Here is a 72,089-nt window from a genome sequence, read left to right on the forward strand (position 1 = left end):
GCTAAACACAATAGATGAACTGGTGCACCAACGACGTGATGCACGCAGGCTTAAGGCCACCCTCTCTCAAGCAGCGTGCGCTCTGAGGGCTTATGCTTTATCACAATCCCTTCTACCATCGCCACTGCCAGTTCTTCGTCTTTGGCGTTTTGTACAGATCAGCGATAACAAGCCAACTGATTTACGACGGCCTAGAACACAGGAAACGGCGCCATCACTTCGCGAGCGAATTATGGAAGAAGACACCCGCTTGCCACAAGGATCCATTATAATTGACGTCGACGCGAACATCGAAGCCTGCGAAGTGGCAACTGCAGATCACTTCCCCAGCAAGCCCTCACTGAACATGACATCAAAGTCTCAATTACCGGAACCTCCATCTTCTTTTTGTGCGGAACTGCTTGCAGTGCAGGAGGCGCATGGCTCTGTGACCGTTATTCCCATGCCTCTCACGGCTCGTATTGCCATACGCACTGATGCTCTCCAAGTGACAAAGCTACTTAGACGCGTTAGTGGTAGTACAGAAATCTGCCAAAACATACACAGTCTAGCGGCATGCATACCACAGCCAATTCGTATTGAATGGACTCCGTGCGAGCTTTTAAGTGCTCAAAGCCAGGCGGATTCTGCGACCCGCCTTTCACCTTCAACCTCGACATCGCCGAAACTAATAAAATTGGACAATGCTACCCTAGCTTTGACAAGAACGGAACACCTCCGACGCCGTACACGGGCTCTGATACCTTCGTGTACGGTAAGCCTACCCCGCGGTCTAAGCCGTGCAGAGAAGGTGGCGCTTCGGAGGATTAGAGTTGGGGTGGACGTAACACCGGCAGTGATCAGAAAGCGGCCTCAATTTCAACATTAGTATCCACACCCCGGGTGCCGCATCTGCAAACCCAGAAATACAGAAGCTGATATCCATCACCTGCTGTGGGAATGTCCAGCACTCAAGCCAACGCGGATCCGGCATCTGGTTGCAGCTGGCAGCTGTCCCTCCCCCCATAATCCGCAGTCATATGCGGCTTGGACGCAGGGACCACATCATCGTTCACTCCTCGACTACTGTTCCCAAGGACGTGGGATCGAATCCCAGCCTCGGCGGCAGCTTTTCGATAGAGGCGAAGAGCAAGGCGCCCGTGTGCTGTGCGATGTCAGTGCACGTTAAAGAACCCCAGGTGGTCGACATTACCGGAGTCCTCCACTACGGCATCTCTCACAGCCTGAGTTGCTTTGGGACGTTCAACCACAAGCCAAACCTCGACTTTATTGCATCATCCAGCCTACTCATTTATTTGACCACACCCTTCAACCTTCATAGCATTTTTATGCCCTGAGGCAATAAACATCGCAAAAAAATATTGTGTTTATTAATTGCCAAGATACTGTGCTTCAAAGAAAAAATAAATTTCGCTCGTGATCTGTATTTCCTGTCTTTTGCTCTTCTTTTCTTTTTCTTTTCTGATCTGTTTTGTTATTCGTCTTTAATAAATAATTATGATTGTCATCTTCATTATTTGTTGTTATTCTGTCTCTTATCAGTAATTTTAATTATATATTTTGCGTAGCCTGATGTTGCAATAGTAACTGGTTTACCAGAAAGGAAAGGGGCAATATCTGTCAGGCTTTCGTTGTGGATACCTGAACCCGTAAGGAAAAGTAAATGCAAGTAGGTTCACGGGAAAGGAAAGGCGTAGCATGTGTCATATTTTCTCTGTGGACACCTGAACGCCTGGTCGCCTAAAGATGGCGGCGTCGAGGACGGTGTCTCCACTCTGTGCGGCGGGGCGCTAAATCGAGGCACCCTAGTTGAAACCTACATTGCAACGTTCTCTCATCTGTGAATTGCATGTCGTCAACAATGTTTCATCGTGAAACGGATGGCACGTACTCACTTAGGATATCGAGGAGAATTGGGAGGCAGAAAGGGCTATTCTGCTGTACTGGTCTCTATGCAGGGCCATCTACATTTAAGGAGAGTATGCGAGCACGTGGCCGCGATCTTTAAAGCGCCGTTGATCAGGCCACGCAGTGAAGCTAATTGGTAGGCTGTTCGAAGCATCACCTACATGTTCCTTATCCCCGGCTCTATATCTTCGATATGCAGCCGTATTGCAATGACGCAACGACCCGTCGAAGAAAGCGACCACCCTTCCGCGTGTTCACCCTAAGAGTGCAAGACCCTGAGCATATGTTCAGTTTGCTTATTGTCCTCTTCGTATGTTCCCACGCGGTTGCGCTTCTGGAAAGTCCGCCCAACGCCAGTAATGTGTCTATGCGAAATAAGATGAGTGTCTAGATGCAGTAGAGCACCGATACAGATGAAAAATGCTGAAAGTTTAGCTCTACTAAACGTAGTGTTAAAGCGAAAGCTGCATTACTAATGGTTACACGTGTTATAGGCGTTTATTTACTGAAGCCGCCGGGCAATTGCAGCAAGAATGTTTGGAAGACAAGGAGACTACGAAACAAGAAGGTTAGGAAGACGCCAAGAAGAAGGGAAGAAAGCTATAAGCAAGAAGATTCGGAAGATGCCAAGAAGACAACGACGCAGAAGCAAGAGAGAGAGAGAGAGAAATAACATTTATTGCACCCGTCAAAAAGTTGGTGATGATCCGAGGCGAAGCTCTGTCCCAACCATGTCCTCCCCCTCAGCCGTCGACCTGGATCCCTTGGATCTTAGCAGCGGCCAGGGCAAGACGGATGACTTCTCGTTGCCCTTTTTCGTCCTGCTTGAGAAGTAGTGCCTCCCAGGACTCATCTGTTCGGTCAGGTTCTCCAAATCTAGGACACGTCCATATCATATGGATCATGTCCGCTATGCCATCGCAACGTTTGCACCTGGGGCTAAAAATTTCCGGGTGCCACTTGCTGTAAAGCTGGGGGTTCGGGAATACTCCAGTCTGTAGCTTACGCCACATAACCTCCTCGCTTTTGGTGAGTTGCTCACACGCTTTTGGTAGTACTGATCTGCCTAATTTGTAATGATTTAGGATATCTTGGTAGGTGTTAAGGTCATCGTCGAACTGCAGGAGCTCCTCATCGCGCAAGGGGTACGGGGTTGCGCATAAGTCGTCACTGGGATCCCGGAATGTAGCTAATCCTCGGGCCAGAAAAGAAAATCAAGAAAACGGGATGCATACGCGGTTTGGGTTGCACCGGTCACAGTGACATTGGTTTTACATGGCGAATGTGTCGGGCTTCTGGCGGGGCACAGTGAGCTGCTTTAGCATTCTTCATACAACTCGTAAGAAGGCATGTCTTAAAAAAGGCTCGATCGAACATTGAAAGTTTATGTTCCGCGTAATATTCCGCATCATCAGGCATGCTTGATACATAGACTTCGTTTAAACGTGGCTTTCACGCGCAAGCACTTGCATTTAATTGGACAGGTGGACTCGCCGGAATGTTCAACTTGTGACATCCCAGAGACTGTGGACCGTATATTATTGGTGTGCCCAGTGTATGCGGCCAAAGAAGTGTGCTAGCTGCTTCCTTGAGGAGTTTGGACAAAATGCCTTTGTCGGAGGAACTGCTGCTGGGCGCTGGGAAGGATAAGGGGAAGAGTATCCAGGCAGTGCGTACACTTTGCCGTTTTTTGTGCGCCAGAGGGCTTGATTCGCGCTTGTGAAGCAAGCTAGTGTGTCTGTATGCCTTTTTCATATGCCTTCTCCTACATCGTCACCCATCATGATCTTTCTTCTCCCCTTTCCCTTCCCCAGTGCAAAGTAGCAGGCCAGATTTGAATTATTCCGGCCAACCTCACTGCTTTTCCTTTCAATAAATCCATCTATCTATCTAAGCTTTACATGGCGTAGTGAAATATTCGCTTGAAAAATAATTGGGAGACACTTGCTCATTCTTTAATGCATGACGAAAGAGAGGGCTAATAGCTACCGCCCACGGCTCACCTAGGCATTTTTTGATTCTGGTAAGTGCAGCTTATGCTGGCTTAATTACCATCCCTTAACCTGTGCACCTAATTACTCACACAGTTGATAAGCATACAGTTCTAGGCTGCCACCGGTTGCAAGTGACTGGCTGACAGAGCTACAATGCTCCACCTAAAACAAGTAATACAAACCTGCCTGTGCGCCCTATGTTGAGTGTAATAGGACTTGACATCGAAAGGCTTGTAAGGCAGATTCGTATGCAAACCTCCCGATTCAAATAAGCTATTCTTGTTGGCGGCTCCTCTACACGTTTTGACAGCATAGGGTATTGTTACGCTATACAATACACAACGAATCAGTGCTTGGCTGTGGCACTGATTTGTCGCTCACAACACTGAGACCGGACTTTCTGCAGAACGAGGTCATAACGCAGTTGTGGCAAAATGGCAAACAAATAGCGAAAGAGATGTAAACTTCGTGCCAGTAGGTCTGGCCAAGATGGCGGTCGTGCAGGATGATGAAACGCATAACTTTGCGAGGAAGATTGTTACTACAGCTTTTTGGTGTGATCAGAGTTATCAAATAGGGCGCGTCCATGGCTCCTCCAACGCGTGACAACATCTAGGGGATCTGATATGGCCGTGAACGTGATGCGCTCGTATGGCTGAAACAATTCGGAAACCTATGGCGAGATGAGGCCCCATGAGGCCAAAAGCGAGAGTTGGAAAGATCTGCAGGCATGAAGCGGGTCCAGGATGCAAAAATGGCATAACCTGACTCTGTCTGCTGGCAACTTCAAGAGCTATAGGGCACCGAGGTGTGCATACACAGAACACGAAGCCGAGGAGGGGCCAATGTGAGTCGCAACGAGGAGGACAGACACTAAAGTGTCGCAGTGGTAGGGAACATGAGGCATGCGTAAAGGACGGGATGCTCACAGTAGATGGTCACCGACTTTTCTCGATTCAAGCGGAGAATTCGCGCATATGGGCGGTGTTCATGCGCTACTGGCAGCAGGAAACCCAGAGAGGCTCACTATTGACGACCGCCAATCGTCTAGAGAACTTCTGCCTAGCATCGACGCTTGCCCTGCGGCCGCGAACATTTTGCTGTTTTTGCATTACATGATAGAGCGAAGCAAAACTGCATTGCCACGCCACTTTCCATTTCAGATCGCTGCTTCGAGGCTCATAGAAATGAGGACTAGCTCCTTTTGTGCTTGCCTGTACTTTCTTCGCTTAAAGACATGCTCTCTCAATCGCTTCTCTGCCCCGTGCTATTGACGCTCGCAGCATCCGCCGCGGCCACGGGCAATCGAAGGCTTGTGCGATAGATGTCAGAGGAGACGGCAATCTTCTGCCCAGCGCTTAACGTTGCCGGAATATGTTTTCTTACAAACCACATGCCGGTAGAACGTAAAATTCGTTTGATTTCTTTTCATACGTTGTAGCGGGCGTATCGCCATTCACGAGCACATTATCTCCAGGGAAACCTAAAAGGAAATGTGATGGTGGTTATATTAAACCTAAATGTATCCCTTCAGTTATGAAGAGTCTCGTGATACCGCACTTGAGCGATCTGAGTCATTCGTTTATTTATTGTCATTTCATATTTGAAATACGGCATCTTTAAGCTTTCCGGCCTAACTCGACCACCGCCAGTGACATACCGCGTCATTATGCTTAGCCGCTGAATACATGCACCTAGCTTGCATGGCGGCGCCAGAAATAAATGCTAGGCATTACGTACACATTTCCAATGTTTTAGAAGAAGCTGTACCAAGGCGTTTTGAAATGTACAAAGAAGCACGCAATAGGTGATGACGACAAGGTGCTGCCATCATGATCGATCAGAAACCTCCATTGAAAGACATAAATTATCTATACAACATATGCGGAGGCGAAAAATGACGCTCGGGGGCTCCGTTTTCCGTAAGCCAAGGCAGACGCGCGGCAACAGACACACTGCCCTTTAGCGGCTCCCACTAGCGTTCTAAAATGCGTCATCGTGTTCCAAGCGAACAGATACGTACGTCTGAGAGTTGAGAACGCACAAGCAGAAGTGCCATCCGCTTCGACACCATGCTCTGTGACCGCAGATGCTGCTGCTATGCAGTTTTGCGCTGCGCTGCCAAACATGGCAGACCCCGCAAAATTTGCAGTTGACAGAGAAATAGCCAAGCAACAATGCAAGCAGACTATGCACACAGTCAAAGAGATAAATCAGTCAATGAAAATGTGGGAGCGCGCTCTAGACCACGCACATAACGAAATTTTAGTGTGAACCAAATGACTCAAAGCCAGAACATTGCAGCACCGCGCAAAGCAAAATGAGCACGAGGAACCTTAGAAGGTAGGACGATGTAAACTACCGACACTTCTGTGTGAACTAATCCTGCACATTAACAGCACGTAACACTCCAGGACGTGGCCTAGAGGGAGACAATGAGACAAGATGGCAAACCCAAAAGCCGCACGTTCTCTGAACATGTGTCACCGATGAGCAAAATGAGATAACAATCATGAAAAGTTCTAAACATCAACGCCCAACGGGATGAAAACGTTGCATGAACAAACAAGTCAGGAAGCAAAAATAAGCAGCATGGTCGCTCAGATTTTCATTGTTAAATACGGAGCAGCCCAAATATCGACGTCAATAAAACGTTCAAAGGTACAACGCGGCAGTCATAAGCAGCCACGGAAAACCATACCTGTTAAGTAAAAACGGTTAAGATTTGCAAATAATATTAGCTAGGAAGGCCACTAGAATGCTATGAGCTTTCCGTCTCTGTCTGAGCGAGCAGGATGTACTCCCGTGAATGTCGGAGGGGGGAGGGGGGGGTATATCGACGAGCGCATCCGGCGATACTCGGCAGGCTCAAGCCGCCCTGCAGGTGTCTGACGAGGGCTTGGAAACTAATGCGTGAAGCAACAGGTTACCTAATCAGCACCAAGATAAGCCGATAAGCTGCGAGCAAGACGTTTTGGTGGCATTTTCTGTAAGCGTCCGACGGGAGTTCTGGATGTGAGCCCAACTGTGACGTTTATTTATCAATGTGTACGCTTTGCTGCCTCGCCATGACGGCCTCTGGCTCTTTGAAGCTTTGCTTAACCGAATGACCTACTTTTGTTCTCTCTAGTTGCCTTCTCCTCTCTAGCAGCCTTGGGTAGCCAGCCGTAAGATCAGTGGTGTTCATTCTCTTCTGTAGGGATCCTGGATTTCACGGAAGTTTCTTTTAGCTGTTCCAAATAATTTTGTCTGCCTCAGTTAACGCACTTTTCGTTATAGTGATCAATTACAATTTCTATCACGAGCCCTTGAGAAAAGGTTGACCCTTTCATATCACAGCATTATAGAAAAGAAAAGGTCGAACGTTGGTTTTGAAAAAGCGAAAATTTACTAAACCTAGCAATTGTAAGGGTGAAATTTTCATCACTCTAAGAGGGAATTTCGCCTGGCTAGTTGTTTCATTTAAGAAGGGTGACAAAAACAGCGTGATAACTACGTGGCAGAACAACACAGGCTCCTGATCAGTGCCTGTGTTACGTTGTAACTCAGTTTCTTGCTCTGTTTTCGTCACCCTCCTTCGTCAGTCCGAAGAGCAGCTGCATGGTATTGCGTATGCGTTGTGCTGTCACGTCTTAGTTTGTTGCGCTTTTTTCGTCATCCTCCTTCGTCAGTGCAAAGGTTCGAGATCGCCTCTCTGAATATCTGGGGGCACGCAATACTTTATCAGACACGATTTTTGGATTTAGACCTCAGAAGTCAGCACAAGACATTCTGCTTCAACTCAGCCACGAGGTACACACGCCTGTCGAGCACCCTCAAAAATGACAAGGTGGTTCTCGCCTTGGATTTGAAGGGTGATTTCGACAACGTGAAACAAAGTGTCATCCTCGCTCACCTCAGCGAGACAGAGTGTTTCACAACACGTTTTATTACATAAAAAATTCTCAACGGACCGTGAAGCCTTACAAGGAGCACGGTCCTTATACTATGGGTACGCGGGGCAGGCCATAAGGCGCAGTGCTGTCCGCTCCATCTCCCTGCTAAACTGGGTGAGGTTCGAGGTTTACAGCAAGCGCTGCATGCCGGCGACATCACCATGTGGGCTACAGAAGTCAACATTGATCAACTGAAGGGCCGCCTGAAAACAGCGGCGGGCATAGTGCACCGCTATTCCACGTACTGTGGTCTCCAGTGCTTTCCTCAAAAATCAATTCGTGCATCTTCGCCCCTCGCCGAGATGCATTACTCCAGCACTTCTCTCTCTGGCTAGTGGACCCATACCTTCAAAGCCAAATCTATAACCACACCTCTAAATATATCATCACCGACTCACGAGGGGCTTGTCGGAACGTCGAGCAAGGATTGAATCGTCCCCTTAGCCTATAGACTATATCAAAATTGCAGTCGAGACACGGAACCCGCGTGCCAGTATCTCGTCTGGGCTCCTGGTCACCAGGGTCTTGCAGGAAATGAGGCAGCTGACGCAGCCTCTAGTACGCTTTTTCTCCAGGCAGTTTCCTCGGGACACGAATCATCTGAGGACATCGATACCAATCCGGCCTACACATTCAAAGACATTGTAACTTTAACTTTCTATCTAAACTCGCATCGCAAGTACCCTAACCCTTCAAAGGGTTGGGAAAAGAGAACAAGAGGCGTCGCCTGCGCCTCTTCACGCAGTAGTTCAACATTTTGATTGCCAGTTCACTAGCCAGTGCCAGTACTGTGGGGAGGTGGCGTACACCACCACAGGGTAATGGCCTGCCAACAAAACACACCCCTTCCCTCATCCATAACAGCCTTCCCGGGTGGACTGGGAGGCGACGCTGCTCAGCTGCTGTGACCTAAATGCTCAAAGGGCCTAGGGACTCCACCTAGTATTTGTAAGGCGGAAGCCCCGAAGGCTCCGCGCCAAACGCACCCCCTTGTAAATATTGAACAAGTGTTTTTGCCACCACCACCCGATTCCCATCCCGGCAGGCAGGCCTAGAGGAGGGGGGCAGACCCTCCACGACAAAGGGCCAAAAAAGAGATTTGGTCCCTTTGCGGCATCGGCCCCCAGGCGGACGGCTTTTTGCTGCCGAGCGGGGTCTTCGCTCCGCAGCAGGGCTTCCCAGCTTTCTCCGCTAATAATATTTTTTTTTTGACGCAAGGGGAATCGACGCATTCTCTTATAATGTGGTCGAAGGTACCCTTCTCTGTACATGATTTACAAATATCATTTTCATGTTCCCCTGATGGGATGTGAAAGGCCCATACTGGGTTAAGGAAATTGCTGGCTTGCAGTCGCCGTCATGCGGTCGCCTCTCTATTAGTATCGTACCCGGTGGTGGGAGTAGTTTTCTGTTTAATCTATGATGCTCAACGATTTCGGAATAGGTTTGAGCGCGGTCGTCTATGTTCTGGCAATCCGGCGTTTATACGGCTACCCGGGGATAGATAACTCGGGCTAACTCGTGTGCCGCTTCATTGCCGGGAACCGGTGCGTGCGCTGGGGTCCATATTAGGCTGACTTTGCGGGTCAACTCTTTGCCAGCCAGGATCATCGCCGCTTCTGGCGAGATTCTGCCTTTCCTGAAATTCCAAATAGCAGTTTTACTAACGCTGACTACAAATTTTGCTTCCGTTCCAAAGCGAGCGCTATAGCAAATTCTTCAGTCTACTATATATGCGAATACTGGCTTCCGACTCCGGGGCTCCTAATCCGTTGACTACTGAGGCAACCGCCGCGCCTGACTTCCCGGTGGCCGCGTCCACGTAGGTGACCACTTAGGGATTCATTTTTTCGTGGCCGTTTGTAAGCGATTTGGCTCTCTTATTCCTCCTCCCAGTATTATGCTCCGGCTGCATATTGTTCTAGATTGGAGGTATCACTATTTTCTCCCTACATTTAGGGTGGGTTATTTTTACGGGACAGCAAGCGGTCAGTCTGCAAGGCTGCCATCTGCAATATGGTGATACACATAGGAACACATATGTAGGCTAAGCTACTTCACACTCGGGAACAAATGAAAAATAACAACGACATAGGAAAGAAAAAGACAGTACATTGTTATTCTAACATAACGCGCGATTGAATTAACTATATTCTGCTCATATCAATATTTTTCTCCATTAAGATCTTGTTCAAAACCTTCGGCAATGAAAATTTCAACATCTGTTTTTCGTAGCTCAGCATTTGGTAATGCTCCATGGATGGTAAATAAGGTACATCATAAACGGTTGAGGTACAGTGACGAAACAGGAACTATGGGGTACATTTTAAAGATGCCAGCAGTGTGTAATCGGTACGGGACTATGCATGCTAGGCGCAAGAGGCATTTCTGCAATACTGAGAGCTTGGTAATTGTGCTGATGTTGTGGCAGGCCATACTAGAAATGTGTAGTGTAATCAAGAAGAAAACAGAGAAATGTATAAAAACAAGTTATATGGTAGTAATTTTCTAGATGGCAGGCTTGCAGGCTGAGACGGCGTATGATGCCAGTAGGCCTGGAACACTTGTTAACCATGTTTTTCACGTGTTCATCCCTTTCAGAGAAATATACGGCCAAGGATGCGATGGATTTTACAATTCAATGTTGTTTTCTGTTCAACACAAATTGCGGCCACTGTATATGTCTGCGAAGGGTATGAAATAGGACAGCTTTAAATTATCAAGATTATGTATTACACAATTACTTTGAGCTCATGCGTTTATTTTGTAAACGCGACACTGACTTGATTAGCTAGATCTGACATGACATGTTTGCAAAAAATAAACTAGTATCATGGGCTGACATTACATAATGGATAATGGGCCGTTTCATGAAGACGGACTATCTCATTTATGTATATAATAAATAAAAAAGCACCTAAAATATTACCTTGTTGGACACCTTTTCTTACTGAAATTACTAAAGATTTCTGTCATTTAATCATTACTAACATAGATCTATGTTGCAAATATGATGCTAATAATTTCTTAGTTGCCCATCAAATGCCATAATGATCAAAGTTTGTAATGATAATTTTGTGGTTAATAAGATCAAAGGCTTTTGAGAAGTCTAAAAAGTCCAAGAAGCATGGTCTGCCGCTCAACCTTTTTCATAATGAATTCTTTTCGAGCTAGGAGCGCTAGCTCTGTCGACCTATTCTTGAGAAACCCATATTTTGCTGAGGATACGAGGTTACGACTGTCAGTAATTGATGACAGATGTTTTAGAATAATTTTATCCAGGCCTTTTCGAAAAACCTGTAGAACCAACATGAACATACTTTGACATATTTCTATCACCTTTCTTGATTGTCACTGTAACCTTTATCATCTGCATACTACAATTGCACTTGACAAAGATAGATTGAAAATATCGGTAAGGCAAGGAGCCATCACATTAATTACATATTTTACAGGTGCTATCTGAATGTCTTTGGTATTGGGTGCTTTGCAGTTATTAATCATCAAAAGCATTGCAATCACTTCACTTTCCTTCAGTTGACCTAAAAAATTGATTTGTCATTTCGGATGTTCATGAAAGTTTCATCAGGAATGTTGTAACGCCACCAAGCGAGAGAAGAAACCTGTTGATTGGTTTGGTTTGCTTTGGGGGTTTAACGCCCAAAGCGACTCGGGCTATGGGAGATGCCGTAGTGGAGGGCTCCGGAACTTTTAACCAACTGCGGTTCTTTAACGTGCAATGGCAATGCACAATGCACAACGTCTTGCGTTTCATCGAAAAGTGGCGGTCTCGGCCAGAATTTGACCCTGCATCTTAGGGCGCAATAGTAGAGCGCCATAACCACTGCACCACCACGGCGGGGCAGGAAAAAGCTGTTGAAGTCATTTGCCAGTTCAGCTCCTTGTAAGTCTGTTCTGGCTTTTTTCATTTTAGTAACTGTTTCCGACCGAGTTTTACGCAAAAGATAAACACACAAGACACAACCTCAAAAACGTTATTTGCAGCTTGAAGCAGCTTGAGATGTCTATAGCGGGTGTTTCACGGCTGGTGTCTCTTCGAAATCATTAGGTATTGATAACCTGAGAGGAAAGCACATTCCTAGTCTTCGATTATATTCACTCCGGTGGCAGGCGCAGCCAACGAAGCAATCCCTTCCATTGCCATCCGGGTTGCACTGAATTTGAAAGAGAAAGAAATACTTTGAAGCACAAATGAAAAGCAATCGCACAGATAACGCAGGAGCATTTCGAGAAGCAATAGTCACTAGTCATTAGACTAAGACGCCAGTTAAGGCTTGACTTGTCTGAGACAGTTTCAGGAATGCTTCGTGCGATCGAATCCCGATAGCATGACAGCCGTGACATTGTGTCAGACTCTTGTTGAATATAATGCAGTTTACAAAACAATAAATTCACGATTGAAAGAACATAAAACGAGCATTACAGGGGTAAAAAAGGAACGAGATATGGAAGAAGGAAATAAAGTAAGATAGAACGAAATGAAAGAAAGATCGAAATAAATAAGGCGGAAAGAAATAAAGAGAAGGTAATTAACAAACAATGGACCACACGGTGTATGAAAGGAAGTAAACGGAATAATAACGGGCAGCTAAGTGTACTGGTACCATAGAAATGATATAATATGATTCATACTATGAACAAAAAAATGGAATTAAGGTGCTTTGCTAGATCCGCGGTTCTCATTCGGCCGCTGTCTAATGCTTGAAAATGGGTGAGTGGCAGAAGCATTTCTAGCTACTTAAATATTGCTTATTATTTAACTCTAGAGACATTAAAGTAGTGATCTGTAAATGCGTGATGTTCTAAAGTGTCCTAGCTACATTTAGTTAAAGATTAAAAATATACTACGTCACAATCATAACATTTATTTATTTATTTATTTATTTATTTAATAAATCATAAGCTAATGCCCAATGCAGGGCGAAGGTCTCTCCAATATGCCTCCGATTAGCGGCCCTGTGGCAGCTGCGGACATCCCAACCCTACGAAATCCATATTCCAAGATAACGTTCTCCTTCTCTATCCTACTACTGACTTTGCCGGGAATCCAGTTTGTTGCCTTTAACAGCCCATTGCTATCCGTTTTTCGTCATACTCTCGACCATTATGGCAGTAACAGACGTGCACCCCTTGGGAAAAGTTTACAGCCCATGGGGTCTACTTATGAGTCATACTATGTGGCTCCTAATGCATTCCCAGGTTTCGGAGCTTGCTGCAGGCAAGATTTTTAGTCGTAACCTCTCCAATGGCTAGGATTTCCACGATTGTTAAAGAAATTATAATATACAGCTCGCGTAAAGCAAACCCTCTGGGTTCTAAACGTTTCACAAAGGCTGTACATACGTTCTTTAACCCATCTATTCTTTTTTGCTTCTTAACGTTACAGTTGTCATATGTCTTTTCACTGTAATGGCTCTAATTTACATAAAACCCTTTCCATTGTTTGACTCCATCGTTTGCCTCATAGTTCTGTACCACTCATGCGGAATTCGTATATGTGTTCTTATAATGGATGATGATAAATTGTCAATAAAGGTATATGGCGCATTGATTATACCAGGCAAAGGTGTTTCAAGTGAAAATTATCGATTTATTGGGAATCATCGCCTACGTCTGCGGTCGTTACCTACAGTAAATAATGTAACTAGTCACCACTCCTCACTGCACTCGTCTTACGAGAGCCTAGTGAAGATTACTTTGGAAGAGCACATATTAATTTATAGACCTTGGTTCCCTGTTAAAGCAATGCCATTGACCAAGCTTTTTAATTTGCCCCTATTATTACAATGCAAAGTTATCAGCGAATCACGGGTTATTAATATCGTTTTCAAGAACTGTTCTCTCCAACAGTGTTAACTCTAGGTCTCTGCATAGCCCTTGTGTAAGTACTCAGGAATACCTTCAGATAGTCTGCATGCCTGACATGACTTCATTTTATTATTTATTTCCTGTCTATGAAGTACTATACAGGCTATGAAGCCATATTGGTCATCTTCAGTAATTTGCTTTTTATTCTTCTACGCACTGAATACTTGTTACTTTCGGGATTACTTATGTTTTCACTGATTTGCTATGTAAAAGGGTTAATTTCATTCTGAGCATTTTTGTGTGGTCAGATTGATAGTTTGAATATGATGTATTGTCAAGTAAGTTTTATGGAATCATGCCTGTTTGGTTGAAGGATGCACGATGATGTCGTGATTCCCTTAGCAGTTAGTTTATAAATACCTTTTTGCCAGAATAAAGCAAGGTAATCGGTCTGTAATTTTTCAACTAATTGACGTGCTTTTCTTTAAATGTATGAATAAATATTTCACTCTTCTATAATACCTTTACGCTCGAGGTCATGAATGTATTACTCATACAAAATGCCCAGCTTACACTCAACGTCCCGGTGCCGAAGCATTAGGGATTTGTTTCCTCTTTGTGTCATTTTCCAACCCTTTTTTTCCGCTGTCTTCACGCAATGCTTCAGTCATTATCCTTTACACTTCATTGAATACTGTATATATCTGTGTATAACTAATCGGCCAATTTATCGTTTAGCCATAGTGGCTAACAAACTACAGAGCTTGTCCCTCAGTGGTAACATTCAAATGTTTCCTATATTCAATTTTACCTTGATCGATTTAAAGCTGCCATGTTCCTTACTGCTTGGGATAAGCCCAGGAACGGAGCCAGACGACAGGAAATGCCAGTAATAAGCTTACTTCATGCTTGCATATACCCTCGAGCAACACAGTAACAGAATGTGCAGCAATGTTGCTTAGCGACGCGGTATGTCATATGGAACACAAATGCGCTGGACAGGATCCACTGCCCTGATGCTGCGACTGCAAAACTGTTCCTTATTCCACGCTTAAAATATGAACTCCAGCGGCAGAGCGAAGCCCACACGATGCGTCACCTCGGGGTGCATCGATATTGATTTGCAATTCATCACTGTAGCCAGAACGGGCAGCCTCGTCCGCCTGGTGATTCCTGTAATAACAGTGTTCTGGCAGTCATTATATTTAGTCATGACCTTTAGACGCTGCGTAATTGTACAGCTTTTAGATGCTGGCAACGAGATGGTCATGCGATCCACGAACTAATGCAATTTGCAGGCCTTAAGTGGCTGCTATAGAATCAGGGCAAATGAGCAAAGTGACTTGTTGGGTGAATTGGTTGGACATTATGTTAAAACAATGCTAGAAACACGCACCGATAGAAAGACAAGCAGACAGCAAAGTGAGCAGAGATATGGTAGATGAAATTAACACGCGACCTCCGATCTCAGCAACTACTAGTGCTTCCAAAACGATCTTATATGTAACACTTTTGTAACACGCCCTTGATGTCTAAAAACAGTGCTTTGGTCAAGCTTTTCAACTGTTTTGGTCCTGTGCGGATGTTAACAGAATAACCATGCACATGGTCGACAGAAGAAATGACACGTCGAAACCTGGATATAACCAAGGCAGCACAAAATATTGCCGCAATATTGCTACTCGATTGGCAATATCTGGCCCGACATAAGTCTGTGCATTGCCAATAGGGTTCCAATATTGAGTCAATTGTTGATGCCACCTGGGAAACCTAGAGATTTGGTATCGCTCCAGGTATTATTTGATTTGCAGTATATAGATAATCTTCTAGTGCTCTCCATAATGGCACCTCTCTCTCTCTCTTTTTTTTTGTTTTACACACTTGCCTTCTTCGCTTTTCTTCCGGCGCGGTTGAAATATCTGCCGAGAAGTGTGACAGATTTACAATTTATTTTACTAAAGGTTTATTTTACTACCACTCTGCCAGTGGATGGTGGAGAAACGTAATTAATGTTCACAAATATCTTAAGAGTCTGAAGACTCCACTACAAGGCCAGTATCGTTACTCCGGGACGCTACATGAGAACCCGTCTCGTGCACGCTTTGCTCGAGTCCTTTGGGCCTCCCGTCTGGAGGAGTTGAGGAGGGTTAGAGGAAGGGGACATGCCAACATCATCTGATAAATATCGCAGATCTCTCCACAGTGCGGGCAACGCCCATCGATGTTGGGATACAATTGTTTGAGTATGGGAAGACATACAAGAGTTGCTGTCTGCATGCGCCGCAAAGTTTCCTTTTACACCGTAATCAGCCAGTCTGTTAATGCTCAAAAATCGCCGACATGAAAACGCGCTGTAAATTCTCCATAGCGTCTGCCCTGAGGGCTTTGCTTAAGATTCCCAACTTTTTCCATTTCTGCGCTAAGGCACGCTGGTTTTGGCGCCTTGCAGATACGGCTTTCTCCAAATGAAATTTAAATTCATATTCATATCTTCGTTTGCCTGTTTCTCGCAACTTGTTGTCATCTTTATCGGTGCAAGATTGCTGAAATATATGTTGATCGCAGCTACATGCGGTGCAGGCATCTTTACAAGCATGACCATGAATTCTGCAATAAACTAGTTTTCCGCACCGGCCGGATCATCATTGCAGCAAGGTGGCTATACGCATGCTTATCTATGGCCGGCGGCCAAAAAAGCTATGTTTAGGCCGGAATACAAGAATGGTCATCGCGTATTTTCATGTTGAGATAGCGGCCTCCTCTGAAGAGATTGCACGCCGTGGTTACGTAGTAGCAGTACTGACTTTGTTGTGAAGTCTGATATTGCCCTCACGAAGAATGGCACTCACTGAAGTACGAAGCATACAGAAAACAAAGAACACCAGAATAGAACTGTGGCATGCGGATAATATTGTGAAAGAAGGCCAGGTCGTGACGCCAAAGTCGAGACGGCAAGGCAAGGTACGCCGTGTCAGCGTCTTAATCTGATGGAGAACCCAGGCGCGCGCTGGAGCCAGCGCCGCGGGACAATGACGATGGTATGTACAAAAGAAAGATGATGATTATGGTATGTACAAATGAAAGAAGATCCGTGGAAGGCTCACAATATCCATTTTCTTATTTTACGCTATCGGTCCGGAGAAATTCTTTTGACAGAAATCTCGTCAGTTCTCAAATGAGCGGTTGAGGGGGAAAAAGCGGTCATTGACTACGGGATAAAGTAGTCATAATATGGCCTATGAAAAATAGGAGAGGGAGGAAGGGCTCTAACCTCCAAACATTTTTGAGAAAACAAGAAATGGCTAGGGTTACCACTAACAACTGCTATTGCATCTTATATTTGCAACAGAACGGATCGGTAAAGAATTCTAGAAACAACGAGCGACTCGTTATCATATACATACAAAGGGAGCCTGGCGCGATATTCAGATGTCGTTTGATCGAATTCCGCCAGTGGCATGTTATTTCTTTTTCTCCGGATGTTTAATCGCTGATCTTTATGATTCCACTGCTATTTCACTACAAACAAAAGAACAAAAATCCAATGTGCTTGCTCAGTTTCAGTGGTTGCTGGCTCCCATTGTATACACGAGGGACAGAGTGCGTTAGTGGATTTTTGGTGCGCTTTACATACACTACTTTTCTGTATATATTTATAATATACCGTCAAATAGCCCTACTTACTACTTGAAGCGCAATCTCCTTTGGTTTAAAGCTGTGCATGCTCCATGGTATGAGCACAGAATTATTTAGATTTAAAATTCTACTGTATGTACTTACAACATTTTGTTTCGTCTTGCTTCGACTAAATTACTATAAAATATCAAGGTCAAACCAAGCACAGCTCCCGAGTCTAAGAACCTATGCCAGAGAGTACGGTGCCGGAGAGAAAAAAGAAAGACAGCGGAACTGTAGTGAAATGGCTTTAGAATGACGACTGTCTGGGGATATTTAACGTGCTCGGACGTAGCACAGGAAACGGAAGCTTTGTTTTCACCTCTATCAAAATGCGGAACGCAAAGGGTCCCGTGTGCTGTGCCATGCAAGTGTAGAGATCGAAACAGGCCTAGAGAAATGCTGTTCAAACACCTGAGCAGCAAGAAGCCAGTTTGGGGGGCAAAAACGGCAGGCACATACCATGCTCGGAAAATGCAAAGATCGATGCTACTTATTACAACCATCAGAACTCTACCTCGTTACAGCCTGGCTTAAGTGGGCGTAAACTTCCGCCATTTTTATACTGTCTAGCTTCAATTGTGTGCCGTGTACAGGACTTTAGATTATTGTTCTAACTGGCCCATATCCGCGCAGTTTATTGAGACTGTGTTTTAAGAGATGCGTTTTGCCGGACTAGTTGGTTCTGCATAATAAAGATGAAGTTAGTGCGAACATTTGGACGAAGACAGAAGAAAGAACACACAAGACGATTGACTAGCGCTACTGCCAACTGTTTACAGGCGTGTAACACAACGAATATAAAGGGAAATATAAGCATGTGCAGACAGTACAGGCACACAGGTCACGCAACTGCGTTCGATTAGGGCGAAAAAGAATTAAGAAGGACACATTCAGCGTCATAAATCTACAAAGAAGCGTCAATCCGACAGCGATGAGATAACGTTTGGACATGGAAGGCATCTAGCACAAGCTGAACTTGTATATTGACGCTTCTGCCTAGAATCTTTACATTCTCATATCATGCCGCGAAAGAAACATGCGGCGAAAGATTGGAGGTTCTGTCGTTATTCTCGATGTGTTTAGCATGCTCCCATAGCAGGTCATTAATTCAGCAGCCAGTTTGGCCTACATATGAAAACCCACATGAAGGGGTTTGCTATATACCACTCCTGTGGTGCAGATGATTTAGGAGGTGCAATGCGTCTTTTTACCGCAATGCTTTGATAGGTTGGCGGGGGAGGAAACCAAAGCTACATACATGGTGCCTGCCGGCCACTTTCTTATTGTTGTCCGAAACCTGGTGGTCGTATGGGACCGCCACCGGCTTTTAAGACAAGAGATGAGGACGATATCAGCTCCTCTTTTTTTGGGTGCCTGTTGGTTTTGCAGAAGGCTTTCAGCGACTGCTGAGATAACCGGTCCAGAGAAGCCTGCCGCCAAGAGGCGGGAAACCTGATCGTTGAAGTTCTATGATGGCATGATTTTTGAAGCGAAAATTCCAAACAGATAAAAGCAATAGCTTTTTTCACACCCTTAGAGTTGTGAAAAGGGCTTCGTATTAAAATTGGCCACTGCATTAATGACTGGCTACGGAACCATGCTAAAAATATTGGAAATGAAATGTGGATTTAATGGTTGGCTGGAACGTCTAGCACTGGCAGTACTTCGGGCACAGCAGGGTCGAATTACCAGCCGCAGGGCACAGCTTCAGCGCGAGCGAGATGGGCGCCGGAGACAAGCGATGGTGATGGCGATGCCGCAGCGTTTTTCTGTTCTTTGTCTTCTTTACATTTCCCCCGCGTGAAGAAGTCGCCATCCTGGCGACTCAGGGAGAAGAGACGACCAGAGGGTTGTAATATGGCTTGAGGCGGCCAACGTGGACAACCTCGCGGCCGCGATGGCGGTGGTCGGAAGAAGGGGTGACTGGCTCGATGACGTAGCTCACAGGGGATGTGCGCTCCAAGACGCGATAAGGTCCGTGGTATTTGGTGTCTAGTTTGTTGGTGGCAGGAACGCATAGCCAAACGAAGCTGTCGGCCAGGAACGTGGGAGCAGGGGTATCGGTATCATGCTGATCTTTGCGATAGCCTTGAGTGTTGGAGGTAAACGTGCGAGCTAGCTGACGGCATTCCTCGGCCTTCTGTGCAATATCTGACAAAGCACTGTACTCAGAGGCATCTGGATGGTATGGCAAAATTGTGTCCAGAGTACAAGATGGTTCACGGCCATATAAGAGAAAGAAGGGCGAAAACCCAGTTGTTGCTTGGGTGGCAGTGTTGTACGCGAACGTTACGAATGGCAGTACCTGGTCCCAGTTGGAGCTTCCCGATTCAGATGTAACATACATTGCGAGCATGTCCCCAAGAGTACGGTTGAAGCGCTCCGTGAGGCCGTTTGTTTCCGGGTGATAAGCGGTTGTAGCCCGATGTATCGATTTGCAAGACGACAGGAGCTCTTGAACTACTTCGGAAAGAAAGACACGACCTCTGTCACTCAGTAGCTCGCGAGGGACGCCGTGTCGAAGAATGAAGTGGTGCAGAAGAAAATGGGCTACCTCTCGGGCTGTCGCCGCGAAAAGTGCAGCAGTCTCGGCGTAACGGGTCAGGTGATCGACTGCGACGATGACCCATCGATTACCAGCGGCAGTGCATGGTAGCGGACCATAAAGGTCGATTCCCACGCGATCAAACGGGCGAGCTGGACACGGTAAAGGCTGGAGAGGGCCAGCGGGGTGGCGAGGAATCTTGCGTTGTTGACAGGCGGTACAAGAGCGAATGTAGTGCCGTACGAAATTGTACATTCCCCGCCAGTAGTACCTCTGAAGAATTCGATCATAGGTTTTGAGGACGCCGGCATGAGCGCTTTGAGGGTCAATGTGATGGTGGGCACAAACCTCGGAGCGGAGGTGGCGCGGAATGACAAGAAGCCACGTTCTGCCGTCTGAGTTGTAGTTCCTGCGGTAGAGAAGGCCGTCCCGAATGGCGAAATGGGAGGCCTGTCGGCGGAGTGCCCTAGGATGCGTAGCCGCGGAAGTAGTGCCAAGGATATCCAGCAGGTTAGAAACCCAAGGATCTTGTCGTTGCTCGAAAGGCATATCCTCAATGGTGAGTGCTGACAAGAATGCTTGAGGAGGGGACGATGAGTTAGGCGAGCGCACCGGTGACCGAGAAAGAGCGTCGGCGTCAGAGTGCTTGCGGCCAGAGCGGTACACTACACTGATGTCGTATTCCTGAAGCCTGAGAGCCCAGCGCCCGAGACGGCCAGACGGATCCTTGAGAGACGCGAGCCAGCAGAGAGCGTGATGATCTGTAACTACCTCGAAAGAGCGGCCGTATAAGTAAGGGCGGAACTTCGTTACAGCCCACACGATTGCTAAGCACTCCTTTTCGGTAACGGAGTAGTTGGACTCGGCTTTGGTGAGAGCACGGCTTGCGTAGGCGACAACGTATTCGGAGAAGCCAGGCTTGCGCTGAGCGAGGACGGCGCCGAGGCCGACACCACTGGCATCGGTGTGAAGTTCTGTAGGTGCAGTAGGGTCGTAATGGCGAAGGATTGGTGGTGACGTCAGAACATTGCGCAGTGTCGCGAATGCATCATCGCAGGCTGGCGACCAAGAGGAGAGGTTAGGGGTGCCTTTCAAGAGCTGTGTAAGGGGGGCTATGATGGTTGCGAAATTCCGAACAAAACGAAGAAAGTACGAGCAGAGGCCCACGAAGCTTCGCAGTTGTTTCAAAGTGGTCGGTTTCGGAAAGTCAGCGACGGCGCGCAGCTTCTCAGGATCAGGCAGAACGCCATCTTTACACACAACATGTCCGAGTATTGTGAGCTGGCGGGCACCAAAGCGGCACTTTTTGAGGTTCAGTTGAAGACCGGCGCGGGTTAGGCAGGTGAAGACCTGGCGAAGTCGAGTCAGGTGGGTCGGAAAGTCGGTTGAAAAGACGACGATATCATCGAGGTAGCATAAACAAATGTTCCATTTCAGGCCGCGCAGTACAGTGTCCATCATTCTTTCAAATGTGGCTGGGGCGTTACAGAGTCCGAATGGCATAACATTAAATTCGTATAGTCCGTCTGGAGTAATAAAGGCGGTCTTAGGACGATCCGCCTCTGCCATGGGCACCTGCCAATACCCGGAGCGTAAATCGAGTGAGGAAAAGAATTCTGCGCCTTGCAAACAGTCTAGGGCATCGTCGATTCGTGGGAGGGGGTACACATCACGACGAGTGATTTTGTTGAGGCGGCGATAATCAACACAAAATCGTATGGAGCCATCCTTCTTTTTAACTAGGACCACAGGAGATGACCATGGGCTACAGGATTCTCTAATTACTCCGCGTTGCAGCATGTCATCGACTTGTTGGGCAATAACACGGCGCTCAGTCGGGGACACCCGATACGGCCGCTGATGGAGAGGTGGGTGAGCTCCAGTGTCGATGAGGTGGGAAACGGTCGTCGTGCGGCCCGAGGAAGATTGCGGAATGTCGAAGGAGGCGCGGAATTGGTGTAGAAGGTCAAGAAGTTGCTCGCGGTGGCGCGGTTCTAGAGCGCTGTCCACGGAATGGTCAAAAAGGTCCCGCTGTAGCGGATCTGAAGCCACACGAGTTGGAGTCAAGGCGTCAACTTGGCAAACAGGGAATGACACATCATCAAAAGTGAACAGAAGGTCCACGGGCTCGATGCGGCCGAGGCACTCCCCTTCGATCAACATAGCCGGAGACGGAAGAGGATTGGCTACCAGAAGTGTGCTAGCGCCGTTTTTCATGTCAAGGACGGCAAACGGCAGCGGTAAGTGGCGGCGGCGGCAGACAACGTTAGAGGGCACAAAGAGGACTGTCGCGGCGGTGGTAAAAGAGGCAGTGAGGGGAACCAGAACAGCGCTAACGGGTGGGATGGTTGTGTCATGTGCTACGAGGAGTTTGGTCGCAAAACGAGGACACGGCTCGTGGAGCAGGGCATCAGACGGTGCATCACTCGATTCAATGAGCTCTACTTGAGGACTGGCGCAGTCAATGATAGCATGATGCTGGGACAGGAAATCCCAGCCGAGAATGACGTCATGAGAACATGTGGGGAGAACGACGAATTCGATGATGTACAAGGCTGCAGCAATGACGACGCGAGCAGTGCAGATAGCTGTCGGCTGTATACTGTGAGCGGATGCGGTACGAAGCGATAGTCCCTCGAGAGGCGTAGTCACCTTTCGGATGGAGCGGCAGAGTTTTTGGCTGATAACTGATACAGCGGCACCGGTGTCGACGAGCGCAAGAGTATGAACACCTTCAACGATGACAGCAATAACATTCGCGGGATTAAGACGAGGACTTTGAAATTCGGTCAGATACGCAGTTCGTGCCTCGCGAACTGCGGCGGTTAGTTTTCCGGCTGGGTAGCGGGTCGTCGGCGCATTGGCGAAATGGAGCGGCGACGTGGTGATGCCGAACGACGAGGGCGGAAGTCCGGAGGTTCAGGGGGTGCTGTTGGAGGACCCGATGGGACTGGGAACTGGGGGGCCAAATAAGGTGGCGCAGGCCGTGCAGCAAAGGCCATATTTATTCGGCGCCAGCAGTAGCGTGTAGTGTGCCCAGGGATGCCGCAGTGGTAGCAAATAGGCCTGTTGTCTGATGTGCGCCATGGAGATCGTGTCGGAAGCAAGGGGGGAGCAAAAGCTGTTGGTGCCGACCGCATGGGGGGCGAAGCATAGGCATATGCTGGCTCAGGCGGTGGACTTGAAGTGACTTCGGCATACGTGCGGCGCAATACTTGAGGAGGAGCCGGCGCGAATGGTGGAGCGTAGCTCAGTGGCGCAACGCCGGACGATGAAACTGTGGGCGTGAGTAACGGCATTGAAGGTGCGACCGGAGCTGGTTGAGGAACAGGATTAGGGAGGACTTCAGATACATGCTGTTGGATTGCATGGCGAAGCTCCGGAACAAGGCCAGTTGTTCACGACCCCTTAACATAGGGCTGCAGGGACAGTTGTCGCGCGACTTCCTGGCGTACAAAAGCCTTGATGTCTTCAGAGAGGCTAGATGACTCCCTCTCCGCGGCTAGTCCAGCAAGTGATGTATGAGGCTGGCGAATCAAAGCACGCTCCCTCCGGAGCTCGTCGTAGCTTTGACAGAGGTCATAGATTTCCTTGACCGTAGTGGGGCCTTTCGCGATGAGCATGTGAAAAGCGCCGTCATCAATTCCTGTGAGGACATGACGTATTTTAGCGGCCTCGGTCATGGTCGGGTCAACGCGACGACACATATCAACAATGTCCTCAATGTAACTGGTGAACGTTTCACCGGGCAGCTGCAGTCGCGACCGAAGATGCTGTTCCGCGCGGAGTTTTCGGACGGCGGGGCGGCCAAAGACATCAGAAAATTTCGTCTTGAAATTCGCCCAGGTGCCAAAGTCCGACTCGTGGTTTCGAAACCACAGATTAGCGACGTCGCTCAAGTAAAAGATGACATTGTTGAGCTTACGGTTGTCGTCCCAGTTATTGTGACGGCTGACCCGTTCGTAAGTGGTCAGCCAATCGTCGACGTCGTCATCGCTGCTTCCACTGAAGGTAGCCGGGTCCCGTTGACGAACGGCACCTGTGCAGGTGACTGGCGGAGGTAGGTGCAATGAAGTCGGCTCCGTCATTGGGGTAGTCAATGTTCTGCTGCGAAGTTCCAGGGCGAGATGGGTACAGGAAACCTCAGATTGACCTCCACCAAGTGAAATGTGGATTTAATGGTTGGCTGGAACGTCTAGCACTGGCAGTACTTCGGGCACAGCAGGGTCGAATTACCAGCCGCAAGGCACAGCTTCAGCGCGAGCGAGATGGGCGCCGGAGACAAGCGATGGTGATGGCGATGCCGCAGCGTTTTTCTGTTCTTTGTCTTCTTTACAGAAGTAACGACAGTACCTCCAATCTTGTGCAGAATATGCCTTCGTGCGTCAGCTCGATCGTGTAGGGCACGGTTTGACTGTACAAAGTGTATAGGCACGAGCGCCATTGTAAATGTTCGGCTTTTGCTGGAGGCCTTTCATGTTCAAAAGTTATCTTTTCGCTGTGCGAGTGACACTCTTTTGTAGATTTATGACGCTGAATGTGCCTTTCTTAATTTTTTTTTCGCGCTAATCGATCTCAATTGCATGACGTGAGTGCCTGCGCAGTCTGCGCATGATCATATTTGCCTTTATATTCATTGTCTTACACCCCATTGAAAAGTTGGTAGTAGCATTTGTGAATCGTCGTGTGTTTTTTTTTTCTTTTGTCTTCAACCAATTGTTAGCGCTAACTTCATCTTTATTATTATTGTGGTTGATGCACCTCCTTTATGAGCCGAATGGTCTATTTATTTGTTACTAAGAAAACATTTGATGGCCCGCCATACCCTTCTCTGGCACCATTGGTAGCGATTACCACGTCTAGGTGGATAACCATATCTGAAAAATAAATTGACAAAATTATTCACAGCAAGGCCAACAAAGTTCAAATACGCGTGCATCTAAATTCGTGAAGCAAAGGAATGGCGATCCCTAAATATTTTCTGTGTACCAACTCGAAAGCGAAGTATAGTCGCGAGTAAAGAAAGAATAGCACACGTCACCGATCATAGGAATGACAACGCTTGGCTCTGCGGTTGACGAAGAGGCTGATAACGAGAGTAGGGGAACGTTCCTTGCCTTCAGTATTAGGGGTTTAGCAAATTTTATTTTGGTGACAAACATAAATAAAAAAGCAATTGTTGATCATGACGACTGAGTTAAAAAAAATGCTACATGCACAGTCACGTAAGGGCGGCACTTCGACGCTCTGACGGGGTCGCACTAGATGAAAGTTTCTTCCTGCCGTTTCTCCTTGTGCTGCAAACGTGAGAATGGCCAGGTAGGCATACCGGCTATCCGCAGTGTCGTGTGGTGCTATATGACAGCTGTGGATGCCAGACGTTTGAGGATTTAAGCGGGGATCTAGGCACTGGTAGCGGGCACTGGTAGCGATCAAGACCGGAGCGGTGGTGGCGTAACCTGTACAGCTAGTCCGCAAAAGCACTTCCTCTTTTTCGGTGGTATGTCCGCTTAATCGGAACTTCTTTACAATCTGGCTCCTGGAGAAAAGAGGAGCCATCCTGGCGACTCAAGGAGACAAAGGATAGCAGGATCGTAATAAGGCTTCAAACGGTCGACGTGAACAATCTCACGCCCACGGCGGTGAAAGTCGGTGGAAGAGGCTAGCGGTTCAACTAGGAAATCGACTCAAGAAGTTTGTTGGATCACTAGATAGGGTTCGTGGTACGTGGCAGTAAACTTGCTGGTCAAACCTGGTGGTGGCGATGGAACCCAGAGCCATACGTGAGCACCGGGAAAGAATTGGTGCACAGAGTGGCTGCTCTTGCTGTGCGCTTTCTTCTTGGCTTGCTCGTCCGAAGTAAGCGAGCGAGCCAGCTTGCGACATGTTTCAGCGTGTCTGGCGGCTGCTGAAAGTGATGTATACTCTGAGATATCAGGATAGTAGGGGAGGCTGGTGTCGAGTGGAGACGAAGGTTCACGCCCGTACAGCAGAAACAATGGCGAGAATCCTGTAGTTGCGTGAACGGCAGTGTTGTAGGCATATGTTATAAATGAGAGAATCGTTTCCCAATCGGAGTGATCGGAGGCTATGTACTTGGACATCATGTCACCCAGTGTGCGGTTGAAGCGCTCTGTAAGGCCGTTGGTTTGAGGGTGGTACGCGTTGGCTGTCCGGTGGATAGTCTGACATTCGCGTAGGAGCGCTTCGACAGCCTCGAATAGGAAAGATTTGCCTCGATCACTTAGAAGTTCACGAGGGGACCCGTGCCGCATAATAAAGTGATGAAGAAGAAAGGACGTGATATTGGGTCTGGTGGCATCCTGAAGTGCCGCTGTCTCCGCATAGCGAGTAAGGTGATCGACAGCCACAATGATCCAACGATTCCCTGCAGGCGTATACGGCAGAGGTACATACAAATCGATGCCAACACGATCGAATGGTCTTTATCGGCTCGGAAGATGCTGTAGTGCATCCTCTGCCTTGCGACGCTGGCAATCGATGCACAAACGCACATACATACTGACAAAAGTATACATATCACGCCAGTAAAAGCGCTGTCGCAACCGTTCGTAAGTCTTAAATACACCCACATGGCTACACTGCGGATCGTTATGTTAAGTTGCGCGGATATCACTACGGAGGTGGCTAGGTACGACGAGCAGCCACATACGGCCATCTGGCATATAATTGCGCCGATAGAGGAGATGGTCACGAAGGGCGAAATGCTGCGCTTGACGACGAAGGGCGCGAGGAGCCGGTGAAAGTTACCAGTTCGTAAGAAGATCGATTAGTGGTGTTAGCCACGGATCCTTGCGCTGTTCTGATGGCATGTCGTCGATGGCCAGGGAAGACAAGGCGAAGCTGGAGGCAAGGGACAACGGAGCATCAGGTGGCACTAGCGAGCGAGATAAACCGTGCGCCCTGTACGATGGATGACTCGGATATCATACACTTGCATCTAAGCGACCAGCGGGCGAGTCGGCCGGTGGTGTCTTTTAGTGAAGACAACACAAAGCGTGGTGGTCCGCAACAGCATTGAATGGGCGCCCTTAAACGTATGGCCGAAATTTATGAAGAGCCCAAACAATGGCCAAGCATTCCTTTTCTGCCCCCGAGTAGTTGGTCTCGGCCATGGTCAACGTTATACTTGCGCACGCCACAACATATTCATCAACACCGGGTTTTCGTTGGGCAAGAACCGGCGGGTAAAGCCGGCGTCGCTGGAATTGGTGTGCACTTCGGTAGGAGCAGCCGGTCAAAATGGCGCAATACGGGGGGTGAGGTAAGTATCGTGCGCAATTTCGTAAAAGTAGTATCGCGAGCCCGCGACCAGGCAGAAATATTTCTTTGTGAGCGCTGAGAAGTCGCGTCAGAGGGGCAATGATGGTCGCAAAGTTCCGAAAGAAATGCCTAAAATAGGAGCCCGAGCCTATGAGGCTGCGTAATTGCTTGATAGATGTTGGCTTCGGGAACTCAGCGACAGCGCGGATTTTAGATAGATCTGGAAGGATGCCATCCTTGAACACTGAATACCCTAAAATGGTGAGTTGGCGAGCGGCGAAATGGCACTTTTTCAGACTGAGCTGCAGACCGGCGTCACTAAGACATTGCGCGACAGTTTCAAGGCGAGTTAGGTGGGTCGCGAAGGAGGATGAAAATACGACGATATCATCCAAGCAGCAGAGACATATGTGCCACTTCAAACCGCGTAGAATATTTTCCATCATGCGTTCAAAGGTGGCGAGCGCGTTACACAGGTCAAACGGCATCACGTTGAGCTCATAGAGCCCGTCGGAAGTGACAAAAGCTTCGGGCGATCGTCCTCAGCCATTGGAACTTGCCAGCAGCCAGATTGTAAATCTATTGAGGAGAAAAATTACGCTCCAAGCAAAGTGACCAGCGCGCCGTCTATGCGTGGTAGCGAATAGACGTCCTTTCGTGTGATCGCATTAAGGCGGCGGTTGTCCACTCAGAATCGAATAGACCCGTCTTTCTTCTTGACTAAAACGACCGGGTACGCCCAATGGCTATTGGAAGGCTGAATGACACCTCTACTGAGTATCTCGTCGACTTGCTCATCAATAATGCGGCGCTCTGAGGCTGATGCACTCTGAGGTCGTTGGCGTAATGGTGTTCAGTGCGAAGCTTGTGGACCGCAGGGCGACCGAAGACATCCAAAAAGCGAGATTTGAATGAGGCCCGAGTTGGAATATCAGCATCGTGATTGGCGAACCACAATTTTGCTACTTGTGCAAGGTAGAAGATGACGTTGTTAAGTTTCAAGACGTCATCATTGTGACACAATATACTATACCGATGGGCAACTTCATTGCCAAGGTAGGGAAAAAGCAGGCAGGAGACCAGTAAGTGACTATGGCATTGGTTCTAGGAACAGCATGGTGGAGTTACTAGTTGAGTTTGCAGAGCGCAATAACTTATGAATCATGAATACCTTCTTCAGCAAACGGAAGAACCGGAGATGGACATGGAAAATTCCTAACGAGGAGACTAAAAATGAAATTGACTTCATACGGTGTTCAATCGCCGCCATTATGCAAGATGTAGAGGTAATCGGGAAAGCGCGATGCAGTGACCACAGGATGGTGAGGTCCCGAATTAGCCTAAATCTGAAGGAACGCACCAGATTAGTAAGAAAAAAAAACATCAACGAATTAGCGGCGACGGGGGAGGGCAGAAGAGTTTGGGATCTCGCTACAGAATAGGTATTCAGCTCTAACCGAGGATGGCGACATTACCCTAGAAGCAAGGAACAATTATTTCAAAAGTATCATTACTGAGTGCGCGGTAGAAGTAGGCGGTAGGATAGTTAGAGGGGATACCGGTAAGCTGTATAAGGAGACGAAAGATTTGATTAAGAAACGCCAGAGTAGGAAAGCTTCCAATCCAACAGACCGGATCGAATTGGCCGAGATATCAAAGCTAATCAATAAGCGCAAGGTGGCCAATATAAGGAAGTATGACATGGAGAAAATTGAGCATGCTGTAAAAAACGGGGGAAGCCTTAAAGCGGTAAAAAAGAAATTGGACATAGGCAAAAACCAAATGTATGCGATAAGGGACAAGGCGGGCAACGTCATCACGAATATGGATAAGATAGTCAAAGTAGCCGAGGAGTTCTATACAAATCTCTACAGTAGCCAAAGTAGTCAGGACCGTAATGAGATTTGCGGTAGGAAAAAACAGTCAGACGTTCCACCAGTGAAAAAGGACGAGGTCAAGAAATCATTAGAAACTATGAAAAGGGGGAAATCAGCTGGAGAGGATCAGATAACTACAGATTTACTGAAGGACGGGGGGATATCGTGCTAGAAAAACTGGCCACCCTGTATACGCAGTGCCTGGTGTCATCGACGGTAAAGGAACCATGGAAGAATGCAAACATTATCCTCATTCATAAGAAAGGGGACTCTAAGGACCTTAAACATTACAGACCAATCAGCTTACTGTCTGTTACGTATAAGGTATTTACTAAGGTAATCGCTAATAGAATCAGGACAACCTTAGACTTCAATCAAGCAAAAGATCAATCAGGGTTTAGGAAACGGTACTCTACTATCGATCATATCCATACCATCAATCAGGTGATAGAAAAATGCTCGGAATATAACCAGCCCTTATACATAGCATTCACTGATCACGAAAAAGAGTTTGACTCAGTTGAAACCTCGGCGGTGATGCAGGCATTGCGAAATCAGGGGGTAGACGAGCCGTACGTGAAAGTGCTGAAAGGTATATATAGTGGCTGCACAGCGACCATAGCTCTGCATAAAGAAAGTAACAATATTCCCATAAAGAAAGGTGTTAGGCAAGGAGACACAATCTCCCCAGTACTATTCACAGCTTGCTTAGAGGAAATGTTCAGAGGCTTGGAATGGGAGCAGTTAAGGATAAGGGTAGATGGAGAATATCTCAGTAATCTGCGATTTGCTGATGACATTGCCTTGCTAAGCAGCTCGGGGCATGAACTGCAAATAATGATTGATGAGCTAGACAGGAAAAGTGAAAAGGTAGGCTTGAAAATCACTATTCGGAAGACTAAGGTAATGTTCAATGGCCTCGGGAAGGAACAGCAGTTTACATTAGGTAGCGAAGTACTAGAAGTAGTAGGCGAATATGTCTACTTAGGACAGGTAGTAACCGCAGATCCGGACCATCAAAAGGAAATAACAAGAAGAATAAGATTCGGATGAAGCGCATTTGGCAAGCATTCGCAGATTATGACTAGCAGCTTACCGGTATCGCTAAAGAGGAAGGTATATAACAGTTGCATCTTACCTGTACTCACCTATGGCGCTGAAACGTGGAGGCTAACCAAGAGAGTTCTACTTAAGTTGAGGACAACCCAGAGGGCTATGGAACGAAAAATAGTAGGGGTAACATTAAGAGATAGGAAGCGTGCAGAGCGGGTCAGAGAAATAACTCAAGTTACCGATATTCTAGTGGAAATTAAGAAGACGAAATGGACATGGACAGGACATGTAGTGCGAAGAGAGGATAACCGATGGTCGCTTAGGGTAACAAACTGGATTCCAAGAGAAGGAAAGCGTAGCAGGGGGCGGCAGAAAGTTAGGTGGGCGGATGAGATTAAGAAGTTCGCAGGGGTCAAGTGGATGCAGCTAGCGCAGAACCGGGTTAAGTGGAGAAATATGGGAGAGGTCTTCGCCCTGCAGTGGGTATAGTCAGGCTGATGATGATGATGAATGGTTGGTGACCTAGAAAGGAAAAGTAGACATGTAGGCTTGAAAATCAATATGCAGAAGACTAAGGTAATGTTCAATAGCCTCGGGAAGGAACAGCAGTTTACGTTAGGTAGCGAAGCACTGGAAGTAGTTGGAGAATATGTCTACTTAGGACAGGTTGTAACCGCAGTTCCGGACCATGAAAAGGAAATAAGAAGAAGAATAAGATTGGTATGGTGCGAATTTGGCAAGCACTCGCAGATTGACTAGCAGTTTACCGGTATCGCTCAAGAGGAAAGTATACAACAGTGGCATCTTACCTGTACTCACCTATGCATGGGGCTGAAACGTGGAGGCTACCCAAGAGGGTTCCACTTAAGTTGAGGACAACAGAGGGCGATGGAACGAAAAATGGTAGGGGTAGCATTAAGAGATAAGAAGCGTGCAGAGTGGGTCGGAGAAATAACTCAAGTTACCGACATTCTAGAGCAAATTAAGAAGAAATGGACATGGGCAGAACATGTAGTGCTAAGAGAGGATAACTGATGGTCGCTTAAGGCTGGTTCATACTGGCGACTCGCGGAGGTCGCGCGACACGATTCGTCACGGAGGGGGCGATTAATCACGGAGGGGCGACCCGAACGAGTCGCCAGCGACCCGTTTGAGGTAGTTTGAGGGAGTCGCTCGCTGACCGATTTCTTGCGACGCGACTTGAAGTCTCAAAACTACTGAGCCAATCCGCAGCGCTTCTGCCTCCTTCCAAGGCGCGAAATTTCAAAAGTGCATGCGCGCGTGTGCACGATCGACTTACTGCGCCCGCAGTTGTTGGGCACACATGTCAAGGATCACTTCGAGAGTGAAGCGTACTAATTCGCGTTTGTACTCGTATTCTTAATCATGTGCTTGACGCTCGGGCATGAGGCGATTTCGTGATCTGCTATTTCGCGAGAACGCTAACAGCGCACACACCACCGCCGCTTCTGTCTTTATCGAACTATAGCGCTTTGGCTGTCGAAACAGTGGGATAATAAAGATGGGGATAATCATAAGATTCTGTTCTTCGCTGATAATTTCACATGTTCATAACCGAAATGAGTCCGAATTGATCTACCCCGAGCGCGGTGGCAGAAGCCGTAAAGGCGCGAAAGTCGGCTCTTCGTTCAAATCTGGTTCGGAGAGGGGTTTGCCGTAAAGCGAGTCGCATTGCGTTGTGAACACACCCTGTTGATCGACGATTGTCGCCGGTCTCCCCTCCGCGACGAATCGAGCCTCACGACCACCGCGAGTCGCCAGTGTGAACCAGCCTTTAGGGTAACAAACTGGATTCCAAGGGAAGGAAAGCGTAGCAGGGTGCGTCAGAAAGTTGGCTGCGCGGATGAGGTTAAGAAGTTCGCAGGGGCCAATAATTGGAAAAATATGGGATAGGCCTTCGCCCTGCATTGGGTATAGTCAGACTGATGATGATGATGGTGACTGACACGGATGACAGAGCTACTCGAATTTATTTTCGAGAGAGTAAGGAGTGGTTTATTCTCATTCAAAAAGTGGCTGCAGAACCTCCCGAATGGCTCTCAAGGGTAGAGCCTTTGTTGTCGCTACGGGAGCTTAAAGCGACGAGGCCAGTCTAACGCTGGCTGATCATGACATTCACTCATGTACTACATTGCTTTGTGTGTCTTTTTTCAAGTTTTGTTTTGATCGCAGTTTTCTTTCATGTTATGTCGTGTACTCTACGCCGTGCTCGCGAGAAACTGATCGTAATTATTCTTGTCTAGCGCGAGGAGAAGAGTAGCAATCACGGGAACGATGAAATTAGTGATAGTGGTTATGAAGAAGATAATAGTAACGATGTTGTTGGTAGTAACGATGATAATGATGATACAGTTAGTTGATAATTATGATAGTAGCGATAGCGATAAGGGTGATGATGACGAATAACAAGAAATGTAACCGAACTTTCCTTTCAGCTAGGTGTAGAACGGTTAAAAAACTGCAATTGATGTCTCAAGGGGCAAACCTGGCGGCTGCGCCCAAAACTACTGCTCGAAAAAAGCTGTGTCGTCACTTGTTTTCCTGCTTCCGCTACACCCAGAGCCCGCTTGCCAACCAGCTATTGGTGCATTCCTACCGCAGCTTTGTGCTTGCTCCGCGCCTTGCCGGAGACACGCTGAGAGGGCCGTCGCTTTCTGTAGCCGCTGCTACCCGGAACCTTTCGAGCTCGGATATTGCCCTGGCAGCTGCCGGTCCAGTGAATGGGAAGGGCATGTTTTATTTAGACATCTTCTACTAATAATAAGGGCGACAGCGAAACTGATCACATCAAGAAAAATTACGATTTCATGTCATACAGCCCTCCGGTATCCCGCCTAATAACGAAGCCTTGCACCTCAGGACCCCATGTTGTTGTTGTTGTTGAAAACTTTTATTGTCCAACAGAGAAGGACCACACCGCCTGGACCGCTCTGTCTCACCCCCCTTTAAGGGGGAGGGAACTTAGCGGCCCAGCCGCACGGGATGGTCGCATTAGATGCTGGCCGGTTTGGTTTCGCCGGCGGCCTCTGCTGCCATTTGGACGGCGGTGAGTTGGAGCTCAGGGTCCGAGCTTCGCAATAAGGTTTCCCAGGCTTCCCTACTGCTAACGCTTTGCGCCCTGCGTGGGGAGTAAGCGCACTCTCAAATTATATGGTCGAGGGTTCCTCTCGCCCCACACTTTTTACATTTACAAAACACCGCGAAATCAAGCGTATGTGTTTTGTAACTGTCACCGTGAAAAAAAAAAAAAGAGTCGAGATGCGAAGTACAAACACGTACCTATGCGTAATAACAAATAGGCTGGCAGCATCAGGCATTACACAAAGAAGAGAATGTTGCGCAGTGTCACCCAAGAATTGAACTTTTGCGTTTCAGCATCAGTAGATCAGAGCAAAGCCATCGCCTAATGAGGTTTTTCCCGGACAATAAGGTTTAGACAAAAATGCTGCACATGTGTACCCATAATAAGAAAAATGGAACTACTGTGGCGAGAACACTTTCATCTCTAAATATTTTTCAGCATCTTTTAAGCACAGTAATGCTCGGATGAACATTATACTCACACTAGCATCACATCCATGCTCACGAGAAAAAGCATCAAAAGCCGAACACCATTCATCTGTGAAGGACACGTCAAGGCAGAGCCTAAAGAATACTGAGTTGACATGCAGGCGTTCGGTCATGTATTTAAAGCCCAATAGCATGAATACCAAAACGCCGCTCAAACAGCAAGACATGTGGCGAAAGCTGTAGTATGAAAGGAAATTATTAAATATTTTCTAAAGAAAATTGCTAAAAAAAAACATTTCACACCAACAATATTTGTGAATGTCAGAACTTGACATTATTCCAGAAACTCTTGATATTATCGCAGCATGCCAAATTAAAGATTGCTCTTTTGCATTAGCAGCCTTAGCAAAGGCGGACGATTAGACTTATAAAAAAGTATTCACTCATCTGCGTCCGCAAGTCTCGACAGTAGATTGCATAAAGCTTGGCTCCGCACTAAAAAACAAAATCCCATCACTTCATTAGCGATGTGGACGCGTTGATTTTGAGCGGCAGGGTCATATGCCATGTGCAGACAAATAAATAAAAACAGAACATCAGGCGTAGTTAATGATTTGTACTTCTTAGAGCATCGCAGTGTCTACGCTGGCGAAATGCGACGGCCTGAGCGTTTCTCCTGCTCATGGCACTTTGAGCTCTCTTTGTCGAACGCAACCAGCCTTCGGTTGAACGCATAAAAGTTCACCGGAATTCTATTAATATTGGTTTACAGGAAAAAAAAGGCGCTGTATCTGTCACTCGCAGAATCTCGCTGACACATATCGTGGACAACATCGCTCACACCCAAGCATTTGCCCAGTAAAGATTCGGCAGGGCTGTCGGAAGTTTAATTTGAATATTTTATACTCATAACACATTTCAGATAATTATCGCTCATTTATAGGCGGTGTCAAATCGGAACGAGTCGCAAAGCACGCTGGGTATTCCGACTTATGGTCGATCGCCGAGATACGCGTCTACTGCGCTTTACATGAATGTCCGCATCGAGAAGTTTAAATTCGACTCTTCATGTGTTTTATAAGCGCGAATGAAGTCGAAGAATAGGTCATAATGATCTTCGCATATATTATGACCATATTTAATGTTTCGTATGGGAAAGACAACGGGCGAGAAGTCGTTGCAAGTACAGTCATTACAATGTGTGTCCTGCGCTGAAGTTTAGCATGCATCATTCATTCTGCCAAAGTTCATTTGTCGTTGACGTTATCATGCACTCGCTACATATATCTATAAAATATACTAGAGGGAACATTTTTTAGAGGTGCTTTGCTAGCAGAAGCCGGATAATTAGACTTCCGGTAGCCACAGAGTAGAGTTACGTAGGAACGGATTGTCGCGCAAGTTGTAGCTGCGACAGCATAGAACTGAAGGCATGCAAATCCCAGGAGGACTTTGTGCACGTTTTTGCAGCCTTTACAAATCTTTCTCGTGTTATGCTCCACTCTCCGAGAGAGTAAGAGCAGCTAGAGTTTCTTGTCTTGCGGTGTACTGTAGCAGTCTACAAACACGGCCTGTACACCGCGTTTTAGTTGCTGAGCTAAAATTAAATGAATCTTGAAATTTCTCCAACCATCACTATTTTATTTTACAGAAACCCTAACTTTCGGAGCCGGCTTGGCTACTTCTTCAGGTGTGCGTTGCGCGGAGCTCAATGCAGCTATAAGTGAAGAAACGGAGAGGTGAGGAGGGGCGAATAAACATGGGGGAAAGAAAAAGGGTAGCGAAAAGGGGGAGAAAAGAGGGGAGTGGGTGAGATGGGTGTGAAATAAATAAGAAGGAAGGGGGGGGGGGGGGGGGGTAGGGGGTACAAGATAAAAGTGTGACATGCGATCCTAACCCAGCGTTGTAGACGTCCTCCTCAGGATCTACATTTACTTACCAGTGTTTCGAAACATTAGAAGTGTGCAGAATCTTCAGTGTTTAAAACTACATAGTCTTGACAGCCTAACTGATTTGGTTCACATATGTGCTAGTCTTTTTTTTTTTAAATACTGTAGGAGGCAAAATGCGAAAGAACTGTATAATAGTTAACGTTATGCTGTCAATGAAAACATTAGGAGGATCATGAAATAAAAATTTTCTCAAGCATTTGATTTTTTTTTTATCGTAACTGCATCACGTACGAGTTGCATTTTTAGCACTGCTGTATTTATTTTGCAAGCATCTTATCCCAACATGTGTCCAGCCAAAGATATATGACGTGTTGAGGGCCTGGATCGTCTAGTGACTTAGTTATTCCGGCAGTGAGCGATACATATCCACCTGCCGAGACTGCAGTGAATTCGAGAAAACCCCACTCATAAACAAAATTAATCAAGCAAAGTGTGTGGGACATTTTACGCCATTCACATACAACAGTGGAAGCTCTCATGTTTGAATTTCGCATGCTTGATTTGTCAATGATGATCGCTCCATTAAGTCGGTCAAAAAATGCAAGTACTAAAACAAAAGCTTTGTTTTAATGGCATCTCTTGAAACCTACCTATGTGAAACCATTGTTTCTTTCAATCAAATATGGGAAGAGCCTGTAACTATTTTGCTGTTGTGTACTTTGTGCTTGGGATTTGGGTAAGCAGAAAAAATAGATTGTGTACATTTATATGATCCATTATACACATAGGCTATTATTACATATATACTGAAATGTGGGAATGTATAAATATTGCAATGTTTGGACTACGTTCAAGGTAAGAAAGTCAAGTACGAAAATCTAGGCATAAAGTCAACTTGTTTTGCGGTTCTTCATAATGAAAACATCAGTTCAAAGGAAGGTCTCAACACGTATCACAGCTTTCCTACGGGCACCAAGAGAAACAGTCAGGCACAGGAAAATAGCCAAAACTGAAAGTGACTAGTCTTTATTATACAACCATGAAAGAGCATAAATTGAAATGGGAACATTACTCGTCCGGTAATTACACCTCATATTACTTTCTCCAGCAGAACGTTTGCAGCACATGTTTTACAGCATGTGATTAACGACCTCCACGCAAGGCTGCGAGTGAGGAACAGTAAATTGAGAAAATTCTTACTACAGGCTGCAGAAATGCGGTTCAATAGACCTGTGGGAGAGTAATTTCAAGCTGCAACAAAAGTGCATGGTGCTGAGCACAGAATTCTTGCTTCGGTAAGATTCATGCTTATCCTTACCGATATAAAAGCTGCTCGCCAGGCCAGCCTCTACCTACCTTGCAGAATGTTTCACTTGTTGAGGTAGCCGATGGCCACCATGCGCCTTGTTTTTCTCCAGAAGGCTACGCAGCAGACCTCTCGAATGAAAATAAAATAAAATTCATGTATGCAGCACCTTGCATTGCATTACAAGTAACCTATGTAGATGCATACTATCATTGAATTTCCTCATGCGTGTTTAGCAGCACCTTCGCTATTTTAAAACTGCTTTGCTTAACAGTACATTTCGGTTTTATACAATGTATCTCAGCTGTCAGCTTTCCTATGTGTTGTACAATGAGAAATTAAAAATATGCGGACAGTTTTGGTGGTGTCCTGAAGTGAAGATATTTATATGCGTCTGACGCCCACTATAGAACCCATCTGTAACTATCTTTCTTTATACACATTACAAGAAGAATAAACACCCGTACACCAAGTAGTAGGTCTGCGCAAGCAGGAAACGTATAGCATCTTGCTTGTATTTCTCCAACATTCGTGCGTGCTCATGCTGATTGCTGTGCTATTGAAAACATGTTTGCTATCTAGAGTTAAATCAGCAAATAAATAAGTTAAATTAAAATGTATAAATCTTACAAATCACGTTGACACGCTGGTCTAGTCTAGGCAACGAGATCAACCATCGACTGCTGATTGGTAAACATTGGCCTTGATTCTAGAACTTGCATGTAGCAGAAATGGTCTGACGAAGAAAAGTGTTTAGCAGTTATAACTTGATATCACGTTCCGCTGGTGGAAGCCAAACAATACAATCTGCGAGTCTTTTGAAGACGCGGAAGGAAGGCATGCTGCTACCGTTATCATGCGAAAACAGCTGTAGCCAGTAGCCAATAGTCGCCCGAGCGCCAACGTGATGCTCCTCAATGGGAGCAGACAACCTACTTTACAAAATTCTATAGCTTTCGCAGCGCCATCCAACACTTGCCATTGACAAAATACTCTAAATAAAGCCTCGTGCTGCACGTGCAGCTCGAAGTCTACGGTCAGCCAGCGGATTGCAACGGCCAACGGTTTTCGCCCTTCAGAACTCGACGGCACTCGGAACATCTTAAATCGCGTTCTAGTTGAGCTGCAGTAGTTTGAAGCCGAGCACTACGCTACATTGGCAGCAAATAGAGCACAAATATCAAGAAAATAAAGGTTGAAACCTCACGCCTACAAGCAATGCCAGCAGAAACCAAACCACAGAAACGACCCGGAAGTCAAAGTTCACGTGATGGAGACTCACCGTGACGCATGTGCGCCAAAGATTGGACACTACCTATTTCGCTCATAGTCGGAAACACATACATTTCCGACTGGCGTGAGGCCACATTAGTTGGACGTCGACATTAGCCATACGAGTAATGTCGACGTCCAACTAATGTGGCCTCACGACGTATGCTTAATTTTATTTTTACATTTTTGGTTTGCTTTATTTAAGTAATCATCATATCCACACGTTTTTTTTTTTACAGCGTCATCATATGATCCTCAATTGATCGTAATCGCTGGATTCTAACTGCTCTGAGAATGACAGAACGACGGCGGACATGTTTTGCGGACACGACCTTGCCGACCTAGCCAAGTAATGTTTTCGCATTAATAAGGAGTTCTGCAGTTGTGACTGAATGCAGTGTTGGTCGCCACAGGCGTTGAAGTTGTACGTATGTCTGCTTTAAATCATAGCCTGCATAAGAAAAAGAAGCGAGTGTGTCAGATCTGCAAATTAAAAACGCACCCCGGTATCGTTTGTCGACAAGAACACCGAAAATTGTTGGCAAGACCATTCCAGGACCCTACAAAACGTTGATGTGACTCCATGCTTTGTCGCTTAGTGAAATGATGAGACGCTCCCTTAAAATAAAGTAATAATGACATGAAGCGATTCTGTCCAACATGCCAACATTGTTTGTTACTGCATTTAATTAAGTATATTTACCGTATACCGTGAGCGTCACCGAGCCGAATATGCTCATACTCAACATCTACAGCTCGCCATGCAGAGAAAGCTCAGATTCCGAGCATTAATGTATGTGGCGGCCAAAAACATAAAAATGTTTGATGTCAATGCAGACCATCAGGCATGGGGTTGTAGCAAACAATGACTTAAAGGCAGGCAACTATGGGAAGATATCGTTACGTATATGCCACCGAAGAGGACGACGATAGAATAATTCCTCCCGTCACGGTACAATGGGCTACTCACCCTTCTATCTTCTGTTCTGCTGTGACCCCTCCCTTTCGTTTGACAGCATACTGTCTCACACCGCTGATGCAAGCTCCTATGTTAGTGACGCCATATCTCGAACTGACGGCGCCCGTGTTGTTGCTCGCCGCCGTCTGGCTCCTTCCCAGAACTCCCCAAAACAGCGCCATGATTCCCGACATCGCGATGTCCACTACTCTCCGGACTCGCTCGTCTTGCTCTGGACTCCCGCTCGTAGAGTTGGGCTCTGTGAGAAGCTCTTGCCGTGGTACACAGGCCCCTACCGTGTTTTACGGCCAGTCACTTCTGTGACATACGGAGTCAGCCCTGTGCACCCACGCCGACAGTTCGATATGCCCCATTCCGAAATCGTTCATGTCGCTCGCATGAAGCCCTACCACTCCAGCTGTAATTCCCCGATGTAGTACGCACCGGGACGGTGCTTTTCGTGGCGGGGTAATGTTACGTATATGCAACCGAAGAGGACGACGATGGAAAATAGAGTGAGAAACGACGAAGCTGAAGCAACTGTTGGTGCTTGCCCGAACACTTACGTCTCTCATCACCTGCTGTGATTTCCTGTGCTAGCGTTCTGCCCCCTATCAGTATTCAGGAGCAAGGCTTTGCACTCAATAGCAACCCAGGCAGCCCGACGAGGATATAAAATAGTGTCAGCAAGGACACATCTCCGGACCTCACACTTTCAAAAACATATAAGCTTTAGAGTGGTAAAACCTGGAATTAAACTTATGCAGCGACAATTACATCATAGTAATTAATATAGAAGGAGGGCCGGAAGCACAAAAGTTTAAGAGAAATAAAATCACTGATTGGGACAATTTTAGAGATTGGACAACTGCCGAGGAAAGTCCACCCATAAACAGATTCGAGGATTGGTGTAACAGGCTTAAAAGAGACGTGTAAAAGCAGACAAAAATTGTACAGGGGCAGGATGCCCCAGAGGTGGCAGACAGCTGGCTGCTACACACCTGGGAAGCCAAGCAGAGTCTCGAAAAAACGCTTAAACAAAAATGGACCTGGTGTCTTAGGAGTATAGCGGAGCTTAAAAAGGAATTAGACTTAGAAGGGTCAGATTCCGGCTAGTGGGTAATCTACATGCGGTTTTAGAGCGCAAAACAAAGAAGGGACACAACAGGAGCGCGAACTTCCACTAAACAAATTTTTATTTCGCTCTAACAGCTTTATACAGAAATAAGCAACATTTTATCTTGTCAACCCCATCATGAGTCAATAAGAACAAAAAGCACAAAAACCAAAATACACGTGAGCACTTTTCACACAATCGCCTACTGCTCCGAATCCAAAAAATTATGTCCTTTTTGATATGAAACAGAAGGACTACTAACACACTTTTCTAACTCCTCTTTTTTTATTGCCGCAGCATCAATTATCTCGTTTTTTTGATCACCATGTTTGCCTATCACATAGCAATCTTCAAAATTGGGCGCGCACTAGTGACCATGGCATTGGCGAACCAAACTGCCCGAACCCTCATCTTTAACGTTTGTGGTGTTCACTAAGTCGGTTATTTAGGCAGCGGCCTGGTTGGCCTATTTACAGATTGTCACAAGAAAGTGGTAACCTGTAGACGACAATCTCCGTACATGCCTCGAACGGATTCTTCGAACGGTTGTATCTATTATAGTAGTCGTGTGAAAACTAAACCTAGATACATGCTGGATAATCACACAGAGCTGCAGGACAGTTGTCACCTTGCTCTGTGTTAATGTGCGTCGGGAACTCCAGTACAGCATTCAGCCGAGTAACAGAAAAATGCAATACGAGTTTCTACACATTCTCGCGTAATCCACATCCCATGCTTCGTCTAGTGCACAGAACTGTTTTTATAGCACAGATCACAAAGAGAGCCTTATATGCATATACTTGATCCCCTATGGTTGAAAATGTATCAGATCAGTTTGCGTACCCTAGTTGCGATATGTTCCCCTGACGCATCAAGTTTGTAAAATAATACAAGACGGCATAGCCTCCTCTCCAAACACTACTGTGGCATGGTATTGCACAACATGAAGAAATGGCATGCTGCTTAAATGTATTCAGGCGTTGACCGGAAAAGCTTTTCGGTTCAGCAGTCATGGCACGCATTGCCTGACAGTACTACGATGGGAGTGCATGGCAAATCTAATAGGCACACACATACCCAAGCCACCAGCGTTACTTCGCAGAATATGTGCGCATACAAATAGGCTTCTAATCCAAGCCGCAGAATACAGGCGCCACTGGCGTTGTGATGCTTTTCTCACACGCCTCCTCTACGAATCAGCCTATATGAAGGGTCCTTTGAAATCTGAGGTAAAGCCTCCCTCCTCGATAACATAAAACTTGTTACGAGTATTTGCTTAGACCCAATAGTGTCAAAGCAATGCTGTATTCCAAATATGTAGCTTTTCTTTAGCCTTGATGACGACGAAGAGCCCAGGACCCCACTGCGTAGCTTAAAATGGATAACTTACTTTTCCTATAAGACTGATGTTGCCACAGGTGTGTCATTGAATGGAAATAATGCTGTACACGAAGAGAAAGTGGCGCCCAAATAATATGTCAAACGTGGCACATCATTTTCATTAACATGAAATTTCTACAAAAGGCATATTCTAGATTTAGCCCAGTGGACCAAACATTGTATTAAAACTTATTTCCTAATCCTAACTGCTGTTTTAGAAATCAACTAGCCATGCAGATGGCAGATCGAATTCCACAGCACACATAACATAAGAATAGGAAATCTGATCAGATATGAAATACTGAAGCAACTATTCGCGTCCTCTATACTGTGTTAGTAGACGCATTTCGCTTGAAATAGTGAAGCACGCCTGTTTTAATCCTCATTGTGCCAGACGACAATGTTTGACTAGCCAGTTACACAGACATGCACCGTTGAGTTATATTGTCATATGGGTAAACTTAGCATCAGTGCATGCATAAACTACACGCCTTTGGTGCCATTTGCACAGTGTTAATGATAAACCTTAGTGCCGCTCGCTGCAGATTGCATTAGCTGTGAGTTTGGCGGACTCACTTCAGTCACATCATTCCCCATGCTGTACAGGAAAAAATCAGTCTCTCTTTGTGGAGAAAATAACTAACACCAACGGTGTGGCCTCATTTTCAAGCAATTTGGAACAACGCCAGTGTTGTCGAGTCCACATAACTAAGCGCTTAGTATCTGTGCACAGCCCTGCCACACAGTGCACAGCCAGCACGGCACTAAATATACTTATTTGTAGACTAAAAAGCAGGTAAACCTAATGCTTCTCGTTGGGCAGGTTGGTACAGAGAATATGTGTGCATCTCTACCGGCGCAGCAGATGCTGACATTGTATCTAATATATTGCCTCGTAGTTGGCAATGACATTGCCAGAAGAACTGTGTCACGGATGAACGGGTGCAGTAGCTTTACTTTCTGGAAAGATCAGACGAGGCGATGAGGTGCATGTACAATGTTGGACGATGGGAGTGAAACCGCGCAAAGTTCAAGGCCTTGAGCCCCCAAATAGCGCCACCACAGTCAAAGTGGTACTTCATGAAGCAAACTAAACATATGGGCACCTAAAGTACTATAACATTTTTTGGGTCTTTATTGCGCTTCCTTCTCTACACTTGTGCTGCATAGAGCCACTCTCAGTGTGACTGAGACTAGGTTTTTATAAATGTCCTCATGGCAAGATAAAGAAAACACTTCAAGTGAAAAGATAAAAAACGCTAGGCGGGACTTGAACTCTGGGGCAGCCAAATGTCTGGTTCGAGAGTGCAGATTTTAGTGTTGATGACTGTTTACGTTTGAGTTATATTAGAGAGGTTATGACGAGCACTAGGATGTAAAAGTGGGCGAGTTGTAGTTATTCCACGTTGTAAAAGTGCAGACAAGGGTGAAGACGAAAGGAAGGGAATAAAGAGCTCTTCTGCAAGTAGATTTTTTTTTTATTTTAATATGACATACATCGTCAATAAAGGCATCAAAGACAAAAAATGATTAGTAATTAGTAGCAGATGTGCTTCTCTTTTGCGGTGGGTCAAAAATAAGACCGCCAATTGGTATGCGTTTCATTGCAGGCCCCAAAATAAAGACCGCGGTCCTACCGTACGTGCACCACTTGTCACATCGGTTGAATAGCGTTGCCCATCGGTACGGTGTGCGCGTTGGTTGGTCAGCTCCCATGATATTGTCTGGTTTGGTTCACAAGAAAACATGTGTTAAAATTTGACCACAGTTGCTACAAAAACAACAAACCAGAACGCGGAACGCAGAACGCAGATAGTTGGGAAAATAGTCCCGTCTTGTAAATAATGCAATCTCAAGTGGGCAGGCCGGTGTTTGACTCTCCACATTTTTGAACACTGGTATTCTTTATCCAAAGAGCACTAGACATCTTGACTCATTATTTCCCGAAATGTAAGTACCACTCCACTTCAATAAAACGTTTCAGATAATTTTTACTGTCTCCTTCTTTAAGAGTTTACTGCATTTCTTCTACATTTTCTGTAGCGTTGACAATAAAATCGATTGTAGGAAACACACATCTGTATCCCCTTTCTTTCATCATCGTCGCTTGCGCGATATGTTCGAACACGCAGTGACGAGGTAATGTGTTAACCAAGATCAGTTTTTATTGCTTCCCTTCTTTTTCCGCTCTCTCTTCATCCTGAGGAGCATCGTGACGTAATCTGCCCAAGCTGCTAATAGACACACAGAAGTCAGGTTTATCTTTATGAAACATTAAGAACGTGCCTGCGACCAGGAGACACGTATGTAACTCGGTATCGAAAGGTCCTGGAAACCTGCATTTTGACCTGACCCTTCCGTCTCAATTATGAAGGTCGAGATGACAGCGCCTTTCAAATCTGCAGGAGCTGAAATGTAAAAGGTCGCGGAACACATAATTGCGAACACTCGGTTAGACCTCATCAAGTAGTACTGTCTAAATGAAATTGCAAACTGTATCTATATACCGTGATTGGTCGAGACAGGTGATGTAGTCATTTGACATCTCAAACTTGCCGTCGAATCAGCATTCGAGCACACCTCGCGACTTAGAAATATATCAAGCGTTTACCCAGTCAAAAATTGTGCAGACATATTGGAATGTCGCCTTGGATAGCATAGTTGCCATGATACAAGACAAGGTCCTGCAGGTGTGTGACGGCATCTACTTAATTGCAGCCTAAGCCAAACATATTTTGTAAAATACCTGGTAGGTAGAGAAACACTTTCGAGGAAAAGCAAAGTCAGCTTGGAACACTTCTAAATCAAGATTGAACGCTCTGTCAGTAGACCTTCGTCTAAATACCGTATCTAACCACTTCATAACCGTAGGATAGAGAGCGTCCAGATTACATGAAAACCATTCAAGTAAAAAATCCGCAAAAGTTATCACTACAAAAGGAGCTACAATTTTGCTATACTTGTCACCAATTCAAAACGGGAAGGCAACTTTGCCTAGCTACTTATCTCTGACACCTATCACTGATGTTTCATCCTCTTCGCAGTCTCCATTCCCATCACCGCGACCCGCAGGTAGCTCACCTCTCCGGCACAGTTCATGGCAGCTGTCTTCTTAACTAGGCTAATATTTCCTCCATCCAGTCAGTCCCTCTGGTATACTTCCTCTTCCAGCCAATGTGTCCACCCTTTGGATATTACCTTGCTCGAGGTCTTCTCCATCACTCATGGCATTCAAAGTTTGGGTCCTCTTCACTTGTGCCTAAGCGCGTTATTTACACTGACTTCCAGGTGGCTATTCATGTCATTCAATCTAAAAGCTTCATACTTTATCTATCCACGGAGCTCGAGACCGCAGTTTCTTCGCTGCAGCCCTGCCCTGTCTTCCTCCAATGGATACCTGAGCGCTCGGGGATTGTCAACAATCAGCTGGTGAACCAGCTTGCCCGTGAAACACGTAACCGTTCATTCCCTGGCACAGGTCCTTGGAGGGTGGATCGAAATTGTCTCTTGGCGCCACCTTTAGAGAAGATGACAATGCTCCTCTCTTAGACTGCAAGCTCTACCTCGACCCTCATCCTATTCTCTCTGTACGGGAGGCTGACTTCCTTCGGCAGATATAGCTTAATACAGTCTCATCCCCTGCACGGCTATATCTGCATAAATTTCACCGCGATTCTTGAACTGCCTTTCCCTTCTAGGAACTGATGATAACACGCAGATATTTGCCATTATGGCTCCCTTAGAGGCCTGGGCCCGTATTCCGAGTTTGCGTCGTTATCTAAAGTGTCACTATCTCCCCATCCTCGAGTCATCTGATTGGTGGAAACGCCGAAGCATAATGTTGCCACTTCTTCCTGTTCCATAGTGGCTACACCCGGAAACACGGGAGCATAATGGCGCCACTTCTTCCTGTTCCGTAGTGGCCATACCCGGTTCCGGCATTTCGACCAATCAGATGACTCGAGGTCACGTAAGATAGCGACACTTCGATAACGACGCAAACTCGGAATACGGGCCCTGATCAGAGCAATATGATTGGTGTGACGACCTGTGCAAACAATGAAGATTTTGCCTACTCTCATTTACCCCTATTCATGGCCATGAGCCTTTCTATTCAATAAAGGACGTTCAAATAAAAATTTGTTTTCCAAAAATTAAAAAATTGCCCTTCCTCGTATGCCAACCTTTCCCAATAAACATTTTCCTGCCCTATTGGATTGCAATCGAGTTTCTTTCGCTCCGTAGTACTTGCGAGCGGGCTAGTTGGCTATACGACTCCGACGACCTCCGGCGCTGCATGGTTATATACAAAAAACAATACACACACAAGAGAATTAAACCAGGACGTTAACACAGATGATGCGCTCGCTACCAACTGCCAGTTTTTGTGGTACGAAGAAGAAGAAAGCTTCACACAACATGTATAACCAGCCAAGGGCTACCTGCCAGCCTCTAATCCGCGGGCGCACGACTCCCCGTTTCCGATGGAATTAAAAGTTGTACAACCAATGCAGCGCCAGAGGTCGTCGGATTCTTTCGCGCCCCCTCCCATACTGTATGGACCTGTGTGGAGTGAATTGGTGCTGAGGGTGAGGAAGCACAGTCTCTGCTAGTCCTACAGGCCATCGGTGTATTAGCCGCCTAAGTTTTGCGCTTCAGTAGAGTCTTCTACTACTACTACCTATTCTAACGATAACTCTGGAAAGCCAACCAACTTCACTACTTAGCATAATCCGTGGTAAAATGTTTCGCTTCAAGTCGAAAGGATGCATAGAGGTGCACGAAGGTTTGCTTCGCCTCCTACAACTTTTGAAACGTAATCTCAACAGCTATTGTTGCAGCGTCGTATTTCGCCTTGGTAGGACAAACTGAGATTTACCTGGCCTTCACTTGTACACTGAAAAGCGACACAGACTCTGCGCCTTTCGTTTCCCAGAAGCCAGTGAACAAATTGTGTGCAGGCGTCCTATACAAAAGGTTTGGTTTGGTTTATAGCTTTAACGTTCCAAAACGACTCTGGCTATGAGAGACACCATAGTGAAGGGTTCAGGAAATTTTGACTGCCTGGGGTTTTTGACGTACGCTGACATCACACAGAAAAAAGGGCTCGGACTCGAACCCGACCGCCGGCGGCTGCGTTTCGATGAAAGCACAGCTCTGCTCTTGAGCGCTCACTGCGAGCATTCGAATTGTTATGCTGCTTTATTCAGTACAGTGTAACTATGTTTCCCTATTATTTACACAAAGACAGTCTAAAAGGACTCCGAATACCCTTTTTGATCACCTAAGAGTAAAATGTAGTTTTAGTTTGCAGTAAGGTACATGCGAAATTTAATTTCAATTGCTGGCATTGTCTACATAATGCAAAAAATGTTGTTACATACTGGTGTTGAGTTTACCTAATACATGGAATATATAAATATACTTGGAATATATTTTTGTCTTGAGCTGGCAACAATCTTTTCAACATGAGTTTTTGTCTACTTGGCTCATTTCAAAAACGTATTCCATATAACCATGTAAAACCATGCTTGAGAAATATTAAGTTCATATATCTTGGCCGAAGTCATGCTTAAAGCACAAAACTTTTTGTCTCTTTCTTTTATTAAATATTTTTTTCTGGTTGGGCTAGGTCTAGAAAAGTACATAAATGCATATAGGAACGGAGTACAAAGGAAATTAAACTGCCTATTTGGTGAAAATTTTATATTTCTCTATCCTTCGCGAGAATCTGTGTCCTCATCTGTCAGATATCAAAAATAGACTGAAATGTGGATTAGAGTTTGATAATGACGTGATTTTCTCAGATCTCAAATGTTATGAGGAAATTGTGCCTCAGGTTATTTCGGTGCTTTACAAATTCGACATTTGTCGACGACTTTGGTACTAGCATCTTAGTTTCGCTTTGTAGAGGATGATTTACACGGCCCCAACTTCCAGCATGTCCGACGCCGCATTTTTCTGACCAAAGGCGACCGACCCAATAAACTGGAGAACAGAATGTATAAATGTGTATAAATGTTTGTTTACATGCACATATTGACCTTTAACTCATGCCTTCAGAAAAAAATGAAAGCAGTAGGATTCTGCCCTTTTGAATACATATCCTGAGTTCTTCACCTTCAAAAAAGATGTAGATAGTTATATACAGTTTCAATAGTATTGAATAATATTTTTACAATCAAAATTGTATTTAAGTACATAAGTACAAGCTGGAAGTTTATTTTCATAATTATTCAGCATCTGAAAAATAAAGGGCTTTGTGAGCAATGAAGCAGGAATAGTCTTGTAGTGGGTTTTATGTCACATATACAAATAAGGCCATAATACGTATCCGTAATGTGGGATATGGCTGTCTAGTGAGTGGAAAGTTAAGATCATTTTTAAATACTATAAGCGGTTTAGAAGCTTTGCACGATTGAGGAACTTAGCGTCATAAAGAATTTCGACTGATAATGGTTGTCCTAAAGATATTCTAGGGCGTAATCGGATGTCTTCATCGCCATATTTCCAGGTCGCAGCTTTCTTGTTCGAAAAACTGACAATTTGCCTTATTACGAAGTTGTGCACATAGCGTAACGTAATTGCACGCTTTCTAAGAAATCTTGGAGAGTTAGGCGAAGCTATCAAAAAGAGTAGCATAAACATTTTGAGAAATGCTTCTTTCTAGTTTATCAAATTTAAAGTCGAAAATAAAAGTGTGGTATGTGGTGTTCACCCTCCGCAGACTTGGCACGTATGTTTGTCTTTTTGTTCAATAATAAAGTTGCGTGTTAGGTGAGTGCATCCGATTTGTAGGGGACGTGGGGCTACTTTTGTCAGATGCTCTTCATGATTGCATTCTCAATTAGTGGTTTCCCTAAGTGTATCTCCCAAGATGACAACTAATTTTCGATTTTTTTGTTCAACGTTTATAGAACCTACGGCGGTATTTTCACTTTCCACATTTTAGAATCGCAGGCGGCTACGGCACATTTCAATATGGGCAGTAGTTATTTGGGCAGTGCCAGAATGTTCAGAATGTTTGAACATATTGTTACAAGGTGTTCTCGAGCGGTACGAGTCTCAGTTCAACGTAAGGAGCACCTTCGGAACACCAGAGAACACCGGCACAATATCTTCAACTTCAGTATCGTCGTCGTTCGGCACTGCATTCAAAACGTCCTCGTTGTCTTCCGAACACCACATACCCTCCCCCCCCCCCCCCCCCCACCCCTGCGGGCCAAGCACGGCTACAGTCCTTCCTAAACCGAGAAGCAGAAATAGTAGGGCTAAGACGAGCGACGTGAACAGCTTGTGTAGGTGGTGCAGTGGAGCCTGGCCGGAGAGACAGGGGTGTGATCTGCAGGTCACGTCACTATATACGTTGCTGCAATACGCGGTAGGGACCCACGTAACGAGGCATGTGTTTCTCGCGCAGACCCACACGGCGGGCTTGGAGCCAAAGGAGGACGAGGGAGCCAGGCGGATAGCATATATCTTGGTAGTATCGATCGCAACGATGTTTTGGGGCTGTCTGGGAGGCTCGGAGCCGATCCAGATCAGTGTTTCTGTCTGCGTCGGCTCGTGCTATGGCATCAGAGGCATAGCTGCGGGCATGGTCGTCAGTAGGCAACAAACTCTCGAAAGATAGAAGAGGGTCGCATCCGAAGATTCCGCGGTAGTAGTGTAGCCGGTAGTTTCTTCTACTGCGGTGTTAGATGCAAACGGGACGTAGGGCAGCGTACCCAGATCTGGTTATCGCGATACCATTCGGCGTTCCGTTGACGGGGTTGTATCGCTTGGCATCACGGCTGTGCTGCTGACTAACGCCAAGCCTGGCCAGTGGGCGAGCTCCTTCGGCAAGCTTAGCAAATTCTTTTGCATAGGAGATGGACACAGGTGAACCATCTAGAAGGAGCGACGCATTTAATGTGGCCGTCATGTCGCGTCCATGAATAAAACGGACAAGAGTGTAGCCGGTTGTTTCTTCCACTGCAGTTGTATATGCAAATGTGAAATAGGGCAAAAAAGCATGCCAGTTCTTGTGGTTGACGTCTACGTACTTGAAGATAATATCGGTCACAGTTTTGTTTACCTGTTCCTTCAGTATGCTCTTCTGCGGGGCGACAGGCGGTACTTCTGTAAACTGCATTACTTCCTGCTCTCGCTGAATGCGCTTACGCGGTCTTTCATAACATCAGGGAGCGCCTTTCTACAAAACAAAAACTAAGCAATTTCAGCAGCAGTACCATGCTGGAGGCGTTTTATTTTGCAATAACGTAATAAATATTTGATGGCAACACGAATACACCTGTGCTCCTCAGATTAAGTAAGAAATGGCCCAAATAAGTCGGTAGCGACTTGGCGAAACGGAACATTCGGCGGAGGGACAGATTGGAGCAAATGGTCAGGCTCCAGAGCCGGCAGTCAAGGGAGAAAGGTCTTATGGCACTGGCTGTCACCAGATTTCATACACTGTCTCTCTGCGGACACAAGGTGGGCCCAGTAATGCTTCTTAGGTTTTCATGCCAATGTGCTACCGAAGCCAGGATGTCCAAACTGATTTACCGTGATAGGCGCGCAGACATCTGGCGTGAAGAGGAACAGGTATGACAAATAGGTATATAGGCTGCGAGGCTGCAAATGCATGTTTTACGAGACATCGTTGCGTAGAAAAATAGGCAAGCGCATGCGAAAAACGGCGAGTTTTGTTTGGCGTTCCACCTTCAGAATAATGAATGAGTGCCAATGTGCTACCGAAGCCAGGATGTCCAAACTATGATTTACCGTGATAGGCGCGCAGACATCTGGCGTGAAGAGGAACTGGTATGACAAATAAGTATATAGGCTGCGAGGCTGCAAATGCATGTTTTACGAGACATCGTTGCGTAGAAAAATAGGCAAGCGCATGCGAAAAACGGCGAGTTTTGTTTGGCGTTCCACCTTCAGAATAATGAATGAGTGCCAATGGGCTACCGAAGCCAGGATGTCCAAACTATGATTTATCGTGATAGGCGCGCAGACATTTGGCGTGAAGAGGAACTGGTATGACAAATAAGTATATAGGCTGCGAGGCTGCAAATGCATGTTTTACGAGACATCGTTGCGTAGAAAAATAGGCAAGCGCATGCGAAAAACGGCGAGTTTTGTTTGGCGTTCCACCTTCAGAATAATGAATGAGTGCCAATGGGCTACCGAAGCCAGGATGTCCAAACTATGATTTACCGTGATAGGCGCGCAGACATCTGGCGTGAAGAGGAACTGGTATGACAAATAGGTATATAGGCTGCGAGGCTGCAAATGCATGTTTTACGAGACATCGTTGCGTAGAAAAATAGGCAAGCGCATGCGAAAAACGGCGAGTTTTGTTTGGCGTTCCACCTTCAGAATAATGAATGAGTGCCAATGGGCTACCGAAGCCAGGATGTCCAAACTATGATTTATCGTGATAGGCGCGCAGAAATTTGGCGTGAAGAGGAACTGGTATGACAAATAAGTATATAGGCTGCGAGGCTGCAAATGCATGTTTTACGAGACATCGTTGCGTAGAAAAATAGGCAAGCGCATGCGAAAAACGGCGAGTTTTGTTTGGCGTTCCACCTTCAGAATAATGAATGAGTGCCAATGGGCTACCGAAGCCAGGATGTCCAAACTATGATTTACCGTGATAGGCGCGCAGACATCTGGCGTGAAGAGGAACAGGTATGACAAATAAGTATATAGGCTGCGAGGCTGCAAATGCATGTTTTACGAGACATCGTTGCGTAGAAAAATAGGCAAGCGCATGCGAAAAACGGCGAGTTTTGTTTGGCGTTCCACCTTCAGAATAATGAATGAGTGCCAATGGGCTACCGAAGCCAGGATGTCCAAACTATGATTTACCGTGATAGGCGCGCAGACATCTGGCGTGAAGAGGAACTGGTATGACAAATAGGTATATAGGCTGCGAGGCTGCAAATGCATGTTTTACGAGACATCGTTGCGTAGAAAAATAGGCAAGCGCATGCGAAAAACGGCGAGTTTTGTTTGACGTTCCACCTTCAGAATAATGAATGAGTGCCAATGGGCTACCGAAGCCAGGATGTCCAAACTATGATTTACCGTGATAGGCGCGCAGACATTTGGCGTGAAGAGGAACTGGTATGACAAATAGGTATATAGGCTGCGAGGCTGCAAATGCATGTTTTACGAGACATCGTTGCGTATAAAAATAGGCAAGCGCATGCGAAAAACGGCGAGTTTTGTTTGGCGTTCCACCTTCAGAATAATGAATGAGTGCCAATGGGCTACCGAAGCCAGGATGTCCAAACTATGATTTACCGTGATAGGCGCGCAGACATCTGGCGTGAAGAGGAACAGGTATGACAAATAGGTATACAGGCTGCGAGGCTGCAAATGCATGTTTTACGAGACATCGTTGCGTAGAAAAATAGGCAAGCGCATGCGAAAAACGGCGAGTTTTGTTTGGCGTTCCACCTTCAGAATAATGAATGAGTGCCAATGGGCTACCGAAGCCAGGATGTCCAAACTATGATTTATCGTGATAGGCGCGCAGACATTTGGCGTGAAGAGGAACTGGTATGACAAATAGGTATATAGGCTGCGAGGCTGCAAATGCATGTTTTACGAGACATCGTTGCGTAGAAAAATAGGCAAGCGCATGCGAAAAACGGCGAGTTTTGTTTGGCGTTCCACCTTCAGAATAATGAATGAGTGTCAATGGGCTACCGAAGCCAGGATGTCCAAACTATGATTTACCGTGATAGGCGCGCAGACATCTGGCGTGAAGAGGAACAGGTATGACAAATAGGTATATAGGCTGCGAGGCTGCAAATGCATGTTTTACGAGACATCGTTGCGTAGAAAAATAGGCAAGCGCATGCGAAAAACGGCGAGTTTTGTTTGGCGTTCCACCTTCAGAATAATGAATGAGTGCCAATGGGCTACCGAAGCCAGGATGTCCAAACTATGATTTACCGTGATAGGCGCGCAGACATCTGGCGTGAAGAGGAACAGGTATGACAAATAGGTATATAGGCTGCGAGGCTGCAAATGCATGTTTTACGAGACATCGTTGCGTAGAAAAATAGGCAAGCGCATGCGAAAAACGGCGAGTTTTGTTTGGCGTTCCACCTTCAGAATAATGAATGAGTGCCAATGGGCTACCGAAGCCAGGATGTCCAAACTATGATTTATCGTGATAGGCGCGCAGACATCTGGCGTGAAGAGGAACTGGTATGACAAATAGGTATATAGGCTGCGAGGCTGCAAATGCATGTTTTACGAGACATCGTTGCGTAGAAAAATAGGCAAGCGCATGCGAAAAACGGCGAGTTTTGTTTGGTGTTCCACCTTCAGAATAATGATTGAGTGCCAATGTGCTACCGAAGCCAGGATGTCCAAACTATGATTTATCGTGATAGGAGCGCAGACATTTGGCGTGAAGAGGAACTGGTATGACAAATAGGTATATAGGCTGCGAGGCTGCAAATGCATGTTTTACGAGACGTCGTAGCGTAGAAAAATAGCCCAGCGCATGCGAAAAACGGCGAGTTTTGTTTGACGTTCCACCTTCAGAATAATGAATGAGCGGACAAAGCTCAAGATTTTCACCCTGAATTTATGCAAGAAGTGACGTCACTGCTACAAGAAAGACATCGTTATCCAGATCAGCATCAGCCATGTCGAGTGGGAGGGATCCACGCGAGAGACAGTCTGCGTCGGTGTGCTTTGGGCCAGACGTATATACCACAGTAACGTTGAACTCTTGGAGCCGCAGCCTCGAGGAGGAAAGGCATGCAGAAGGGTCTTTGAGGTTCACCAACCAGCACAGAGAATGATGGTCACTGACAATCCTGAACGATCGTCCGTGTAGTTAGAGTCTCAATGCAGCGAGCACCCACATCACAGTGAGACATCGCATTTCCGAGATTGAATAGATAGTTCTTTGAGAAACGAAAGCGTGCACAGCTGGCGTAAGTGATGAAGCGCTATTTGCCGTCCTGCCACTGTATCAATATGGCGCCAAGTACAACTTCGAAGGTTGGCGAATGCATCTTGCTGTTCATGGTCCCAGAATAAGGAGCGGATTCCTTTTCAGGCGAGTTAAGGGTTCTGTGATTTCAGAAACATCACAGCACTCTTACGCTGGGAGTGCGGCCAAATGCTCAAACATGTGCGCATGGAAAACTTGCCGGTTGGTGTAAAAAACACCGCCACCGCGGACGTATCCTCAAGGTCCGGGCTGATGTTATCGGAGCTGACAAGGGGGCAGGTAAATTGAGCTCATCGAAACCACATTGACACCTTTCCAGTTTAAAGGACAAGCCAGTAAAATGGATGGCATTGAAGGCTGCATGGAGGAGGTTGACGTGCTCAGAAAGCGACTCGGAAAAAACTTCTGCGTTATCTAAGTAGACGAGCCAAGTATGCCACTTGAGGTCAAAGAGGATCGCATTCCTCATTCCTAAATGTGGCCGGTGCTGAACGGAGGCTGAATGGAAGCGACTTATGTTGATATAAACCATTTAGTATTATAACGACAGTTTTTGTTTTTTGTTTTCACGATCGCGTTCGTAGACCTCAAGTTGCCTATAACCGCTTCTCAAATCCATGGATGAAAAATTACGGGTATGGCGAAGACGATCTAAGGAATCATCAATTCGGGGAAAGGGGTTAACTGCTTTCTTAGTGACGTTGTGCAGCATTCTGTAGTCGACACATAAACGTTAAGTGTCGGCTTTTTTCTTGTCCGACACAACGCCAGATGCTCAAGGACGCGTTAAAGGCTGCATAATATCTTCGTCATGCATCTGCTGAACCTGATGGCGAATCACATCGGAAGTTAGAGGCTTGCAGAGGTGCTGCCCCAAAGGTCGCACAACGTCTTTGGCAATTTGATGTCTAGCAACTGCCCTCTGAAAGATTTTGGACTAGAGAGCAAACAGTCTGCCACTGAAAGCCGAAGGGTTAGGAAGTTTCAACAACTTGGCGTAAACGTTGAGCTTGGCAGTGAGAGGAGACGGCTGATGTTGAACGTCGACAGAAACTTCACAGCTGCATGGACACTCTTTGAGAGTGTTGATGCCTTCGATACAAACAATTCACTGGTAAATGCAATCTGGCAACTTGCCCGTAGTGTTCTCGCCGGTTGAGTGGCCCAAGGTGATTACGGCTGCCAGTCTTTGCTCAGTCGCAACAGCCGCGGTCAGTATGGGCTCCGTCAGGGCCCATACTGAGGGTGGCAAATCCCCGGAGAGTTGGGTGTCTTGCCCACGTCAGCCCGTTTCAGGTTGCGGCGGTAGGTCCAGAGTAGGTCTGGATGGACCATGCACAAACCGGTAACATACAGTTCAAACCAATATCCGAGCCGGCTGTACAGGCCAAGAGAACGCCCTGTCCGCTGTTGAGAGAACGGTGGCGTACCGGCGTAGTACTAAAAGAACCGCAGCTTGCTGGCTCTAGATGATGGATCTTTAAATTTCCCCTCGTGCCAAAGAGGCATTACCCAGCTGCAAACGCGTTGGTCTCCGTTGCCGAAGAGAACGGGTCGTCGCGGAGGCCTTCCGGCTGGGGCCAACCAAGCCTGAATTCCGGGGAACCTGCTTTTAGGCTCCAAAGAGAGAAAAATTTTTATGGAATGTAGCCAAGTGAGAACGCTGTCTCGACTTCTGTCCAGAATCACGGTTTTAAGTAACCGAGGCATGCATTTCCATTTGCTCCAGCCAATCGCAAGATTGGACCCAGTTCCTTTTCCGAGCAGGCATTCGTGTTCCCTCAAACGTTCATTCAGGAATCTTCCCGTAGCCTATGCTACAAGAATCTACCAGATTCCTTTACCATGTGGCAAGGTGTATATGAACTTGAAGCCGTGATTCTGGACAGAGGCTGAGACAGCGTAGGCCGTGAAATAAAGGGAGCTTTATAACTCAAAAAGGCCCAGCGTGTGTGAGTGAAGCGTCTAAAACGCTCTATGAGAGCGAGCTTGCCTTCTTAGAAGTCTTGTTAAATTTTGACCACGCATGCCTGACTCATTGTTCGCCCATGTAAGTAGTAGAAAAGGAAACTAGAAGCTCGCCGTTTTCAATGCCTACTCCATATGCCCTAAGGAATTCGATTCCTAGGGTAAGCTGCCTCGAGCACTAACCCAAACAACGAAGGTCGTCGGAAAAGTATTCTCGCGGATTCTAATTCGAACAGTGCATCTTCCGACTGGTATTGCTGAATGGCCACCTGCCTTACGAATATGTGGCCCAAGCCATGGCATCATCCCTTTACTCAGTTCAATGGCCAGTGCCAGACCAATAAAGTAAAGTAGTCACAGATGTCACAAGTAGTGCAGAAGTCTAAGGTAATGTTCAACAGCCTCGGGAAAGAACAGCAGTTTACATTAGGTAGCGAAATACTGGAAGTAGTAGGCTAATATGTCTACTTAGGACAGGTAGTAACCGCAGATCCGGACCATGAAAAGGAAATAAGATGAATAAGATTGGAATGGAGCGCATTTGGCAAGCACTCGCAGATTATGACTAGCAGCTTACCAGTATCGCCAAAGAGGAAAGTATACAACAGTTGCACCTTGCCTGTACTCACCTGCGGGGCTGAAACATGGAGGCTAACCAAGAGTGTTCTACCTAAGTTGAGGACAACCCAGAGGGCTATGGAACGAAAAATGGTAGGGGTAACATTAAGAGATAGAAAGCGTGCAGAGTGGGTCAGAGAAATAACTCAAGTTACCGACATTCTAGTGGAAATTAAGAAAAATAAATGGACATGGGCAGGACATGTAGTGCGAAGAGAGGATAACCGATGGTCGCTGAGGGTAATAAACTGGATTCCAAGGGAAGGAAAGCGTAGCAGGGGGCGGCAGAAAGTTAGGTGGGCGGATGAGATTAAGAAGTTCGCAGGGGTCAAGTGGATGCAGCTAGCACAGAACCGGGTGAAGTGGAGAAATATGGGAGAGGCCTTCGCCCTGCAGTGGGTATAATCAGGCTGACGATGATGAGTCACAGATCCAACTAGATTCAAATAACGCACGTAAACACATGAATGTGCTCAAATTTCGCATTACCAAGCATCGTAATAATTGATCACTTTTTGCCCTTATAATCTTTGCTTCTTTTATTTGTCGGTAATTGAATATACCAGAAACACATGTTAACTCTGCGCGCTTTTACTTGAAGCAATAACACAAAAAGAAACCCACACTTGCACGATGTATTTGTCATTCCCACAATCCGTTTGGCACACAACTATGCGAAAACAAGCAGGTACCATTTAAATGGTTACAGAAATCGTGAGATAACTGCGAATCATGCGCACTGAAATTTGGTCACGTGTAGAAATCCTCTAGTCTGCCGCACTCGCTAAGTTGTTAGGGCCCTCGATGACTCAGCTAGAGGACGCAGGTACGTTCTGGCTATGATAAACCGTATTGAAATGAGGCGAATGCAAGAGCCCTGTTTATTGCGTGCTAAAAAATATAAAATTCCGAAAGGTTCACAGTTATCCTGGATTCCACCTCTCCAGCTTCTCACATACAAATGTTCCTTTGGGTACGTTACACACGATTCATCGTATCATTCCGTCCTTTACCAATCGGTGATCTCTGTTATGCCCATCGTCGTGATGGAATAATATTTACTGCAATATGTTAGTACTATTTCACCAAATGCGAATTCCACGCTTATTCGCACTGACGCCTGTCAAGAGTTGTTCTCATTCTTTAAAGCTTTGAGGACACTATAGAAATTGCACAGGGAGAACGCGAAAAACCAGCTACTGTTGGGATCCACGAGGTTGTGTGAATATTTCGAAAATTGTCGAGCTGTTTAAGTGCAATATTGAAATGTTGCATCATTATTTTCAATATGAAACTGTCAACTCAACTGCGAAAGTGCAGGCATTCCAGATTATTAGTACCCCTCCCTACCCCCCCCCCCTAACTCCCTCAGATCCACGAGATTGTGTGAATATTTCGAAAATTGTCGAGCTTTTAAGTGCAACATTGAAATGTTGCACCATTATTTTCAATATGAAACTGTCAACTAAACTGCGAATGTGCAGGCATTCCAGATTATTGTACTCTGAATACTCCCCTGACAGTTGTATTTTTGCCGTTGATCAAGGCGTTCAAATGTGTGCCATACATTTCACCGGTAGACTGCTAGGATGTATTCATAAACACCCATGGTCAAAACTAAAATAAACCAATATCTAATGTCACATTTATCTCTTACCGGTAGATTTTACGAGTCAGTTACAAATTTAAAAGTACACAACCTAATCGCAACGAAGGGAACGAACCAAACGGACTGCTATGTGACTAAACTATTAAACGTTCATGATCATCATCAGCCGGACGAAGGACTCTGCCATATTCTTCCAATTAACCCGGTCCCGTACTAGTTGCATCCACTTGACCCCTGCGAACTTCGTAACCTCAGCCAGCCATCTAACTTTCTACCACCCCCTGCTACGCTTTCCTTTCCTTGGAATCTTATTTGGTAACCTTTACAACCATCTGTTATCCTCTCTTCGCACTACGTGCCCTTCCCGTGTCCATTTAGTTTTCGGGATTTACAATAGAATGTGATCAGTTCGAGCTTCCCATCTCAACGTTACCCCTGCCATTTTTCTTTCCATAGCCCTCTGCGTTGTCCTCAATTTCAGCAGAACCTTATTCGTTAGCCTCCACGTTTCAGCCACATTGGTGAGTACAGGTAAGATGCAACTGTTGTATACTTTCCTCTTAATCCTAGCTTTAAAGTTGATAAAAAAGCATCATTTTAAGCAGTTAATTCCCCTCTAAGGTTATGGCAAGACAGCGTTATGGCTCCTGTCTCTGGCATCCCTTTTAAAAATCCTCGTGCGCTGACGTGCACTTCGAAACTCGCTAATTCGCCGTTTCCTTAACCATTTCTTTACCGGGGAAATTCTGTTGAGGTCAGATCCGATTGCGACGTCTCGCTGACATCTCGAGGAATCTTGCAGAATTTTTTTGACACATCTCGTGGAAACTCGCGTCACAGCCTAGAAAGTGTTTCGTCCTAATAAGGATTCGTCTTTAACGAAGCCGCATATGAGTGCCCTGCATAGCTTAGACAAGATTTCTCGTTTTGGATCGAATGGTCCCATCAAAAAGCATAAACGGAAGTTACAAGTTCTTGCCAGTCAAATCTGTTCATTCACTGCCCACAGTTAACCAACCTGCCAACGTGCAGTCATTTCACCTTACATCTACCGTACAACAGTGACTTGCAATTTGTGCTCACAACGCCGCTAACGCCGCCGTCGTGTTTCGTGGATACCGGAACGTTTAACGCTGTTCAGTTAAACTTGAAGGCAACCTTAAGGTGCTCTTAGTGTATAAAATATATAATGAATGCTTATTTAAAAACACGCATTTTTACTACTTCATACATATTTTAGAATACAGTCATAAGTCATAAAGACCGGCCATCATATGTATCAATCCCCGCTTGAACGTACAGTCTTTGTCAAAAGTGTAGAGCCCAGAAGGTCTGCTTCTGAGCCACTTCGTGCGGCTTGTAATGCATGTCCAGTGTTCCGGATCTCTTGAAGGTAAGCTTTTTGTCCTGCCCTCTCCAATGGGAAAAACCTTCATTAACACAAAATCAGTGCCGCTACATGGCTTCAAAGCAGACCCCCACCACCCTCCCCGGGATCTACACTTTTGACAAAGGCTGTACCTGCATGGCGTCCTAACTACAGATAGCTTATTCTGCGGCTACTGAAACTTGGTTAATATCTGGTATAATGTCACACCACCAGCTGACCATTTAGTAGCGAGCAGTTAACCTCAGAACCTCTAACAGCCCTGAAAGATGGTTAACTCTACTAACGCTAATTACGCAATCGGGTCAGTAACACAAACCTCAGTACGAATGTATCAAGAGCAGATAATTTTATAGCGTAAGCCACACTGCGGTAGGTTTTCAAGATCTTGGGTGGCCGCAGCTACGCCGTGAAGATGTGTAGCTACGGCCTCCTCATAAAAACATCGGCCTGCCATGACATTTGAATTTACGTTACCCATATGCCACGGGCAGGAGCTGCCAACTCGGGTCGCTCCTTTCATATGGGAGGGTGATATCAGAATCAGCCTGCCAGAACCGTTTGCATTCTCGTTACCCCTACGACACGCAGGCACGTCCATATGGCTTGGTTGAAGCATATGACTTTATATGTGGGCTGGTAGCTTACGCTCTCGCGTCATACCCTTAAAGGATGAGCTTAAGTGTCACCAGTAATGTAGCTCCTTAGACTGCTTAAGTGTCACCAATAATGTAGCTCCTTAGACTGATAGGGGCGTGATAGAGAATAATGTAGCAGGCAAAAGAAGCTTCCGCATTTGCTTTCGAAATTCAACTAGGGTCAACCAAAGCTAAACCACAGCTATCTTTTATTGCATCGTCAAACAAACAAAAAAAATGTCTCCGTAAATATTGTTAGAAACGCGACGCATGAAATTAGCTCAGACGGCATAACTAAACAAAAAAGAATCAAATGATTGTCTGCAATGATTTCACTATAGTATGCGACATATTTCCTGTGCTTCTAAATTAAGGCACCAGCCATATAGTGGTTTCTAATGTATAAATGCCATGCAATTACCGCCGCATTATGTCCGGTTAGACGCTGAACTTACCAGGCTCATAGCGACCCGCTTCAAAACATTGCGGAAGTGCTAAATGTTTGCTACACACATTTTTTGCATCACCGAATTATGTTACCAATGTATGAATACGCTAAAAAAGATATTTTAAGCATAGACATCTCCAGGGGCTACCAAGAGGTTACCTCCGGATGCAACAGATGGTGCCTTATTGCAATCTCCACGTTCTGGTTCATAGAACAGATATTGACAAGGCTCGTTAATTTAACATGGCTCATGTATAAACAGGTTATGACATGCACCTCGAATAAACGAGAAAAAAAAAGCATTTTATTCATGTTTGAAATTAATAGTAGGGTTGTGTCCCAACCCCGATAAAGAGAGGCTGCCATGCTTCCGAGCACAGAGGTTGGTTGCATGCGAACCCCTTTGAAACTCTAGAAAGTGAAAGTAGCCAGGAAGTACAGTGTTCCCAGATTCAGGTGCAAGTGCATGGTAGTACAAATCGCGCTTTAACTCCCCTTTGGCGTGCCGACAATGGTATTCTTAAAGATTCTTGCCAGCAGCTTGAGAACAACACCGCTTCCATCCGATGCCTCACAAACTCATGAAGTGCTGCTCACTTAGGTAGCGCCGTGGTGGCTGCTCCTGCTCTCCTCCCCTGTCGCCATCCGGGCCTTCTGGTTCAACTGCAAATTTTATTCCACACACGTAGGTATTGGTAAAGTGCCTCCACCTTCGAAAGTGGGTTATTATAGAGATGAAGCGCTCGCCGGAAGGCCGGAACGCTACCATTGCGTCGTCTTGAAATATCTCGGACACTATCACAGCTTTCGTCACACTCATCTACCATGTGTTTCATGTAAAAAGCGAGGCCGTTGTCAATGCAGCAGCATTACTCCAAACACATCCTCTGGAAACGAAAGATTAGAAAAAAATTTGGGACCCAAGGCGCTCTGCTGACACAATTCTACGATACACCGCACCATATCCTAACTGCTTTGGGCAACTACTCGCGTCATTAGTTGTAAAAGCGCCGAAGCACAAACCACGTTGAGTATATTGATTACTGCAATAATGCAGCCATATGCATTGCTTTGTCCTCAGTCTCAGACACCAGCAACAATGCGTGACCAGTAGCCGAATATGGAGATTAAATTTAGAGCGTCTCTTAGATGTCTCTTAAGAGGAGAATAGTCAAAGCCTACCCTTCTTCTCCTATCATTTGTGTCTTATCGTTTGAGAATTAAAAGGTTTTACTACAGAGCTTCCCACCCGGGCTTTCATCCTCAGGTCTGTAAAACGCAGGTGTGCAATGCGTTTATTAAGGTCTGTACTGCAGCCATTTACCATGCACAGACACCTCGAGAGCAATGTCATTTTTTTTAACTTGTCTCCTTAAAAGAATTCATCCAACCAGGCAAAATCTCGAACTCTACTTCATTTTCCGTAGCAATGGGCTACAGGTATTCCGGCACTGCTAGAGCTTCCCATATGTACAACAAAGTCAGTTTCCAAATGTAAGACATACTGCGCCGTCAACTTCGGGATGTCACTTTAACGAGGCCGCGCCAAAAGTTTTTGGTACTGCATAGATGAACACTACAGTTGTTGAAATATTCCCAATGTGGTAGCAGCAGGATCACAGCGCAAATGTCTTTTACTGTTCCATCAGAGAGATTCTCGGCAGCGGCAGAAATCTTGTGACCACATAAGTCGAGTGCTGACTTACCTTGTTTTGGGTACGAACCCGCATGGCCTTCTGCGCGGTTTCCTCCAATTTTTTCTCTATAGGACTTTTCGACCATTTGAAGAAGAGCGTTCTTCTCATGTTCGTCTATATCCAAGAAATTTTCAGCGGATGACGCAACGGAGGCCCCATCAGGCTGAAGAGTGGGCATCTGCGCGGGGAAACAAAAGTCTACGTCTGCAATCAACGCCAGACTGTCTTTCAGTATGAGAGAATTTGAAAACGGGGCACCGCTTCAACATGGACAGCTTTGAGTATTGCAAAATTTTGACCTTGAAATCAATAAACATATTGCTCTTTTAATTCTAGTTGTAATCAAGACACATTATTCTCAGAACATACGTCGTGGTTTAAAATTCCCGATTACAGACTACACATACCTACTTCACATACGTTTTGCAATAATAGTTCGTAAATCACTTTCTTATCACACCCATATATTGTTGCGAAACGAACACTAAGACAGCCAAAGCGAGACGTAGGGTAACCGCAGCTACGTCGTGAAGAGGCGTAGCTATGAGAAGAAGAAGAAGAAGAAGAAGAAAAAGAAGAAGAAGGAGAAAAAGAAAAAGAAGAAAAAGAGAAAGAAGAAGAAAAAGAAGAAGAAGAAAAGAAAAAGACAAAGAAGAAAAAGGAGAAGAAGAAGAAGAAGAAGAAGAAAAAGAGAAAGAAGAAAAAGAAAAAGAAAAAGAAGAGGAAAACGAAGAAGAAGAAGAAGAAGAAGAAAAGGAGGAGGAGGAAGAAAGAGGAGGAGGAGGAAGAAGGAGGAGGAGGAGGAAGAAGAAGGAAGGAAAAGAAGAAAAAGAAAAAGAAAAAGAAGAGGACAACGAAGAAGAAGAAGAAGAAAAAGAAGAAGAAAAGAAAAAGAAAAAGAGAAAGAAGAAAAAGGAGAAGAATAAGAAGAAGAAGAAGAAAAAGAGAAAGAAGAAAAAGAAAAAGAAGAGGAAAACGAAGAAGAAGAAGAAGAAGAAGAAGAAGAAAAGGAGGAGGAGGAAGAAGGAGGAGGAGGAGGAAGAAGGAGGAGGAAGAAGAAGGAGGAGGAGGAAGAAGGAAGAAGAAAGAAGAAGAAGGAAGAAGAAAGAAGAAGAAGAAGAAGAAGGGGAAGAAGAAGAGGAAGAAGAGGAAGAAGAGGAAGAAGGGGAAGCAGAGGAAGCAGGGGAAGAAGAAGAGAAAGAAGGGGAAGAAGAAGAGGAAGAAGGGGAAGAAGAAGAGGAAGAAGAAGAGGAAGAAGGGGAAGAGGAAGAAGAAGAGGAAGAAGGGGAAGAGGAAGAAGAAGAGGAAGAAGGGGAAGAGGAAGAAGGGGAAGAGGAAGAAGGAAAAGAAGAAGAAGAAGAAGAAGAGGAAGAAGGAAAAGAAGAAGAAAAAGAAGAAGAAAAAGAAGAAGGAGAAGAAGAAGAGGAAGAAGAAGGAGAAGAAGAAGAGGAAGAAGGAAAAGAAGAAGGAGAAGAAGAAGAAAAAGAAGAAGGAGAAGACAAAGAAAGACGACGACGACAAAGAAGAAGAAGACAAAGAAAGACGACGACGACAAAAAAACGAAGAGGAAGAACGCTCTTTCACCCGCAGCTAATGCTCTCGCTCCACATTCGGTTCAGCAGCCTTGAACATTTTTTCACCGGCTTCTCTTTAAGCGTTTTCGATTATTCTCTAGCAGGCATAGAAAATAATGGCGAGAGAAACGAATAGCTCTTTTTGCAGTACCTGCAAATGCATGCTGTTCTTTTAAAATAAAATACCTTTATTCGCCATATAGCTCAAGATGAAAAAAGTGCCATTTTGCACATCGCACATGCTTTATTCTACCAAGGTGACTGGAATGCAGGGCGCGTTCTTGGCAGAAAATACGTTAAGGAACTGTGTGACGAGGACTGTCTGAAAACTGCACTGAAACTGCGGCCGCGGGTTCATTCGACCATTTTGAAACAGCGATAAATGTTTTCTGCGATTGGCATCAAGCTGAGATAAAAAAAAAATCTAGGTTGTCTCGTCTTTGGGAGTTAGTCACGATGCATTATGCGCAGCAGGCGTGTATAGAAGTAAATACGGGGTTCAGGGAAGGCTCCTAAATTTTAGCAGCTGCACGCGAGTGTTCTGGCTTATTTGACTGCTGAAGGCACTCCCGAATTCCTGCGCTTCCTTTCTGACGGCTGGAGAGTGCTTTTCTGAACTTAAGAAGCTCGCAATGACATCTGCTAGTCATACCTGCACAGCGCAGCTGGCTTCATCTCCCATATTCTGTTTCCTCATTGTGACGAGCCTGATCAAACCCAATGCCGGGTAAATGTCAGAGTATAAAATAGGTTTCAGTTAAACTTGTGCTCGCTTCAGCGCAAGCGTCGGGCCGCATCACATCATCCAAAGGTTGTAGCTCGGCATAAAGCCACTGTTGCCAAAAAGACGCAAACGTGCAGATCGGCTGACAGGACCACCGAATACCAAGAAGACTGCCCCTTTTTCGGCTAACTTAGCATGCGCAGAAGTGTGTCAATATCGAAGCGGCAGCAACGACTGCGGCTGTGTCGGATGGTTTGCGTCCGTACAATTTGGTTAAAAGATAGCTGAACCTGTAGGGTCGTTTAAAAGCTAAAGCTTTTACTATTCCCCTCTTCAGCTTCAACGCAGTGCGCGCCATGTGCGCTGGTTCAACCTTAAACCGAGGAAAAAGCACGGGGCAGTGCTACGACTTCACTCAGGCGCCAACTCACACGGTGGCGCAGCCCCGTAATGAAGGTAACCGCGCGCTCGCCTCTGGTTTCGTACATAGCAGTCAACGCGGCCAAGGCTGCGGTAGCTGCAGTCGGCCTTCGTCCGCATCGTAATGTTGTGCGTCAAAAATTAAAATAGGTTCATTAATTTGCCGCTCCCCCTCCCCAACATTTTCTTTAAGAATAAGTAGTATAAGATCGAAATGCGAGCTATATATAACTGACTAAAGTAACTGTGCTCTTTACTTTTTCCTGAGTGAATCCGCAATGTCGTGTGTTAGCGACGGATGTCAATAAGGGTGCTGCTCTTTGGCACTCATTTACGTTTTTCTATGCTACATATACTGAATCATTAACTGTGTGATGATAGAATTCAATGCGATGTCGATTATTCTGAGCAGCCTTGTCTCGGGGTTACCCGATATTGATTGGTTATGTGTTTGGTTTATGAGCTATCAAAAGCAACAAGTTGTGCAGTATAATAGTGCATTTACCGCTGTTGTTGCCGCGAGAATACAAGGACGAGCTACCGTATTTGTGCATAGGGCGAATGAACAGGTTTATGAAGCTGGCCGGTCTAACTGCAAGCTTTAGCCGGCCTAATTACGACAAACCTGACACAGGAGGAACCGGAGAAAACCAGAAAAAAAATCACAATGAATTTTATTCGATATTTTGCTAGAATGATGCAAGTGGTTAATTTTGCAAGTAAATTACTGGTTTTTTTTTTAAGTTCTCTAAAATATAACGACTTAGTTTTCTGGTTTTCTCCGGTTCCTCCTGTGTCAGGTTTGTTGTGATTAGGCCGGCTAAAGCTTGCAGTTAGACCGGCCAACTTCATAAACCTGTTCATTCGCGCTATGCACAAACACGGTAGCTCGTCCTTTATTCTAGCGGTAACAATACCAACCACAGCGGTAAATTCTGTGGGCTGTAGGGGAAGGGAGGATGGGGAAGTGAAAATGGAAAGGAAAAGCGGAGCCATAGTGGAGGACTACAGAGCACTTTCGACCTCATGGGGATCTTAAAAGTGCACTGACATCGCACTGAACACGGACGCCTTTCCGTTTCGCCTCCATCCAAACGCAGACGCCGGCGATTGGAATCGAACCCATGAACTCCGGCCCAGTAGACGGACGTCTTACTACTGCACCATCGCGGCGGGGCACGTTAAACAGAACAAGCAATACAATAAAGCAAAACGTGCGAGCCACTCTTTGCCTAACACGGTACTATAATTTTTAAACTTCGCCAACTCATCCAATACAGGCGTCCATCGTGGGAGATCAGGCAGACCTCGGTATGCGTTTCCTACATGCACAACACTCACTGAAGTGCTCCCAAACAGGACGAAAACAAAATGTTAGAGTTTCTAAGTCCATTCTTGCTTTTCAGAAAACAAATGTTGGAGTTTCTGAAGTCCATTCTTGCTTTTCAGATAGATGATGCCCGACTATTGTCCGGAGTGCCCGGGTTCGAACCCGACCACGGCGGCTGCGTTTCGATGGAGGCCAAACGAAGTGGCGTCTGTGTGCTGTGCAATGTCAGTGCACGTTAAAGATCCCCAGGTGGCCGAAATTACTGCGTAGCCCTCCACTACGGCTCCCCTTTCTCTCTTTCCACTTTCACTCCCACCTTCATCCCTTCCCTTACGGCACGGTTCAGGTGTCCACAGAGCAAGTGTGACAGATGCTGCGCCTTTCCCTTCGTGTAAAGCAATTATATTTATTTTCAGATAGCGTGGTGGCTCAGAACCAAGACAAGACCATATGGTACGCCTTCCGTGGAAGCTACAGGTGGGGGTGGTGGTTAAACTTTAATCTCCAAAAGATACAGGATAGGCGTCAACCTATCCGCCTACACGAATGCCTGGGGTCCCTGGACCCGGGCGGCGTGTTCGGCCAGTCGGATTACATCTAGCTGAGGCAGAAAACGTGTTCCATAATGATCCACCGCCAACGCTTTCTTTAGTGTTCGCTGTAGTTAGCCCCAGTAGAATATTGGGTGCCAGCAATCAAGGAATGCATGTTAAATAGTTTCCTGTTTTAGAGCGCAGTTCTTTGGCGCCCGTTCCTGGGTTTCGCGGCGGCGTCGACGTTGTCCCTCGTAACCAGCTCCACTTTCACTCTCACTTTCCTTCCTTCCCTTACGGCGCGGTTGCTGTGTCCACAGAAAACGAGCGAGACAGATACTGCGCCTTTCCATTCATGTGAACCAATTATGAAAGGCATGCTTCACAGCTCAAGTGGACTTTCACTCTCACCTTCCTTCCTCCCCTTACGGCGCGATTCAGGTGTCCACAGAAACAAGTGTGACAGATACTGCGCCTTTCCATTCATGTGAACCAACTTTCAAAGGCACGCTTCAGAGCTCAAGTGGACTTTCCCTCTCACCTTCCTTCCTCCCCTTCCGGCGCGATTCAGGTGTCCACAGAAACAAGTGACCAACACTTCGCCTTTACATTCGTGTGAAACAATTATGAAAGGCACGCTTCACAGCTCAAGTGGAAGACGCGACCACAAATGGTGCACACTGCAAAGATAATTCATGAATAATGCGAGCGCCCACACCGAACTGCAGGGTAACATGTGCAGTAACCGAGAATTCACGCACTCACAGAGAAAAGCATCATGTTATGATGTAGCTTGCTTATATACACCTAGTTCACCACGGTAAAAAAAAAAAAAAAAACTTCGCTTTTCAAAATATGTCTCGAATGGTATCGTTCCAGCATTAAGCTCTTTAGCGCCTGTTCCTGGGTTTCGCGTCGTCGTCGCCATCGCCATTGTCCCTCGTAACCAGTTGTCTGTAATTGTACATATATGTCTTGCTCGAATTAGTTGCCTAAATCTATAGAAAAGCTGAAACAGCTGACGAGCTGCGCTCAAATTTCGCATTAGAAAGTACCGTAATCGTCGTCATTTTTTTTTAAACGGTTAGTATTCGAGGGAATAAAGATTCATTTGCTATTTACCCGGGCCTTAACGGCAAGCGTGTGAGTCCCCATATGAAAAAAAAAAAGACCGTTGAAGATCATGGCTCAATGTTGTGGACGTCCCGGACAACACTGAGCCACGATGCAAGGCGGAGTGATACTTTTTTTTTTTTAGTGTCTCTTTTAGACGGCACCTGCAGTTTGAGGGGTTTTCGTGACCTCCTGACCCTCGCCTGTTAACGTTTCCCAATATGGCTAAATAATAGGGCGTTATGTGGCGCCCTTCGTGTCCACGACGACAAACTACTTTCTATTGCACACATTTGTAGAAAGGAGCACTTCCCAAAAACGGCATCATTTTTAACAGTTGAAATATTGTCTGCGTTATTAACACTTACAATCATCATCATCATCATCAGCCTGATTATACCCACTGCAGGGCGAAGGCCTCTCCTATATTTCTCCACTTAACCCGGTTCTGTGCTAGCTGCATCCACTTGACCCCTGCGAACTTCTTAATCTCATCCGCCCACCTAACTTTCTGCCGCCCCCTGCTACGCTTTCCTTCCCTTAGAATCCAGTTTGTTACCCTCAGCGACCATCGGTTATCCTCTCTTCGCCCTACATGTCCTGCCCATGTCCATTTCTTTTTCTTATATTCCACTAGAATGTCGGTAACTTGAGTTATTTCTCTGACCCACTCTGCACGCTTTGTCTCTTAATGTTATCACTACCATTTTTCGTTCCATAGCGCTCTGGGTTGTCCTCAACTTAAGTAGAACTCTCTTGGTTAGCCTCCACGTTTCAGCTCCATAGGTGAGTACAGATAAGATGTAACTGTTGTATACTTTCCTCTTGAGCGATACCGGTAAGCTGCTAGTCATAATCTGCGAGTGCTTGCCAAATGCTAGAATAGCAGCTTGGGCATGTTGGTTATGCATCTTGAGGATAACAGCGCGGAACACAGGACGGGAGAACAAGATTAGAGGACGACACAACGAGCGCTCGTTGTGTCGTCCTCTAATCTTGTTCTCCCGTCCTGTGTTCCGCGCTGTTATCCTCAAGTTGCCAAATGCGCTCCATCCCAATCTTATTCTTCTTGTTATTTCCTTTTCATGGTCCGGATCTGCGGTTACTACCTGTCCTAAGTAGACATATTCGCCTACTACTTCCAGTTTTTCGCTACCTAATGTAAACTGCTGTTCCTTCCCGAGGCTATTGAACATTACCTTAGTCTTCTGCATACTGATTTTCAAGCCTACCTTTCTACTTTTCCTGTCTAGGTCATCCATCATTATTTGCAGTTCGCACTTACAATAAGAATACTAAAAGAAATTATAGAGTACACTTTGGACCACTGAAGTGCGATAAGGCGAGATTCATTATAGTACGATGGATCGCGGCCCTTAACTACGGAACCTCTATCTCCCTCTCTTCTTTCATTCCCACCTTTCTCCATTTCTTTACTGCGTTGTGCAGGTCTCCCCGGAGAATTGTGTCAGATACTGCGCCTTTTCGATCCTGTAAACAAATCTGAAACGCCGCTGATGCCTGCTATACCGGGTCTGGTTTGCTAGCTGTGTCGTGCGGTGTTCATCATCATCATCATCATCATCATCATCAGCCTGATTATGCGGTGTTCAAGGAAGTGCCAAATGAAAGGTGCCGCACGACGCCTGGATCGGACACGAGACGAGGTGAACCTCGCATATGCGTGAGTCAGCTGGTGACGTCATGACAAGTCGTGACGGTACAGCGGCGCCCCTTGTCGAATAGAAACAACGTTCCGCTGCACGCATCAAAGTTTACCGTCATTTTATCAGGAATGGGATGGCGCAGTATCTGTCACTTGCGGAATCCTGCTGCTAAATCACTCACGGTAGTTAAGGAGAATTATTATGTGCGTTTCATGATCCGAGGCTTGGCGCATTCGTTAAAATGCTCCACCGGGGGTCGAAGGGATGCGGGTGCGATTCCCGGTGGAGACAGGATTTGTTTACGTGTTTTTAACTATCTCCCTCACAGTAGACAAGGAGAATTGTGAAGTGCGTTTCACGAGCCAGGGCATCATGACCAACGACGTCACCAGATGATGATGATGTTTCAATCTCGCGAATTCTCGCGAAGGAGTGGTACGCATCATGTGGCCGAACGGACAGGGTCGTGGCCTCGATCGAGTATGACCCACTAAAGACTTTCGCCTTAGAAGAAATTTACGAGGGTGGACGTTACATTAGTGCGGCACCACCCATCCTTAGTGACACAGACGGACCATCTTCACTACTGGGAACGGCTGCTACGCTACACGCACTGTGCAATAGGGGCACTTTTTTTTTTTTTTGTAGCTGACAACTTCCGTATACCTCCTGCTGCGTCGACTGCTATGTATGAAACAGAGTATGGTTACGTCCAATCATGACGTCACACACTGAAGCCGTGGCACTCGCACTGTCTAGATAGACTCCACTGCCACCTAGCCGGTGCCAATGGATCGCAACGTCTCTCGACAATTTAACGATGCAGTCGTCATCAATGATTCACGCGAAATGCCTCGTGAACTGTGCGCATTTCAGAGGATGCGAAGACAGGAAAATTGCGATCATCGAGTGGATGTTGCTCGCCGAGAGGCTGCCGCACAGAGACGAAAAGAGGGGGGTCGAGCGTGACGTTCTGCCGTTTTCGCTCTGGTTACAGATTAGGCAGGGTTAAACCTTTCCGTGACTTTTTTTCTCTGATATTATATGCAGCTTTTTATTTTCCTCACGAGCTGTGAGTGACTTAATTCTTCGAACGAAAGGGTGGTCTACTCTCGGCAAATTTATTGAACTTGCTGGCAAATCTGTACTGCCGAGGAAACGATGCCAGCATTATTGTGTATTTGTTTTACTTTGCAATGATAATGTGAATCTGGAATAATGTCAAACTGTGAACGATGGTATGTTTTCTTTTTACATTTTATGTATTTCAGTTTATGTCCTTTTTTGATGACAAGAAATAATTCACTCGTCTTTGAGATTGATAGCGAGCTTGGGTCGTCGCAATGGCTGCCGGAAGATGAGGTATGCTAGGACAAGTGAAGTAGACAGCGAGCGATAAGACAGTCAATGACCATACATCAAGATAAGTAATGTCCATATGGTGCTTTCACGTGGTATAATAGGTTTAGGCACACTAAACCTCCGAAGTTTGTTCCGCTAGAACTACAGCACCTGCACTATCTTTACAGCTCAGATCGATATTTATTGATAGTTAAAAAGCTGACGGCGCCATCTTCACTGGTACGTCGCCTTGGCCAAATACCAATTTCGCTTAGAAGAAATGGGAGAAATGTGCGCCGTACACACCCAGACTCACTTCCTCAGTATACTCTCCCGCGTTCAGCTAAAGTCAAGCAAGCAATAAAAATGCACGGAAGCATTACGCCGTCATAACGTTTCTGGCTCCGGGAAAAAATAATCAACGGATTGAGCAAGGCATCAATACCTGCTGTGAAAACGGTGTCTGAGTGTCCATCAGCTTATCTCCTTGGCGAGGTTTCTTTCGGGTAGCCCCTCCTGTCTGTCGTTTCTTTGTTTTCGAAGGCGCCGTCCATTCAGATGTGGATTCCTCTTGAGCACCAAAAAAATAAAACAATAAGGACAGCGACACCAGCGAAAAAAAGGTGTAACAGAGGAGAGAGGGTGGGGGTAATAGTGAGAAAAACAATTCAGCAACAAATATGTTGTCACTCGCTGGTCGCTTAACCACACCCCTTGTGAAGGGAGAGAGGACTGAATGAATTAAACAAAAGGGAGAAATGGGTGTGTAGTGGAGGTCTCCGTAATAATTTTGACTATCCTCAGTTCTTTCACCTGCGCTAGTATCAATCGCCTCCTTCAAAATCAGTGCACTGCAGGCAGGAGTCGATCCGGTACCTCGGCCGTGCAGTATTAAACGCATTGTTTCCATCCTCCTATCCCATTAACAAGGTCTATCCCGAACGCCAACTTCCATGCCTGACTGAGACTCATCATTAAAGCTGGCGTCAATAACTGGTGTTATTGATATTATTTCCAAAATAGTACAGAACACTAAAATGTCACGAGTATCATTTTATCTCACGAAATTCAGCAGTCCCTTTCATCTGGAATGATGGCGGCTGACTGGAAAGTAAGAAAGGTCATTCCGGTTACAAAAAACGGTCTGTCTTTTTCATGTCAAAGCTACAGTCCAATCTCGCTCAATAGTGTTGTCTCGAAGTTAATTGACATTGTAATATGCTCTAACACATTTCAATGCCTAAAATCTATCAAAGTTTCATTGTAGCCAACATGGTTTTTAATAACCTACCCTGCGAAACCCAACTGGCACTATTTACTAATGACATAAGGTCTTCCATTAATATTAACATTCCTGCAGATGCAGTGTTCATTGACTTCGAGAAAACATTCGATAACTTTCCTCACAAACGACTTATTTCAAAATTTTTGGGCCCTTCAGTTCTAATTTGGATCCATTAATTTCTCACCAACCGTCAGCAATTCG

The 72,089-nt window shown here is 45.9% G+C and overlaps 1 protein-coding gene and 2 long non-coding RNA genes across 3 annotated transcripts in view; 1 reads left to right on the forward strand and 2 right to left on the reverse strand.

Moving 5' to 3' along the window:
* Window positions 1-11,417: 11,417 nt before the first annotated feature.
* LOC146178736 (uncharacterized) lies at window positions 11,418-38,688 on the forward strand. The gene is made up of 3 exons (XR_014700883.1): window positions 11,418-11,741; window positions 35,286-35,373; window positions 38,344-38,688. It is a non-coding gene; the product is annotated as an uncharacterized LOC146178736 (long non-coding RNA).
* On the reverse strand, window positions 11,876-33,812 carry LOC146178737 (uncharacterized). The gene is made up of 3 exons (XR_014700882.1): window positions 33,688-33,812; window positions 24,715-24,766; window positions 11,876-12,012 (listed from the first exon to the last, which is right to left on the reverse strand). It is a non-coding gene; the product is annotated as an uncharacterized LOC146178737 (long non-coding RNA).
* Window positions 38,689-60,520: 21,832 nt separating the features above from the next.
* The window catches only part of LOC146178738 (uncharacterized), an 11,661-nt gene continuing 92 nt past the window's right edge, over window positions 60,521-72,089 (reverse strand). The window contains exons 1-4 of the mRNA XM_084579796.1: window positions 72,077-72,089; window positions 71,049-71,173; window positions 61,911-62,079; window positions 60,521-60,867 (exon numbers count right to left, since the gene is read on the reverse strand). The exon at window positions 72,077-72,089 is cut by the window's right edge and continues 92 nt beyond it. Coding sequence (XP_084435922.1) covers window positions 60,776-60,867; window positions 61,911-62,079; window positions 71,049-71,173; window positions 72,077-72,089 — 399 coding nt within the window. The 3' untranslated portion in view covers window positions 60,521-60,775. The remainder of the gene's footprint in view (window positions 60,868-61,910; window positions 62,080-71,048; window positions 71,174-72,076) is intronic.

Source organism: Amblyomma maculatum, chromosome 9 (assembly GCF_055883805.1).
Source record: "Amblyomma maculatum isolate TAMU_Amacu chromosome 9, ASM5588380v1, whole genome shotgun sequence".
NCBI classification, from domain to species: Eukaryota; Metazoa; Arthropoda; class Arachnida; order Ixodida; family Ixodidae; genus Amblyomma; species Amblyomma maculatum.